General features: G+C 40.3%; 1 protein-coding gene and 1 non-coding gene across 3 annotated transcripts; both read left to right on the top strand.

The window, feature by feature from the left end:
• The first annotated feature begins 19,326 nt into the window (after positions 1 to 19,326).
• On the top strand, positions 19,327 to 19,433 carry LOC116856887. The gene has a single exon (XR_004380646.1). It is a non-coding gene; the product is annotated as a U6 spliceosomal RNA (small nuclear RNA).
• A 10,384-nt stretch (positions 19,434 to 29,817) lies between these two features.
• HABP4 (hyaluronan binding protein 4) lies at positions 29,818 to 71,741 on the top strand. 2 transcript variants are annotated; one of them, XM_032840443.1, is made up of 8 exons: positions 29,818 to 30,350; positions 35,029 to 35,191; positions 41,738 to 41,878; positions 42,101 to 42,169; positions 50,289 to 50,372; positions 65,916 to 66,087; positions 68,658 to 68,843; positions 70,343 to 71,741. In XM_032840443.1, exons 1-8 carry the CDS (start codon positions 29,960 to 29,962, stop codon positions 70,397 to 70,399), a joined length of 1,263 nt encoding a protein of 420 aa, XP_032696334.1. In that variant the 5' UTR covers positions 29,818 to 29,959; the 3' UTR covers positions 70,400 to 71,741. The 2 variants fall into 2 exon arrangements, with proteins under 2 accessions (XP_032696334.1, XP_032696335.1); XM_032840444.1 differs by having other exon boundaries at positions 29,819 to 30,314.
• Positions 71,742 to 72,089: the final 348 nt, after the last annotated feature.

Below are 72,089 nucleotides of genomic sequence, written 5' to 3'. Positions count from 1 at the left end.
ATGACATGAAATACAAATCTAGTTTATTTTTTAAACCCAAATGGACGGCTATGGCAGAAAACTCTAGATGCTCAGCAAACCATTTCTTCTTCTTCCTGGGTGTACATTAATCTATCTTTCTAAGCCTTTGCAGTTAAGTATGGCCATGTGACTAAGCTCAAGGGAACAAATGTGGCAGGGAGTATAGACCCTGTTTTGGCCTAGCCTATTAAAACTTCCCCCACTCATCCTTGACTTTCTTTCCCCTTGTGGCTGAGGCAGCCAAACATGCACCCTTGGAAACTATGTTTTGAAAGACAAAATATCCTAAGATGGGAAAAGTCTTGATCCCGGAATCACTGCTTGGAGGAAGGTCACTGCCAATCAGGAACACCCACTGTAGAAGTGACAGAGAAATAATCTTTTATGTTATTAAACCACTGAGGTTACAGCAGCAAATACTACCCTCACTAATCTTAGAGCCAATTTTTCCAGTATTATGTACTGGAAATTTTGTCCCTTCACTACTGAATTGAGATGTTTTTAGCTTTATTGTAGAATAGTATTGCAGTCAAGAGTACAGCCATGGCATCGTTTTGTGCACGTGGGCCTTTTAAATAATCTAAGTTTCCGTGTAGGTAAAATAGGGCCAATGAGAGTATGGTACATAGTGAGCTCTCAATAAATGTTAGCAGTTTTTGATGTTATAAGCTAACTCCCATTAAGCATGTGTCTACTCCATTCTATGATATATCTGTCTATGCTTTTTTTTTTTTTTTTTTTTTTTTGTGCCCTATGTCTTTCCTTGGGATTAAACTTTCACTTTGCTGGACTTGGTACTACCCCTAGACCTGGGCAACTGGCCTCTGCCATGGGCCCCAAGGCTTATAGAGCACCAAGCTCCTTGGCTGTTGAAGAGTGGGTGAAGTGTGTAAAGAGTCCATAAGGACTACCTAGACCTGTGTCCATACCAAGATCATGTTCTGAGTACATGGGATTTCAGAATGTGAAATATGGCCCCACTTCCAGGACTGGTACAGACCTCTTCCTTGATCTTACCTTCTGTGTGTAGATCACACTTCAAACTAGACCTGAGAGCTGGCAAGGGGGAGGCTGCTTAAGGCAGGGTAGGATGGAACTTGGACTTGCAGGTTAGGGTTCTGTATGCATGATGTGGTTTCCCCTGCAGAAAAAGACGGAGCTAGTGGTAGGAAGAAAGAGACGGAAACGTCACAATTTAGAAGTCCTCATCTGTACTTCTGCCTAAGTTCTGCAAAGGTTAAGGAAGCACTTGGCTGGATTATATCCTCTGGCATTTTTCTTTCAGTGAGCAACTGTGGGAAGAACATTTATGACTCCTTACATTAAACAAGGCTTATTTTTGGCATTCCATTGGACTGCTAATTTAGCTGGGACTAAATATTTGTCTATCTATACATATTTTTAAAAATCAACTTTGAGGGGTGCCTGGGTGGCTCAGTGGGTTAAAGCCTCTGCCTTGGCTCAGGTCATGATCCCAGAGTCCTGGGATCAAGCCCCGCATCGGGTTCTCTGCTCAGTGGGGAGCCTCCTTCCCTTCTTCGCTCTCTGCCTGTCTCTCTGACTACTTGTGATCTCTGTCTGTCAAATAAATAAATAAAATCTTTTAAAAAAATCAACTTTGAAAGTGTTGCTTTAGTATTTTTCAGTATTTAATCTTATTGATAAAAGGTACAATGCAAATTGATTCTTACCCCTCCCCACTTCCCAGAAGGTTTTTTGAATTTTCCCTTTACCCTTCATATTCTGAAAATTCACCATGATATATCCAGGTATGCATCTTTTTTTCATATACCTTGCTCTTTACTTGTGGACATTTTAAATCTGAAGACTCTTGTCTTTTTTGTGCCAGGAAATTTTAAATTTCTTCTGGAAAGTGTCATTCTCATTTTCATGAATGCCAGTGATAACACTTGGACCTCCTAGACTGATTCAATTTTTCTCTCCCCCTATTGTCAACGAGGGACATGAAGAACAAGTCATGCCCTTGGCTAATGTATACCACAAAGTCTTTGTACATCTTTGCAGTCAAATTGCTATGTGTACCAGTTAGCTATAGCTGCATAACAAATAAACAGAAAACTTCGGGGGCATTAAAAAAAACACAAAACAAAACATTCCTCATGCATCTGTAGGTTGATTGGGAGCTGGGCCCTTGGCTGGGGCAGTTCTGTCCTACAAGTTACTCATCCCCCTGGGACTAGATGACTAGCCCTAATATGTCTTCCTGGGGATGCTGGAAACACAAGAGTATGCAGGCCTAATGGTGTATTCATGGCAGGTTGCTTCATTTCCACTAACATCCCATTGGCCAAAGCGAGACACAAGGCAAGACACAGGGTGGGGAATTACATTCTGGTGCTGTGTGAGAGGGCACTGCAAAGTTACATAGCATAATGTATGGGTATAGGGATGGATAAAGAATAAGGTCATGAGCATCATTATAGTCTGAGTGCTTCTGAGTGCTTAAGTGCATTCTAGTATAGGTGGTCAGCTCCATTGCCCCATGTTGAAAAATATGGATGGAAATGTTTCCAGTGCACAGTTGCAACTTTGTACCTACACAGGCCCTGATGTGTCACTTAAACCCACAAAGGACCTTCTGTAACAAAAGGACTACAATATCATATAAACACAATGGTTTTGTAAATTTGGGACTCGTGTAAATGGCATAGAAAAGGTAGCCTTAACCTCATGGGAGCACAGTAAAATTCTTGGCTGACAATGTAATGTGAGTAACCAGATATAAATCATTGTTACTAGCTTAACAATACTGTGGATAACCTGATAAACGTCCCCAACTTTTCACTGCCATATTCATAGTAATATAGAAATGAGAGGGATACAGAATTCTCACATGAGATGGTTGAGGAGGGCAGTCCTGTTGGAAGGCAGTGCCAAGAGACTTGCCTTGATGCTATCTCTCATAGCAACCCTGATGTTTTTATGTAAAATAATGTATATTACATACCAGTAAAAAACAGCAAACACTTTTACAAAATTTGCGCAAGATTAAGGCAGTTTCAATTATTCATGCAAATGGGTTTCACTATTATTACTTGCATCTGGAAATGTTTTTGTTGACATAGGTGGTGATTTGGGGAAGCTATGTTTTGAAAAACTATGTTTTTCAAAGTCCTCCTAAGTCCTCCTCAAGACCCCCTCCCCACCATCAGCAAGCATAAAACACTGGGTCTGTGGGTCGCTAGCTTAAAGGACAGTTTTGTTCACTGGTCAGAGCCCAAGGTCTCCAGCACCCACATTGTGTGACTGAAGAAGAGGGGTGGGAGTAGAGGGGAATCAGCCTGTCTCAGTTGGCGGGAGGTAAAAAGGGTCAGTCGACTCTTAAAGCAGGAGGTGCTTTGAGGAGAAGATATATAGCTTTTAATGCAAAAGGAAGATCCAGAAAATTATAGTGAACCTATTAAGGGTTCAGTATTGAAAGTGACTGAGTTACTGTGAAGTACTCATATTGACTCTCTTATGTTCCACAAAAGACATAAATTTCATTATTTTAGACACACAAAGATTAATAATCAGCTTGATTTGGAACCAAGTTTAAAATGGAATATATAATAACATATATTATTATAAATAATATTATAATTTGGCAGGGAGCCTGGCTGGCTCAGTTCATAGAGTGCTGGACTCTTGATCTCAGGGTTATGAGTTTGAGCTCCACATTGGGATAGAGATTACATAGAAAAATAAAATCTTTAAAAAATTATATAATTTGTCTTTTAGAATAAAATCCAAAATAGACTAAAATGAAGCAATTTCATTAAATAACTGATTAATAATACCTTCAACAAGCACTTAAATCTTCTAAGAGGTCATTGAGCTGACTCTTGGGATGGCTTCCTTCTTTATTACACTTAAGATCTGTAGGTATGTTGGGGGCTTCTGCCAAAGGTAGTCAGGACATTTTGTATCTATGGAAACTTTCTGCTGTGGTGTTTCATCTTAATTATTGTCATTAAAGTAAGTAAGGACAAATACATCTTTAGTTTTAGGTGTATTCCTCCTTACTTCTGGTGTCAGATCAATTTTGGAGAATGGTGTCAGTACAATTTTGTTGATATTCTTTTTTGTGCTTTTTATTCAGAACTGATTTTGGATTTATAGGAAAGTTGCAAAAACAGCACAAAGAGTTTTCATATATCCTTCACTCCACTTCCTCTGATGTATAACCACAGGCAATGATCAAAACCAGAAAATTAACATTAGTACAATGTTAATTTAGTATAATGTTACTACAGCTGTAGTAAACTATAGTTCTGATTCAAATTTTACCATTTTGTGGTGTCTAGCTGGCTTGGTCAGTAGAGCATGTGGCTCTTAATCTCAGGGTCGTGAGCTTGAGCCCCACATTGGGGGTAGAGATTACTTATATAAATAAACTTGAAAATTTTTTTCACCAATTTTTTCAGTAATGCCTTTTCTTTTTCTTCCAAGATCCTACCTTGGATCCCACAGAACATTAAGTTATCATTCATCCTTACTTCCCTCCAGCCAATAATAGTTCCTTAGTATTCCTTTTTCTTTCATGTTCTTGACAGTTTGAAAAAAAAATTGATTAGTTATTTAGTTGGACACCCCTCAACTTGGATTTGTGACTGGCTTCTTTCACTTAGCACGTTTTAAATGTTTATCTGTGTTGCAGTGTAAATCAGTAGTTTGTTCCTTTTTATGGCTGAGTAATATTCTATTCCAAGGCTATATTGTGTGTGTATTTATATATACACATCATATTTTGTTTATCCATTCATCAGTTCAAAGACATTTGGGTTGTTTCCATTTTTTGACTATTATGAAGAGTGGCACTATGAACATTTATGTAAAAGTTTTTATGTGGATATATTTTTTATTTCTTTTGGATAATACCTAGAATTGGAATTGCTGGGTCATATGGCAACTATACGTTTTACTTTTTAAAGAACTACTAAATTGTTTTCTAAAGCTACCCCACCATTTTACATCCCCACCAGCAGTGTATGAAGATTCCATTTTTTTCAGCAACACTTGCTTTTATCTGTCTTTTTCATTATGAGCATCATGTCCCATAATTTTTTGAGAGTTCTATATATTTTAAAATATTATTCTCTTGTCTGTGGTATATTTTCTGAATATCTTCTCCCTGGTTGTCAATTGTCTTTGGACTCGATTCATGGAATTTTTGTTGAACAAATTTATTAGAAATTTCATTTTTACCTTAGTGATTTGAGACGTCACTTTTGTTACAAACTGTTTCCATATGTACTTGGGTCTAATTCTAAATTTCTGTTGTATTCCACTGATGCACTTGCACATTCATGCACCAGTACCACACTGTTTTGATTATAATGACTTTTATGTATTAATACCTAGTAAAGCTGGCCCCAAACAGCTTTTCTTTGTCAGTGTTTTCTTGGCTATTCCTTTGTTTTTGATTTTCTATATGAGCTTTAGTGTCAACTTGTCTGACTGTATAAAATGGTTTACTGATAGTTTTCTTGGAACTGCATTAACTATACAAATTAACTTAGGGAGAGCTTACATCTTTGAAATGTTCATTCTATCCAGGAACAGGGGATACCTTTCTATTTGTTCAAGCCTATTTTATTGTCTTTCAGTGGTGCTTTAAGATTTTTCTCGTATAGCTCTTACACATTTGTTGTTAAATTTAATTCTAAGTACTTAATCTTGTTTTTTGCTATAGTAAATAGTGTTGTCTCTAACATTGCCTTCTCTTTATTATATGTGTATCTAAAGGCTATTGATTTTTATATGCTAATGTTATATCCTACTACTTCACTGAATTCTTTTATTGTTTAACTTGAATTTATCATTGGTTTTTCTGGGGTTTCCAGGTATAGTATCAGATCATCTGCAAATATAAATAGTTTCACTTCTTCTTTACCCATTCTAATGCCTCTAGTTGATTTCTCATATCTAATTGTATTGGCTAATACCTTACTACAATGTTGGGCAGTAGTAGGTAGTGTGCATTCTTGTCTTGTTTCCACCCCTAAAAGCATTGCTGATAGCATTTGGCCACTAAGTAAGAAATCATCTTTAGAAGCAGGTGTTCATGTGTGTGTGTGTGTGTGTGTTAAGAAAGTATTCTTTAATGAAAATACTAATTCAAAAGGATACACGCAGGCAATGTTTTTTATAGAAGCATTATCTATAATAGCCAAATTATGGAAATAGTCCAGTGTCCATCAATTGATGAATAGATAAAGAAAATACGATATATAGAGTGCAGGCAAGATGGTGGAGGAGTAGGGGACTGAAATGTCATCAGGTCCCAGGAGTTCAGCTAGATAGTTATCAAACCATTCCAAACACCTACAAATAAACAGGAGATAGAAGAGAAGAAGAGCAGCAATTCTAGGAACAGAAAATCAACCACTTTCTGGGAGGTAAGACGTGAGGAGAAGTGAATCCGAAGAGACGGGAAGTTGGATTGCAGGGGGAGGGGCCAGCTGCCAGCAAGTGGAGGTGCAGCAGAGCACAAAATCTGAACATTTAGAAGTCTGCTCCACTGAGGGACATTGCTCCAGAGGCTAAGTGAGGGTGGAGCCTTCACAGGGACAGTGTGGTCTCAGGACCAATGGGGTCACAGGAAGATTGGGGGTGTCTGAGTGTGGGAGAGCTCCCCAGTATCAGAGCGGGGAAGCCAGCTGCAGAGACAGAGCCAAGGAGTGAGCTCTCAGCCTGAGGTTACCTTAAACCATGATCCAAGGCACAGTTAGGCCACTGCTCTTCCAGCAGGGAAATTACAAGTGGCAGATCCGGAGAAACCCTCCCATTCCTCCTCCGGGGGGAGCAGTGGGAGCACATGGCAGGAGTCTGCTGGGTTTGGAGACTCCAAACAGGGCTGTGTGCCAGAGATAGAAATGCTGGGTCACAGGTTGGGTGAGCTCAGAGTGCGGCCAGAGACCAGGCAGATGGGAGGGATTGACTGCTTTTCTCTGAGGGAGCACTAAGAAGTGGGTACCCGAACTCTGGGCTCCTATGGGCCAGAGATTGGGAGGCCACCATTTTCATTTCTGTTCTCCAGAGCTCTATGGCAATCTTTTAGGGAACAAAAGTTCCCAAACTGGAGCAGATTACTTAGACCAGCCCCTGGCAAGGGTGGTGCAATTCTGCATCGGGCAAAGACATTTGAGAATCACTACAACAGGCCCTTCCCCCAGAAGATCACCAAGAACGTCTAGCCAAGACCAAGTTTACAAGTCACTGAGAGCAGTGGAACTCCAGAGCTAGGGGAAAGCAATGCATAGAATTCATGGCTTTTCCCCCGGGATCCTTTAGTCTTGCAAAGTTAAATTTTCTTTTTTTTTTTTTTTAATCTTTCTTTCTTTCTTTTTTTTAAAGATTTTATTTATTTATTTGACAGACAGAGATCACAAGCAGGCAGAGAGGCAGGCAGAGAGAAGGGGGGAAGCAGGCTCCCCACTGAGCAGAGAGCCCGATGCGGAGCTCGATCCCAGGATTCTGGGATCATGACCTGAGCCAAAGGCAGAGGCTTTAACCCACTGAGCCACCCAGGCGCCCCTGAAGTTAAATTTTCTTAATTTTATTTTTTTCTTTTTCTATCTTTTTAAACTTTTCCTCTTTCTTCTTTTAATGTTTTTAAACTAGTTTATCTTAACAACACCTTTTAAAAAAATATCTTTTTAAACCTTCATTGTCATAGGCATATTTTATCCCCTTCATTGTATTTAACCTTATTTTTTGTATACATATAGGTTGCTTTTCTTTAAAATTTTGGGATACAATTTCTTCTAATAGATCAAAATATACCCTAAATCTAGCACATGGCTTTGTTCTGGTCTCCAGCCTAATCACATTCTCTCCACTTTTCTTTTCTTTTTCCAACCAACTTATCTTATCACTTCCTTTTTTAGAATTTTTTTGAATTTTCATCTTTACAATCATATTCTATCCCTTCACTGTGTTTACCCTTATTTTGTGTGTGTGTGTGTGTGTGTGTGTGTGTGTGTTTTGTGTATATATAAGTTTTCTTCCTTTAAAATTTTGGGAGGTAGTTTCTTCTAAGACACCAGAATACACCCAAAATCAACCAACTGGGTGGCTCTGTTCTACTCATTAGTCTGATATATATATATATATATATATATATATACGTATATATATATATATATATACGTATATATATATATATACACACACACACACACACATACACACACACCCTTATTTTTTTTTTTTTTTTTCCCCTTTCCCCCCCCCCCCCCCGGTTTTGGGTCTTTTCTGATTTGGCATACATTTTTCTGGGGTCTTTGCGACCCTTTTAGTTTTTATTCTCTCATTCATATATCCTTAACTGGATAAAATGACAAGGCAGAAAACCTCACTACAAAAAAAAAAGAACGAGAGGCACTACTGATGGCTAGGCTAATCAATATGGACATTGGTAATATGTCAGAACTAGAGTTCAGAATGACGATTATCATGGTGCTAGCTGGGCTCAAAAAATGTATGGAAGATATTAGAGAAACCTTTTCTGGAGAAATAAAAGAACTAAAATCTAACCAAGTTGAAATTTTAAAAGCTATTAATGAGGTGCAATAAAAAAAATGGAGGGTGTTACTGCTAGGATAAACGAGGCAGAAGAGAGAATTAGTGATACAGAAAACCAAATGACAGAGAATAAAGAAGCTGAGGAAAAGAGAGACAAACAATTACTGGACCACGAGGGGAGAATTCGAGAGATAAATGATACCATAAGACGAAACAATATTAGAATAATTGGGATCCCAGAAGAAGAGAGAGAGGGGAGAAGGTATATTGGAGTAGTAGAGAATTTCCCTAATATGGCAAAGGAAACAAGCATCAAAATTCAGGAGGCACAGAGAACCCCCCTCAAAATCAATAAGAATGGGTCCACACCCTGTCATCTAATAGTAAAACTTGCAAGTCTTAGTGACAAAGAGAAAATCCTGAAAGCAGTTCAGGACAAGAAGTCTGTAACATACAATGGTAGAAATTTTAGATTGACAGCAGACATATCCACAGAGACCTGGCAGGCCAGAAGGAACTGGCATGATATATTCAGAGCACTAAATGAAAAAAACCATGAAGCCAAGAATACTATACCCAGCTAGGCTGTCATTGAAAAGAGAGGGAGAGATAAAAAGCTTCCAGGACAAACAAACATTATAAGAATTGGCAAACACCAAACTAGCCTTATAGGAAATATTGAAAGGGGTCCTCTAAGCAAAGAGACAGCCTAAAAGTAGTAGACCAGAAAGGAACAGAGACAATATACAGTAACAGTCACCTTACAGGCAATACAATGGCACTAAATTCATATCTTTCAATAGTTACTCTGAATGTAAATGGGCTAAATGCCACAATCAAAGGCATAGGGTATCAGAATGGATTAAAAAAAAAAAAGACCCACCAATATGCTGTCTGCAAGAAACTCATTTTAGAAACAAAGACATCTCCAGATTTAAAGTGAGGGGGTGGAAAACAATTTACCATGCTAATGGACATCAAAAGAAAGTTGGGGTAGCAATCCTTATATCAGACAAATTAGGTTTTAATCCTTATATCAGACAAATTAGATTTTAACTATATAAGAGATGAGGAAGGACACTATATCATCCTAAAGGGTCTGTCCAACAAGATCTAACAATTTTTACTATCTATGCCCCTAAATTGGGAGCAGCCATCTGTATAAACCAATTAATAACAAAATCAAAGAAGCACTTCAGCAATAATACAATAATAGTAGGGGACTTTAACACCCTCCTCACTGAAATAGATCATCCAAGCAAAAGATCAACAAGGAAATAAAGGCCTTAAATGGCACCCTGGACAAGATGGACATCACAGATATATTCAGAACATTCCATCCCAAAGCAACAGAACAGACATTCTTCTCTAGTGCACATGGAACATTCTCCAGAATAGATCACATCCTGGGTCACAAATCAGGTCTCAACTGGTACCAAAAGATTGGAATCATTCCCTACATATTTTCAGATCACAACGTTCTGAATCTAGAACTCAACCACAAGAGGAAAATTGAAAAGAACTTGAGTTCTTTTCATTCAGGCTAAAGAGCATCCTACTAAAGAATGAATGGGTCAACCAGGAAATTATAGAAGAATTGAAAAAATTCATGGAAACAAATGAAAATGAAAACACATCTGTTCAAAATCTTTGGGACACAGCAAAGGCACTCCTGAGAGGAAAGTGTATTATGATAAAAGCTTTTCTCAAGAAACAAGAAAGGTCTCAAGTACACAACCTAACCCTACACCTAAAGGAGATGGAGAAAGAACAGCCAAGAAAGCCTAAACCCAGCAGGAGAAGAGAAATCATAAAGATCAGATCAATGAAATAGAAACCAAACCAAACCAAACCAAACAAAACCAAAAAAAACAGTAGAACAAATCAACGAAACCAGGAACTGGTTCCTTGAAAGAATTAATAAGATTGATAAACCCCTGGCCAGACTAATCAAAAAGAAAAGAGAAAGGACCCAAATTAATAAAGTCATGAATGAAAGAAATCACAACCAACACCAAAGAAATACAAATGATTATAAGAACATAATTATGAGCAACTGTACACCAGCAAATTTGACAATCTGGAAGAAATGGATGCATTCCTAAAGACATATAAACTACCAAAACTGAACCAGGAAGAAAAAGAAAACCTGAACAGACCCATAACCAGGAAGGAGATTGAAGCAGTCATCAAAAATCTCCCAACAAAGAAGAGCCCAGGGCCAGATGGCTTCCCAGGGGAATTCTACCAAACATTTAAAGAAGAAGTAATACCTATTCTCCTGAAACTGTTCCAAAAAATAGAAATGGAAGGAAAACTTCCAAACTCATTTTATGAGGCTAGCATTACCTTGATCCTAAAACCATACAAAGATCCCATCAAAAAGGAGAATTACAGACCAATAAATATCCTTGATGAACACGGATGCAAAAACTCTCACCAGAATACTAACCAATAGGATCCAACAGTACATTAAAAAGATGATTCACCATGACCAAGTGGGATTTATTCCAGGGCTGCAAGGTTGGTTCAACATCTGCAAATCAGTCAATGTGATACAATACATTAAAAAAAGAAAGAACAAGAACCATATGATATCTTAATAGATGCTGAAAAAGCATTTGGCAAAGTACAGCATTCTTTCCTGATCAAAACTCTTCAAAGCATAGGGATAGAGGGTACATACTTCAATATCATCAAAGCCATCTATGAAAAACTCACACCAAATATCATTCTCAATGGAGAAAAGCTGAGAGGGCAGGGACGTCCACAACCATCACTGCTATTCAACATAGTACTAGAAGTCCTAGCCTCAGCAATTAGACAACAAAAAGAAATAAAAAGCATCCACATTGACAATGAAGAAGTCAAACTCTCACTCTTTGCAGATGATATGATACTTTATGTGGAAAACCCAAAGACTCCACTCCAAAACTGCTAAAACTCATATAGGCTCTTATAGGAATTCAGTAAAGTGTCAGGATATAAAATCAATGTACAGAAATCAGTTGCATTTCTATATACCAACAATAAGACAGAAGAAAGAGAAATTAAGGAGTTAATCCCATTTACAATTGCACCCAAAACCATAAGATTCCTAGGAATAAACCTAATCAGTGAGGTTCAGAATCTGTACTCAGAAAACTATAAAGGATTCATGAAAAAAATTGAGGAAGACACAAAGAAATGGAAAAACGTTCCATGTTCATGGATTGGAAGAACAAATATTGTGAAAATGTCTATGCTACCTAAAGCAATCTACACCTTTAATGCAATCCCTATCAAAATACCATCCATTTTTTTCAAAGAAATGGAACAAATAATCCTAAATTTTATATGCAACCAGAAAAGACCTCGAATAGCCAGAGGAATGTTGAAAAAGAAAGCAAAAGTTGGTGGCATCACAATTCCAGACTTCAAGCTCTATTACAAAGCTGTAATCATCAAGACAGTATGGTACTGGCACAAAAACAGACCATAGATCAGTGGAACAGAATAGAGAGCCCAGAAATAGACCCTCAACTCTATGGTCAACTAAACTTCAACAAAGCAGGAAAGAATGTCCAATGGAAAAAAGACAGTCTCTTCAACAAATGGTGTTGGGAAAATTGGACAGCCACATGCAGAAGAATGAAACTGGACCACTTCCTTATACCACACACAAAAATAGACTCAAAGTGGTTGAAAGACCTCAATGCGAGACAGGAATCCATCAAAATCCTTGAGGAGAACACAGGCAGCATCATCTTCTACCTCAGCCACAGCAACTTCTTTCCAAAAACATCACCAAAGGCAAGGGAAGCAAGGGCAAAAATGAACTATTGGGACTTCATCAAGATCAAAACTTTTGCACAGCAAAGGAAACAGTCAACAAAACCAAAAGACAACTAACAGAATGGGAGAAGATATTCGCAAATGACTATCAGATAAAGGGCTACTAACCAAAATCTATAAAGAACTTATCAAACTCAACACCCAAAGAACAAATAATCCAATCAAGAAATGGGAAGAGGACATGAACAGACATTTCTGTAAAGAAGACATCCAGATGGCCAACAGACACATGAAAGAGTGCTAAACATCACTCAGCATCAGGTAAATACAAATCAAAACCACAATGAGACACCATCTCACACCAGTCAGTATGGCTAAAATTAACAAGTCAGGAAACTACAGATGTTGGCAAGGATGCAGAGAAAGGGGAACCCTCCTACACTATTGGTGGGAATGCAAGCTGGTGCAGCCACTCTGGAAAACAGCATGGAGGTTCCTCAAAAAGTTGAAAATAGATCTACCCTATAATCACACTACTGGGTATTTACCCTAAAGATATGAATGTAGTGATCCGAAGGGACATTGCACCCCAACGTTTATAGCAGCAATGTCCATCATAGCCAAACTATGGAAAGAACCTAGATGTCCATCAACAGATAAATGGATAAAGAAGATGTTGTATATATACAATAGAATACTATGCAGCCATCAAAAGAAATGAAATCTTGCCATTTGCAATGATGTGGGTGGAACTAGAGGGTATTATGCTGAGCAAAATAAGTTAAGCAGAGAAAGACAATTATCATATGATCTCTCTGATATGAGGAATTTGAGAGGCAGGGTGGGGGATTTGGGGAGTAGGGAAGGAAAAAATGAAACACGATGAGATCTGGAGGGAGACAAACCTTAATCTCACAAAACAAATTGAGGGTTGCTGGGGGGAGGCGGGGTAGGGAGAGAGTTGTTGGGTTGTGGACATTGGGGAGCATATGTGATATGGTGAGTGCTATGAAATATGTAACCCTGACGATTCACAGACCTGTTCCCCTGGGGCAAATAATACAGTATATGTCAATAAACAAAATGATATATATTAAAATGGAATATTATTGAGCCATCAAAAAGAATGAAATCTTACCATTGCAATGACATGGATGGAGCTAGAGAGTATTGTGCTAAAAGAAATAAATCAGTCAGAGAATGACAAATACCATATGATTTCATTCAGCTATGGAATTTAAGACACAAATCAAAATGAGCAAAGGGAAGAAAGAGAGAGAGAGGCATACCAAGAGACAAACTCTTAAGTTTAGAGAACAAACTGATGGTTACCAGAAGGGAGATGGGTGAGAGGATGGGTTAAATGGGTGATGGGAATTAAGGAGGGCCCTTGTGGTGAGCACTGGGAAGTGTTGAATCACTATTTTGTACACCTGAAACTAATATTTCCTTGTATGTTAACTAATGGGAATTTAAATAGAAATTTTTTAAAAATATATTTTATTCCTATATTCCTATATCCCTATATTCCCATATAAGTGTTTTTATGATGAATAGGTATTGATTTATTAAAGGCCTTCTCAACTTCTATAGAGATATTAAACCAGATTTGTATTTCCGGAATAAATCCCACTTGGTCCCGGTGTTTTATTTTCTTAATGTGGCATAGAACTTTTTTTGCTAAATATTTTAATTAAAATTTTTGTATCAATATTCATTAATTATATTGGTCAATAGTTTTCTTTCTCTGTACTGTATCTAGTTTGGATATCAGTATTAGGTTTGTTTCATAAAAGAAATTAGAATGTTTTCCTTCCTTTTTAATGTCCTATATTAAAGGTTTGGTAGAATTTTCTGGTGAAATCATCTGGGTCTGGCACTTTTTCTTAGAGGTGGTTACTTAATAATTTTTTTGCCTTTTCTTTGGAAATTGGTCTTTTTAAATTTCCTAATTCTAATGTGTTCATTTTTGCCAATCTGAATTTCTCTAGGAAATTACCAATGTTTTAACCATTTGTATAGAAATCTTGTATGATTTTGTCTTTTTCTTGTCTCAATGGTTATTTTCCCCTTATTGATATTCATTTAAAGTGTTTTATTTTATTATTATTAGTTGTTTATTTGTCAGAGAGAGAGCACAAATAGGCAGAGAGTCAGGCAGAGAGAGAGGGAGAAGCATGCTCCCCACTTAAGCAGGAAGCATGATGTGGGACTTGATCCCAGGATTCTGGGATCACGACCTGAGCTGAGGGCAGACACTCAACTGACTGAGCCATCCAGGAATCCCTAAAGTGTGTTTTAAAAGAAACCCAATATGGAGCACTTGTGTGGCTCAGTAAGCTAAGGGTCATGGGATCAAGCCAGCATTGGGTTCTGTGCTCAGCACAGAGTGTGCTTGAGATTCTCTCCCTCTGCCACTCCTCCTACTCAAGCTCCATCCCCTCAAATAAACAAACAAACAATTAATTAATTAATTAAAATATTTTTAAAAACTAACTAAATAAATAGGTAAATAAACACAATATGATGGGTGAAGGAATGAAAGGATACTTTTTTCTTCTTGGAGCATTTCTATATTGCATTTCTTCTCCAGTGGAAATATTCATGCACTACTTATATAATTTTTAAAAAGATTTTATTTATTTATTTCAGAGAGAGAGCATGACCAGGAGGAAGGGCTGAGAAAGTGGGAAAGAGAGAGAATCCACAAGCAAACACCCCACTGAGTATGGACCCAGATGAGCCACTGAGCCACCCAGGCACCTCTATTACTTACATAATTTAAAAAAAAATCAATATGAACAGAAGAATAAAGCTCAAAAGAACACACACACACACACACACACACACACACACACACACACACACACAGGGTTGACCTCAAACTGATAAGGGGCTTACGGCTCAATTAGCCACCCTTGATATAAATTAACATGTCAAGATACAATGTGAATCAGCAAAGATTTTAAAGGTTACATTTGTATCTGAGACATATTTTGGAGATGAATGCATTATTAGTCAGATGAGCAAATTTTCAAGGTGCATGCTATCACCCATCCCTCTAACTAAACGGAAAGCCTGTGAGCTTAGATATAGACTTCTCCTGCAGCTCTAGCACAGTCCCCCAGTTACACTAGGTGCTTTTATTAAAAGTTGATGACTGAGGAGTGCTTGGGGGGCTCAGTCAGTTAAGTATCTGACTCTTGATTCCAGCTCAGGTCTTCATCCCCTGGTCGTGAGTTCAAGCTCTGTATCAGACTTTACACTGGCCATGAAGCCTACTTTTATTTATTTATTTATTTATTTATTTATTTATAAAGATTTTATTTATTTATTTGACACACACAGATCACAAGTAGGCAGAGAGGCAGGCAGAGAGAGAGAGAGGAGGAAGCAGGCTCCCTGCTGAGCAGAGAGCCCGATGTGGGGCTCGATGTGGGGCTCGATTCCAGGACCCAGGGATCATGACCTGAGCTGAAGGCAAAGGCTTTAACCCACTGAGCCACCCAGGCACCCCATGGAGCCTACTTAAAAAAAAAAAAAGTTGATGATGGTTATTACTTTGGCATAGTTATAACACCTTATGTTTTCATGATGCTTTTCAGGTGTTCAAAGCACTTCTACATATTTTCTTATTTGCCCCTCACGATAAGTTAGGTAGACTTGGCAGGGTACCTGCATTTCACAGGTGAAGAAAAGAGTCTCAAAGAGGTTAAGTGGCTTTACTGAGGCCATCTGGCTGACATTGGTTGGGTTGGAACTGGCACAAAGTCCCCTCCACTTCCCTTTTACCCTATGGTGCTTACTGCAGCCTGGTTTCTCCTAGGACACGTTTTACTGGTATGTCCCATCACAATGTTTGCTAAATGATAATGTTAATAGCAGAGGTCATATAGGCAAGACAGTTTAGAGACTGCACTTTTAAATGCTCACTCAGCCTTAAGAGGGTAATTACATAATGATTTAGGAAACCCAGCCACTTAAAAAAAACTTACTATAATGGTGAAATTATCTGTGATGCGAAGCCAAAGAATCGAATACACTGCATTGCTTAGCAGTTCTATTTAGCTACAAGCAGAGTTTTTAGACATTCTACACCCATTCATTCAACAAATATTTATTGAGTGCCAAGTACATGCCAATCACTTTTTTCAGCACTGAGGATACGGCAGTGAACAAAACAAAATCTGTGTTCTCAGAGCTCACACTCTAGTGGAGGGAGACATACAACAAACAAATCAATATACACTATGGACAATGCTATGGAGGAAGAAATGGAGCTTACATGGGCTGGCCGGCGAAGGTCTTTCTGATAAGGAGACATCTGAGCAGGACACAAAAGAATTTAGGAAGTGAGCCATATTCCCTCCAAGCAGAGGTCCTGGGGCAGGAGAGAAAATTCTCTCTGTCATTCTTAAAAGTACAGAAGAGGAACTACTTCATGCCCAAATGATCCATAGAGAGCCACCAAAGCTACACTTTCCCCCAAGACTGATGACTGTTGTCTTGGATTTATGTGGTTGCTTTTATTTAAAATAACATTTCTAATAAATAGTAAAACCTACTTTGTCTCTGTTGCCTTAGTAATATCAAATATATATTTTTAATTTTTTAATTAACATATAATGTATTATTTGTTTTGGGAGTACAGTTCTGTGATTCATCAGTCTTACACAATACACAGAACTCACCATAGCATATACCCTGTCCATCACCCAGCCACCCATCTTTCCCACCCCTCTCCACTCCAGCAACCTTCAGTTTCCTGAGATTAAGAGCCTCTTATGGTTTGTCTTCCTCTCTGGTTTCATCCTGTTTCACTTTTCCTCTCTTCCCCCATGATCCTATGCTTTGTTTTCAAATTCTATATATCAGTGAGATCATGTGATAATTGTCTTTCTCTGATTGACTTATTTAACTTAGCAAATGGCAAAATTTCATTTTTTGATGGCTGCATAATATTCTTCTGTGTGTGTGTGTGTGTGTGTGTGTGTGTGTATACACCACATCTTCTTTTTCCATTCATCTGCAGATGGACATCTAGACTCTTTCCATAGTTTGGCTATTGTGGACATTGCTGCTATAAACATTAGGGTGCATGTGTTTATTTTTATTTTTCTTTATTTTATTTTTTGTTTTTTTAGAGAGAGAGTAAAGCTGGCAAGGGGCATAGAGAGAGGATGAGAGGGAATCCCAAGCAGCCTCATGCCCAGTGAGGAGCTCACAGTGGGGCTCAATCCCACAACTCTGAGATCATGACCTGAACCGAAATCAAGAGTCAGATGCCTAACTGACTGAGCCATCCAGGCGCCCCATTATCAAACTTTTTTTTTTTTTTAAAGAAAATACTGAGTGGCACTTGGGTGGCTCGGTAAGTCAAGTGTCTGCCTTTTACTCAGGTCATGATCTCAGGGTCCTGCTCAGTAGAGTCTGCTTCACCCTCACCCTTTGCCCATCCCCCCTGCTTGTGTTTCTCTCTCTCTCTTGCTCACTCTCTCAAATAAATGAATAAAATCTAAAAAAAAATACTGAATATTTTATTTCTTCATTTAGTTTTACCTTCCTAGCTTCACCACGTAGACACTGTCTTTTGTCTTCTTTTTTTTTTTAATAATTTGAATTTTTATCTAAAGGACTAAAGCTACTTATAGCATGGGGCTCTTGAAAAATTTAGTTGGCCAGGGGAAACAGTCAGAAGAGATGCACTTTTCACTGGGCATTTGATAAGCTGAATTGTCCTTCGTGTTACAGAAACCACACTTCCTACTCAGAATGTCTGTTTGCCTTCCTCATATATTTTTTCTTTATGCTATGGAAATATCCAGGATATTTAATGCTTTGTGTTCTAGACCTCACAGTCTAATCACCTTCAAACCCAAACCTCAGTGACTTCAAACAACAGCCATATTATTTAACCTTATGATTCTGTGGGTTAACCTAACTCAACTGGGCAATTCTGCTGGTCCTTTTGGTGTTTCTTGGTTATAGTCATCTGGAAGCTTGCCAGTGATGCAGAGATAGCTGAGTCTTTCTCCTTCCCACAAATAGTGTTGGGCTTCTCCTCTCTATTTGGGCTTTCCACATGGCTGCTTGGGCTTCCTCACAACATGGCAGGTAGGTTCCAGAAGGCAATGGAAGCTGCCGTTCCTTCTGAAGGCTGGGCCCAGAACTGACCCAGCATGATCTCCACTGCATTCTATTAGTCAGCAGAGTCACAGCCAGTCCAGATTTAATGAAGGCGAGGATTGCACAAGTACACAAGTAGCATGGAAGGGTAGTGCATTGAGGTCCATCTTTAGGGACCAATTATAGCACCTTCCCACCCTGCATCATTGTTAGGTGTGCTTACTTTGGTTACATAACCAAACAGAAAGTCTCTAACACATGGTGGTAAAAAGTATTATACAAACACAGAAAAAGCAATGACCAATACTTTCTGGCAGGGAAAAGAATGACTTTGATGGAAAGGCGTTTCAAGCTAAATCTTCAATGCTGAACGGCTTCCGTGGGACTCTCAGGGAAGGCAGGTTAGGCAGAGGAAGTAGTGTGAGTGAGCTTGCTGAGGCATGAAGGAGCCCGTGGTATTTGGGGAACACAAGACCTTAGGACCATGGGAAAAGGTGGAGGAGATGGTGGAAAAAACTGAAGAGGAAATGTGGGGTTTGATCAAGACAGGATATTCCAGGGGCCTAAAGAGAACTTCCACTAGCTGAAAGAAAAACCAGACCCTCCTTTGGGTAAAGTTAATTCTTCAGTATGCACCACCTACCTGTATTTCAGAATACATGTTGAGACGATAAGCTTAATTTGTCTGGGTTGGCCTGCCCCGTGTGGTTTCCATGATGCTAATTTATAAATAGCCTCATTCTCCTCTCCCAAATACATGGGACCGTGCTTCCTTAACCCCTTCGAAGATAGGTATGGCCTGATGACTTGTCTTAGTTGAAGAAATGTAAGTAGAAGTGAGGAGCAAGCAGAAGCTTTAGAAGTCAGTAAGAGATTGTGCTCGCCTCAGCAGCACATATACTAAAATTAAAACAATACAGAGAAAATTAGCATGGTTCCTGCACAAGGATGACACACAAATTTGTGAATCATTCCATATTTTTAAAGAATTTATAAAACTCAACACCCAAAAACCAAATAATCCAATTTAAAAATGGGCAGAGGACATGAACAGACATTTCTCCAAAAAAGACATCCAGATGACCAGTAAACAAGAAAAGATATTCAACATCACTTAACATAGGGGAAATGCAGATCAAAACTACAGTGAGGGGCGCCTGGGTGGCTCAGTGGGTTAAAGCCTCTGCCTTTGGCTCAGGTCATGATCCCAGGGTCCTGGGATAGAGCCCCACATCAGGCTCTCCGCTCAGCAGGGAGCCTGTTTCCACCTCTCTCTCTCTGCCTGCCTCTCTGCCTACTTGTGATCTGTCTGTCAAATAAATAAATAAAAATCTTGAAAAAAAAAAAAACTACAGTGAGATACCACCTCACACCTGTCAGAATGGCCATAATCAACAACACAAGAAACAACAGGTGTTGGTGAGGCTGTGGAGAAAAAGGAACCCTTGTGAATTGTGGGTGGGAATGCAAACTGGTTCAGGCACTGGGGAAAACAGTATGGACCTTCCTCAAAGCTACAAATAGAGCTACCTTACAATTGTTACTGTGTATTTACCCAAAAATTACAAGAACACAAATTTGGAGAGATACATGCACACCTATGTTTATAGCAGCATTATTTACAATAGCCAAGGAATGGAAGCAGCCCAAGTGTCCCTCAACTGATGAATAGATAAGATGTGATGTGTGTGCGTGTGTGTGTGTGTGTGTGCACTTACGCACTCTCTCTCTCTCTATATATATATATATATAAATGGAATATGATTCAGCTGTAAAGAAGAATAAAATCTTGTCATTTGCAATGACACGGATGGAACTAGTAAGTATAATGTTAAGCAAAATAAGCCAGGCAGAGAAAGACAAATACCAAATGATTTCACTCATATGTGGAGTTTAAAAAACAAAACAAACAAGCAAAGGGAAAAAAATGAGAGAGTGAGTGAAATCAAGAAACAGACTCTTAATAGTATGGAACAATCTGGTGGATAACAGAGGCGAAGGGGGGAGATGTGTTAAATAGGTGAATGGGATTTAGTACACCTGTCATGATAAGCTCTAGGCGGTTGTTGAATTGCTACATTGTACTCCTGAAGCTAATATAACACTGTATGTTAACTGGAATTAAAATAAAAAATTAAAAAAGGAAGTCAATGAAAGATTCATCACATATACTTTCCCCACCTCAGGCTCCACAGAAACACAAGCTGAGATGGAGATTCCATGAGTCTGGGCCCTGAGTAACCACGAAGAACAAGTGTTCTGCCCTGGCCCTTATTGGGCTTTCAGTGTGAGTGAGAAATAAACCTTTGTTGTATTAAACAGCCGAGATTTAGGAATTACTGGTTACCACATATATCTTAGTCTATCTTGGCATTATACTATAGTTGACCTTGAGCAAGTTATTTGGCTTACCTGTGCCTTAGTAGTTTCTTTACGCGTGGAAAGGAAATAATAGTACCTCCCTCTTTGATTTTATTTATTTATTAGAGAGAGAGAGAGAATGAGGGGGAGGGGCAAAGGCAGAGGGAGAAGCAGGCTGCCTGCTGAGCAGGGAGGCCGATGCAGGGCTTGATTCCATGACCCTGGGATCATGGCCTGAGGCAAAGGCAGATGCTTAACCGACTGAACGGCCCCGGCCCTGGCACCCCCTAAAGTACCCTTTTTAGAATCCTTTCCTTTCTTCTTTTTTTAATTGAAGTACAGCTGAAAATATTACATTAATTTCTGGTGTATAACATAGTGACTCAACAAGTCTATACATTACGCAAGGCTCACCACAAACACAGCTCCCATCTGTCACCATACACTATTACAGTAGCATTGACTATATTCCTATGCTCTACCTTTTATCCCTGCGACTTATTCATTCCATAACAGGAAGGCTGTACCTTCCACTCCCCTTCACCCATGTTCCCCCTCCTCTCTTCCTCCCCTCTCACAACCATTGATTTTTTTCCCTCTGTATTATAGGTCTGTCCCTGCTTTTTGTCTGTTTATTCATTTTTTTTTAAAGTCCACATATAAGTCAAATCATATGGTATTTGTCTTTCTCTGACTTACTTCATTTAGTGTGATGCCCTAGGTCCATCCATGTTTTTGCAAATGGCAAGATCTCATTCTTTTGTTTTTCGCTCTTTATAAAGTTTCTCTCCCATCACAGCTTAATTCTTTATATTTAGTCTCCTATTTAAATGACTGTGTGTTCCTGTTTTTTGATTGGACTCAGACTGATATATAAAACATCAGAACACAATAGAATATATTGTGGCCATTAAAATGATATAGATGTATTAACTGTGTCTATTACATCACTGAGTGAAAAAATAAAATTATATGTGTATACATGCATGAAGAAGACTGGAAGGGTGTCAGAAACTGTCAGTGGTTATTTCCAGGTAATGAGATTTTAGGAGTTTTACTGTTCTTAATTTTATTTATTTTTATTTTTTTAAAAGATTTTATTTATTTATTTGACAAAAAGAGAGATAGCAAGAGCAGGAACACATGAGGGGAAGTGGGAGAGGGAAATCAGTCTTCCTGCTGAGCAGGGAGTCCAATATGGGGCTCTGGGGCTCTATCCCATGACCCTGGGATCATGACCTGAGGCGAAGGCAGACGCTTAACGACTGAGCCACCCAGGCATCCCCTGTTCTTAGTTTTACCTTCTTCCCAGGAGTATGTATAATTTCCCCCAAAGCAATGCAGGTTAACTACTTCCAACCCTCAAAAAACCCCAGGTGATATGCCCTGGGTCTTTTCGTTCTGGCATCAATTCCATTATGTGTGTTGTGGGGAGGGGAAATCCTACGCAGCACCTAGTCATTCTTCAGACACCAACAGAGTAAGAATTCAACTCAGATCTGACACTATCTACCCAGAGATAGATTACACAGGTTACACAGGTTAAGGGTTTGGTCCTCGAAGACTGCTTTCTGCTCTAGATGCCAGTCACAAGTTCTGGCTGTCACCTATGCTTCTGACTGACTGACTAGAAATCAGAGTTGTCCTACGATCCCCCTTGTCAGGTTCAATTGATTTGCTAGAACAGCTCATAGAAATGTGTTACTAGATTTTTTGGTTTATTACAAAAGGATATAATTCAGGATCAGGCAGGTATTAGAGATGTATAGGGCAAGGCATGGGCAAAGGACACAGAGCTTCCATGCCCTCTTTATGCACACCAGTCTCCCCAAATCTCCATTGTTCCTCAACTTGGAGGCTCTCTGAATTCCATCCTTTCGAGTTTTTATGGAGGCTCCATGACATAGGCATGATTGATTAAATCATGGCCATTGGTAGGGGCACCTGGGTGGCTCAGTGGGTTAAAGCCTCTGCCTTCGGACCTGATCTCAGGTCCCAGGATCAAGCCCCACATCCGGCTCTCTGCTCAGCAGGGAGCCTGCTTCTCCCTCTCTCTGCCTGCCTCTCTGCCTACTTGTGATCTCTGTCAAATAAATAAATAAATAAATAAATAAAATCTTTAAAAAAAAAATCATGGCCATTGGTGATTGATTCAACTTCCAGCTACCCTGGTCTCCCAGACGTCAGGGGGTGGGGACTGCAACTTCCAACCCTCTAAACACCTCGTTGCCTCCATTGGCAACCAATCTTGCTACCGAATTCTGAGGGTTTGGGATCCATGAACCAGGAATTGTGAACAAAGACCCAATATATATGAGAAATGTGTTTGGTCATCTGAATGACCAAATAGGTATTTCTTACAAATCTCAATATTGCACAGTGACACCCTTGGTTTTAAAAGGTAAAGGCCAGGGTGCCTGGTCACTTGGTTAAGCAACTGCCTTTGGCTCAGGTCATGATCCTGGAATCCCAGGATCAGAGTCCCGCATTGGGTTCTCAGCTCCACAGGGAGTCTGCTTCTCCTTCTGACCTTCTCCCCTCTCATGCTCTCTCTCACTCTCTCTCAAATAAATAAATAAAATCTTTTAAAAAAAATAAAAGGTAAAGTCCAAACTCCTTACCACAGTTTATGAAGTAATTTACGACCTAGCCCCTCCCTATTTGCATAGCCCCATATTCTGTCATTCTACACAGAAATTCTAATTAATCTGAAGGTCAATCATTCATCAAACCCGGTCTAAAATTCTTTCCTTTTTGGAACCTTTCCCAATTCATTCCCCTTAACTTTGTGTTACGGTGTTAAATTCATTGAAGGTTATATGGCCAGGGACTTTTCATTGGAGGAGATGGTCTGAGCCCGTGCTGGTGCAGCATTTCTGTCCTTCCTTGGGGGGTAGGCTCTTCTTCATTGTAAGCTGCTTTACCAGGCTGAGCACCTCAAACATACCAGCGTCTAGATAAGGCTAAACTATGTCAGCAGCAAAGGACAACCAGGTTCCCATGAGATGATCCTGATGGATCCAGCTGCTGGTTTTGTATTTTTGCTTTAGCTGGGTGCTTCTCAAATTTTACTGTGCATAGACATCTTTTAGCGTTGTTGTAAAGTGCAGATTCTGATTCAGTAGCTCTGAGGTAGGCTTGAGATTGTGCGTTTCTAACAAGTTCCTGAGTTTCTAACAAGATGTGCTGATGCAGGTCCATAGACCATCCTTAGAGAGGGAAGCCTTAGCTTATTTTTAAATACATTTTTGAAATACAATCTAAGCAGAAAACCAGCCCTTTTTCAACATCTTAGTCAACTCCACCTTAGCATGGACACAATACAGCTTTCACCCCACAAATGATAGTGGGGGTGTTCCCTAAGTAAACCATTTCTCCCACTAGAGCCTCTCCGGATACTCCGCCACATAATTTCTATTGGTGATATAATTACGGACCTCCGCTCAGCTCCTCTTTAGGGATTATGGGCACATAATGTCTGCCCTCTGCTCATATAGCTTCTTAAGAAGAGAAACGATATTCTGCTCATACCTCAGCATTTAGCTCACTACTTAGTGGGAAAGCATAATGATTAGAAGTGCCAGACAGCCTGCATTCATATCCCAAATCATGTCCCACTTACTGCGGCACTTTTCTTACTATAACATGGGGGCAGTAGAAGCATCTACCTCTTCAGGTTGTTGTAAGGGTTAAACAACAGAACTAGAATGAAGGCTAGCACCTAGCAAGCATTATATAAAATTCTGCTATGATTATTAGTGAATGTGTAGAATAACGAATCTTTCAGAAACAGTATCACATCCATTTGATCATGTAGCATGTGTTAATTCATTTTCACACATTAATTTGTTTCATTTTTATTTTAAACACGTGCAAAATTATTTGGCAGGAGTATGGGCATACAAACCAGAAACTCATTCATTCACACGACAAATATTTCCTGAATGAAGGGCACCTCTCCAGGCACTGAAGATGAGGCCAGAAAGAAGGGATATGGAAATGAGATAGAAATTGTTTCTGGCCTTATGGAGGAGAAATAAGAAGAATTATAATGCAGGGCATAGGAGTCCAATGCTACAAGAGGCAAGGCAATAACATGCTCATGCCAGTCATCACTGGTGGGGGATTCTGTGTATTTCCTGCCAGCATCTATTCTCATATGCAAATATTAAAAACCATATTTTACTTGGGAACCACCCCCATTCACTCTGTCCCAGCATTTGGGGACTGACTACAATCAGACTTCAGCGTGGCCTGGTGACCCAAGCCTGGCTGATCAGAGAATTCAATACCCTTTACTATAACCACTGGCTCAAAGGTGTTACACATGACCAAAGACAGGCCAGATTTTCAATTCTGGAATTCCTGAATAAATGTGGGACTAAAAAGGCCTGAATTCCATATTATTTTATTTAGGTTTGATTAAAGTTTCAACCAAGATCAAGATTTTAATAGTAGGAACATAGAATTAAATTCTGTTCTATTAGCACAGTGGTCTGAGGATACAAACAACTGTGCTAGCCAGTAACATCTCGCCATAAGAAAAAAAGCGGGGGAGAATCTCAATGATACCAAAACTACAAATATTAGTAGGTTGGGTACAGCTCCTTTTTGGATTTAAATATTCTGTATCTGGTCACCAAGAATGGACTTTGACTTGCAAAACATTCTCTTGCCACATCCTGATTTTGATTGGTTTATGGTTCTACAACCCCTAACTTCAAGACTACCTACTTGCTTTATTCATTTCCTGTGGGAAACCGAATTTAAATTCACTTACCAATCTTGTAACAATTAGATCAGGAACTATAACTTTATTGATCTTATCGCAATGGACTCAACTGACACGAGAAATGTGAGATCCTCTTAGAGCTAAGAAAAACATTTTTGTTGTTCCATATATTATATAAGCAAGTAGAAACAATTGTAAAATAATATAATTTTTTTTACCTTTTCAAATTTACTTCTTTGGTTTTATTTCCCATCAACCATATGAGGAACATAGGACTGATTATAATCATCCTAATTTTATAAAGGAAAAAAGGTAGAAAAAGGGGTATCAATAATCCACTGGCAAAACAGTATATAGAATGCAACTCATCGGTGATTCACAAAATTCAAGCCCCTTAGAGCTTGACTGGATCCTGTGCCTTGGTCCTCATCTAAACATTTCTCCCTGCATATAACTAACAGTAATATGTTTTAAAACAATAATATGTTTTTAAACTCTGGCCTTTCTGTGAAATTCAACTCAATCTGGAATTGTAGTGTATTTTATTTTACTATTCCTAATGGAATTTGTATGTTACGTAACCCAAGGTAATTAACGTTTTGTAATTAGTTAAAATTCACTGCATTTCCACTGATGCTGACAAATCACTGCTAAGGAAAGAGTGGTGGGATTAATCAGCATCCACTCCCCACTGCTTTTTTGGTATGCTTTATTTTCTAGTATATGTGCTGCCAAAGCGAGCACGGTATGCTTTATTTTCTAAGTTATGGGTGTGTGGGGTATCTTGTGTTTTCTGTTTGGTAGTTTAATTACTAAAGATGGTTTTTATATCTTGGATTATTAAAAACATCAGTCTATTAAACTGACCACATTAAACACAACGTTAAAATAACTCATGCTAATGTAGTAGGGTTGTATTTCAGGAATGCATTTAAGGACACGATCTCCCAGCAGAACAATAGTCGGGGAAAAAATGTGATGTTGCCCAATCCATTACCCTCAGTAAATTCTATGGTCATCAAGAGCCCCAAAGGAAACGCATGGCCAGCTAAGACTAGCTAGAGGCTACTCATCTCTATATCAGGGGTTCTAAATATGTTCTTAAACCTGAAGCACCCGGGATTGGTTGACTTAAAACTGTTCTGGGCAGTCTATGATTTGGAAATGAGGATGCAGTGCTCACAGGGGCATGCCTTAAAACTTGCTGTGGTTGGCTATGTTGGAAAGGAAATGGGGCAGTGGGCTCTCTCCAGATGTCCAGTGGGAAGATGCCAGGCCCCCTCTCAAGTGGTAATGGTTTTTTGGTGTTGTTGCTTGGTGCTAGGCAGCTTAAAGATGCCAGGCACAACTCCGGCTTGAAGCAGTGCTTCTCAAAGTATGGTCTCTGGCACGTGTGGTGATGTTGCATGAAGAATCCTTGGAAATTTCATCCACGTCATAATAATGAGGTCTTATTATGACTCTACCTAGTCTTAAGTCTGATTTGAAATGGTGGTGATGATACTAACAATGTTGATAATGACTTCTATTAAGGATTGACTTTGCACCTCGCATGGTGCTGAATACCTCGTAGGCATTATCGGTCCCAGTTTTCACAATAATCCCCTGAAGTAGGCATCATTATTTTTGCCATTTTACAGATGAGAAAACTGAGGCACAGAAATAAGGAACATTTCCAAGGTCACAAATGAATTAGTGCTAGAGCCAGGATTCAAATTATGGTCTAACAAAATATATGCTTTAAAAATTATGGCAAGATACATATAAAATTTACTACTGTGGTCTTTTTTTTTTTTTTGCACATTGCAGTTACATTTATTCATGCCACAAAGGAAACAAATGTCTATAAGCATACAACAATGCTCCATGTTCCCATTTAATAGAGCATGCTGAAATTTACAGTTAAACTGGCATTCCATCTGATGTGTATTCTCAAGCAAAACTGGTTTATGATGACCATGAGCGGGTGCAGGACTTGAAGCTTTCAAAGCTTTACTTATCAGCACTCCTAATTTCATATACGATGAAACCAATCAACCCCATTCCTACCCAAATCTCCTGGTAAACATGGGTATAGTAGGGCTTCATGGGGACCCAAACATCTTTAACAAGGTTTTGAAGCACCTTGGCACAGGATCCCTGGCTCAGGCCGCCCGAACCCAAGGGCCAATGACTCCAAAAGTTTACCCAGTACACTACAGTGCATTTGGGTTGTCCCCACCTTTTGGCTATTGTGAGTAGTACTGCTATAAACAATCACATACAAGTTTTTGTTTGAACACCTGCTCTCAATTCTTTTGGGTAAAAAGAATAAGCTTTTGATCATAAACCTCTGCTGACTCCAAAAAGATGACCAAATACCTTAAAATCTTCAGTCATTCAACACTTACTGAGGACCTACCGTACAACTACCTAGAATGCTAAGCACTGGGAATATAAATTGCAATGACTAAGAATGCAGTGAATGACAGGCATCATCCCTGTCCTCCTTGGGAATGACAAAAAATTGAATTGAGTAAAATACAATCCTCACAGCAGTCAGGGTTAAAAGTTCCTTTTCCACTTGCTATTAAAGGAAAACAAAAGCTGGTGATTACACACTTGAGCAAAATGCTTTGACTCAACTGACATAGAAAATATGAGATGCTTTTAAATCAACAGACAAATACAACCACAAGTAGATTAAACAATAATGTTGTTTATCATCTTACATAAAAAGTCTGAGGTAGGGAGTTTCCCAGTTATTCTAGTGGGATAACCAAGGAATTAGGTTTTCTCCATCCTTCTGCTCTGCCATTCTCAATGTCACAACAAGGGACAGGAACTCTAGGTGTTATGTGCTCTTCACATAACAAGGAGCAAAGGACAGAGGTGGGAAATGGCAGATCCCTTCTCAATCCGTTTTTAGATATAAGAAAAATGTTCCCAGGAATCCTCCAGAATACTTCCCCTCAGAGAAGATTTGCACCAAGAGCCTTTTCCCATACTAATCACTGGCAGGAGACTGGAATTACAGTGCATGATTTAAGATTAATCAAGTTGGAGGCTGGAAGGGCACCCAGCTTCCCCTGGGCCACACGGCCAGCCGATGCACTAACAAAATACAGGTTCTGGGAAAATATAGGAAAAGGAAGGGCTGAGGGATAGGCAGCCAGGTGCCAGGAAGAACTTCCTGGAGGACTGTCCAGTTCAGAGTCCTCTCTCAGAGTTTCAAAACAAAACAAACAAATGAAACAATACCTCAACATGTCCAAAATCGAATTCATGACTCTCACCAAAATGGTCTCTTCCTGTGCTCTATTTGTTTGGAATGCACCACCATTCCAACTGTAGAAGGGAGAAATATAGGAGTCATCCTACCCTCTTCTTTTTCCTCAACACCCGTATCTAAAATAGCTCTTGAATCTACTGGTCTCTCCACCTCCACTGCCACCATTCTAATTCAAGTCGCTTGCATCAACTCTTCCCTGGAGTTCTGCAACAATCTTTTGCTTGGTCTCAGTTGCATCCATTCTGACCTGCTTCCAGCCTAGTCCTTCACGTTGCACCTGGGGGGCCTTTCGCCTTTTAGAATACATGTTTACGCTTAAAATTTGCTTCACACTGCTCCCAGAATAAAGACCAAAGTAAGGGTCTCCCCCCTTCTTTGCAATTTGATTACGATGGTTTCCTTTGAGTCTCAACGGGTTGTGCTCCATCCCACCTCATTACATCCGTACTCGCGGTTGCTCCTGCCCCTCTTATCCTTCATCCTTCGTATCGCCGTTAAACCTTCACTTCCGAGGAAAAGTCTTTCCAGGACTCCTAATTAGGTCAGGTCCCTTTGCCTCGGGCGCGTCGAAGTCTGTGCCTTTCGTTTAGGGCACTTTTCTGTCTACAGACAAAGATCCACGAAAACACGGAGCTAATATCTCTTACGACATAGTGTCTGGCACATAAGTATTCCATACATGGCTAGATGAATATATAAACTTCAAAGAAGAGTGGCCCATAATGAATACAGACCCACTCCCAGAAAGAATACAAATAATGGCCGTGACCCACCCGCCCAACCAAGCTGCGGTGACTACGAGCCTCTATGCTCCTCCCAGTAGCTCCGCCCCTGGGGCCCCGCCCCTCTCTGCTGAGTCGGGGGGAGGGGCATAGAGGTCGCGTGACGTGACAGCAGCCCGCCGTTGATTGGCCTTCCAGGGAAGCCGGCTAGGAAAGGGGGCGTGTCTGCGTGCGCTGATTGGCTGTCAGGTGGCGCCTGGGCGGGCAGCGGCGGCGGCGGCGGCCGGGGGCGGGCGCCGGGAGGGACGAGACCGGGCAGGGCAGGGAGGGCGGCAGCGGCGGGCAGGATGGGTCCTCGCCGCCGGCTTTGCTGAGACTCGCTCGCGTGGGCTGCCAGCGGCGGGCCCGCAGTGGCCGCGGGGCATGAAGGGCGCTCTGGGGAGTCCCGTGGCCGCGGCCGCCGCAAGCGCCGCGATGCAGGAGACTTTCGGCTGCGTCGTGGCCAACCGCTTCCACCAGCTGCTGGACGACGAGTCGGACCCGTTCGACATCCTGCGCGAGGCCGAGCACCGGCGCCAGCAGCAGCTGCAGCGCAAGAGGCGCGATGAGGCGGCGGCGGCCGGGGCCGGCAACCGCGGCGGCAGGAGTCCGGCCGGGGCCTCGGGCCACAGACCTGGCGCGGGCGGCGGCCGAAGGGAGTCCCAGAAGGAGCGCAAGAGCCTCCCAGCCCCCGGCGCGCAGCAGCCGGACAGCCCCGGGAGCGGCCCGCTGCCACCCGGTACGCGCGCCCCGCCCGGCACCTGGGCACCCCCGGGTAGGCGAGGTGGGCAGGAGGGGAAGGAGAATGGGGTCACGGAGGTCACCCCTCCTCGGCCACCTCTCGACCCCCCACTGCGAGACTGGGGTCAGGGGGTCCTGATCCAGAAACGGAAGGGGCCTCTGGGAAGACTTGGGTTAAGTTGAGGGTCCTTGTGGCAGGGGAAGGTAGGAAAAGAGGACGGGAGGGGGGTGTCACGTCCCTTTTGGCCTTTCCCGGCCCCTTGTGGGGTTGGGGGGGAAGTGCGGTCGTGGAGTAAGGGTCTCAGAATCCTGGAACTGAGCCTTTACAAGTTGGGCAAAGTTGAGGGATCCTGCCGGGCTGGTGTGTGTGGCGTGGATAACTGGGGTCGCTACCCCGCGGAGCTCAAATCTAGAGCTAGCAGGCACCGGCTCCATCCTCCAGCAAGATTCGGGTCCGGAGGAAAAAAGAGAAGCGCGCTGGGGAGAAGGAAAAAGAACCCCTCTTAAAGAGGGTGAGGAAGGAGGGCGAGCCCGGCCGCTGGGGGTGGTGGCTAGAGCCCAGGGTGTGTGAAGAATCGCGGGGGCTCGGGGCTCGGGCTTCTGTGATGGAGCGAAGGCCTGCCTGGGTGACCGCGGGGGCGGGCTGTGACGTCAGGGCCGCGAGCAGAATGCGGCGGGGGCGGACGCGGGGTCCCTGGCTCTTTGCAGGCTCCGTACCTTCACCCCATCACCGTACACCCCATCCCCTTACGGTGGCTTCCTGCAGCCAGCCCGCATCATTTCTCAATACAGCATGTAGTGTCGCTGGGATGTGTAACTTGTCATTAACTCGGACTGCTTTAAGAAAAGCGTTTTTAACCTTCAACCTTTTCAACAAGAATATTCAAAGTTCCCCACACCCTGTTTAGCCAGATACCACTGTCATCATCTAGTCAGGGAGGAACTTAAGAGTCTCTTATCACCTGAACTGCATCAGTTCATAGTCTGCAGGACTCCATCTGTGTTTTCGGTTTTCCTAAAATAAGGCCATGTTCCTAAGGTTTGCTTAAAAGGAGTGTTAGAAGATTAAGATGTGTCGTTCCATCACTCCAGACAGTGTTTGGCAATGTATTCAACTGGGCTTTACTGGCCTGTTCTTGCTTGGTTACAACTGTACTTCCCATCCCTGAGATTACAACTCCTGGCTTAAGTGTTGGGTCTTTGACTCCTGCAGCTAGGTAATGTTTGTTTACCTTTAGCTGTGAAAACTTCAGTCTGACATATCACTGGAGATTGAGAAAAGTCACTATAATAAAGATGTTGAAAATTATTTTAAATGCTACTGGATTTCTGAAAACCCCATGCTGGTAGGCCAGTAAGTTTACGAGCCTGTTTAAATGGTGAATGAGATGAGATATATTGTACATTTTGTGTTATGTTTTCCTTTTTCTCATAAATCTATTTAGATAAATGTAGTAATGAAAGAACTGAGGAAGGCTAAGCTTTTCTTCTCCCTTTACTTTTTAACAAATGAAAATAATGTATTTTATCCTTTGGTATGAAACTGCATTCAGTGCTGTTACTGTATTGCTTTTTAACCTTTTTAATATTAAAAATCATGACTTTTTAGTATAAGAATATTGGACAATTCTGAAATGTATGAAGTAAAAATCTCCTATGTTTCTTACTTGTTAACACCTTGTATTTATACAGAGCTATTTCTTTCCCCCCCCCTAAATTTAAATGACATATAAACTGAGTTGTGACCTGCTTTCACTTTGCATTGTGATCTAATGGGTTTATAACTTTTTTCTGTCAATAGTTCATGATCCAGATGATCTGGTCTTTGAGATCTATATTAAAGATCTTTATTTAATTTTGTAGTTAGAATGGAAATTTTGTCATTTGTCAGTTCTTTCTCAGACATGTTATTTCAGGAGTAAACAGCTCATTAATTTCCATTCATGTAGTTACTATACTGAATTTACGCAGGGCTACTCTCAAGATTTTGTAGTCCTCATTTCTAACATTCAAAATTTTTAATTTAGTTAGAATATTATAAGTGAATGCTCATTGTGGACAGGAATCAAAGTCAAAACATGTTTGACATATATTGGAAACATTTTTGGATGTGGATATGGAAACTGTAAGATTTTCCCATAGAAACAGGTTTTTAATGCCCTTCACTATCTAATAACATATATTGGCCCTTGGGTGAGCCTTGTTTGATAAATTCATTCTTGAAATCCAGAGAGTCTATATCAGCTTTGCTTTTCCTAACCTTTTAGAACTATTGTCTTTGAGTCGAAGCTCAACTTTATTTTGTAAGAAATCTTTGTATGGGCTTGGGTTTAGATCAGTGATCAGACAGCATGTGCCAGCCTTTTATCGGAAAGGGCTAGAGAAATTCAGTGTTTGCATTATCTGCTCGGAGCTGCTGACCCAGCACAGACACAGACTAGGTTCAGTTGCTGTCTTGATCTCTTAGCACTAAATTGTGGGGAAAAAACTGGACCCCTTTTATCTTTGTTTGGGTTTTGGAGAGGGAATGAAGTGTTTGCAGGTATTTATAATTATTCTAATAATTATACAGTTATATTTAATGGTTTTTAATTTGTACACCAAAACTTTGGAGGAAGTTTTAATACAAAGGATGAAGTAAATGTCATTTTACATTTTGAATGGTGAATTCCAAATTTAATTGATACAATTTTAAATAACCTCGAGGAAGCAAAAAGGTGGTATAAGCTCCTAAATAATTATGTAGTTGAGTAGAAATACTAAGATTTTTAAAAATAGGTTATAAATAGGAAATTTGAAGCTGCATTAAAATAACTTTTTACATTGAGGGAAAAGTATTGAAAAGTATTGTTGCTGTTGACATATTAGCTGATTGCTGTTATGTTAGAATCTATTGTAGTTTTCAACTTGCTAGATAATTAACTTTCATAATAACATTTTCTATCTAACGTTTCAAATTTGATCTCTATTAGTAATATGCATGCCCTCAGATTTGGCATTGCAAACTCCTGGGACAAGTATCAGTCTCTGTTTTGTTTCTGCAGGAGAAGCATAACGATCTATTTATGACAACATCTTTCCCATATCCCAAACATGTCATAAGCTCAGATTGTGACTGATGTCACAATTACAGGATGCAAATCGGATTTAAGCATCTCTAGTTATGGGACATTAACTTAAGATTGAACTTAGATTTGTTATGTAACTTTTCACATTTGAAAAAAATAGTTTAGGCTAACTAACAAGTAATAAATCGCACAATTTTATGCTAGTGGTTTCACAGACTTGATTTTTGCTTTAAAATGTGATCACTAAGGTATTGGAACTATGTTAACATTTGCATGTGCCCAATTAAAAGTTCAGATAGGAAATATTCAGTAGGAAAACAATATGTATAATTGTATATTCCTTAACAGTCATGTGTTATCTAAGTAAGAGGAATCTAGGAATTTAAAAAATACCCATTAACTCCAATACATTTAATATTTTTATAGCTATACAACCAATGTGAAGGGCAAGTTATACCAAGGAAAATCGAAGCTACTATAATAAAAATAGTACATCTTGTTTGAGATGAAGACCTCTTAAATGTATATAAAAAAAATAAATACATTTTTTGGGAGATGGATTAAGAAGTGACAAAGTTCTTCACAGTGTATTTACCAAGTATTAGCTGCCTTCAGACATAGAATCTAAGAATTTTTAAAGCAACAAAACTAGAAAGAAGTAAAGTGAGAGAGAGAGAGGAAGAATCTGAAGCCTTTCGTGGCCCTGGCTAAGTGCGGCTTCTCTGCAGATGTTGCAGAGAATGTCCCTTTGAGTGCCAACTGGTCCTTGTCTGAGTTGGCAAATAGCAGTTTGGCCTTATATTGACAAGTATGATCATAAATGTATAAAACCCAACAAAAAGCAGGAGAGCAGGAAAATCTGTTTTCAGACGAAGATAATAGCAGTACGACTATTTGAAAATGAAAACCTTAGTAGTCAATGATAAACCACAGTTTAACTAAAGTACAATCTGAAATACAGTGTTTATCCTAGGGAGCCTTCTCTATGGAGCTTACCTACCATGTTTTAATAAAGGTGCTTTTGTGAAAAGTAGTTAATTTGGCAAACGTGTATATCTAGAGCTGTCACACTTTGTCAGATAATTATAGGTTAGTTGGTATAGTTTATATTTCCTAGGACAGAAGAGGAGGAGAACATAAGTGTCTTAAAAGTTTTATTCACAAGTACAGTTGACCCTTGAGCAATGCGGTGGGGACTAGGAGCACCAACCAGCTGTTCAGTTGAAAATCCACATAAAATTTTTGACTTTCCAAAACCTTAACTGCTAATAGCCTACTGTTGACTGGAAGGCTTACCAGTAATAGTCAATTAGTGTGTATTTTGTGTATGTGTTACATATTGTATTCTTACAGCAAATAAGCTAAAGAAGACAATACATTGACACTACTGTACTGTATTTAAAAAAAAAAAAAAATCCATGCATGTGTGGGCCCACGTACTTCAAATCTGGGTTGCTCAAGGGTCAGCCGTAGTTGACTCTGGGCCATGACAGTATCTACAACTTTTTTCTTCTCCGAGTGTTTCTGAACTTCCCAGATTTTCCTATGACTTTGACTTCCAGAAAAGTGGAATTTAAAACTCCCTGTAAATGTGCTGTTGTGGACCTGGTGTCCCAGCTCTCCCTTCTGATTTGTCCCTGGCAGGCCAGAAGCGAGCTCCCAGAAGAGGGGAGCAACAGGGATGGAATGACAGCCGGGGGACAGAGGTGACACTTGACCGAGCAGAGCGAAGATCCTACAGGGAGTATCGACCCTATGAGACCGAGAGACAGGCAGACTTTACACCTGAGAAGTTCACAGATGAAAAGTACGTATGGCAGACCTCGGCCAGGAGGATGGGGGGAGCCAGAGGGTTTTAGGAGAACTGCTGGCCTTTGCCGCCTTTTCATGGTGCCAGTCCTGGGAGTATTTTGCCAACAGAAGTTGGCAGTTAGTTTAGGTGATGCATGAGGGAAATGATTGTATGGTGAAAAATGAATTATTTATTAGTAACTACATAAAGCACTCCTGTAAAAAACTACACAGGAGTCTGTTAAACTGGTTGAATTTTCTTTTGCAGTTTAGGCTAGGGATATAATTATGGTTTTGATTTAACATTACTAATTTAGACTACTAACAAGTTTAAACGAGTTCCTGGCCCCATGGTTAGGTCAATTGGTTATCAGGATGACGTTTTAAGGAAAACTGATGCAGTGTGTAACACCAGTTTCTGGCTCCCGTACCTTCCTCTAGAAAGTGCTCTGAACCTGAAGGTGGTCTCAGGCTGGTGCGGCTGGACACCACTTCTGAGTGATGGGGCAGCTTTGCACCTGTGCCTGCGTGTACACAGAGAGCCATTCTCAGTGTCTTCTGCTTGGTACTGCTTGCTGCCTAAACTTGTTTAATAATTCACCCAACACTGTGTTTAGATTAAACAAACAACTTGTGAATCAAAATTAAAGGAAAATAGGTAAAAAAGGCTAAGGGAGACCAGAACAGTGTACGTTGACACTATTAGCTGTCAATAGTTTAATGTCAAGGGAGCCATTATTCCCAAAGTCTTTCAACTTCTTGACTACTAATTCCATGTAGGATCCTGGCTACAAGTTTTAACCAAAGACATGGCTTTGTAAAACCATGTTCATTAACCGCCACCCCCACCCCCTGCCCCATTGCAAAAGTCCAACAGAGTAGCTCAGTCTGGGAGGGCTGAAGCAGGTGGTGACTTCCAAACATCTGTTCCCTAGAAGTTACATATTCAGAACATCAAGATGGTGTATCTGCCACCATGTTGGAGGGTGAGGGAAGAGAAAGGCTTAATTGCTATTTTTGGTGATTACTTCAATTTTGCTGTGTAATGGCCATAGTCTGCTTGCCTACAAAAAGCCTTCTGGATCAGAACTACTTATTTGGGGAAGCATATGTGTATTTTTTTTTCCCCTCACTTAAGGGATTTATTCCGTGGAAATAAGGAAATTATAGCTCAGAAGCACAAACTCATGTTTCTAGCTTTTTTAAGTAGCAAAACTATGAGTCTTTAAAAAGGATGAGTATAAGTTAACACAAAACGGTGCCTATTAAGTGAAATCATACATGTATGTAAGGGTAGGGGTAGGGTGGGATATGGGATCATGGAGGGATTTTTCTTTTTTCTTTAAAAATAATTTCAGATTGGGGCACCTGGGTGGCTCAGTGTAAGGTTAAAGTCTCTGCCTTCAGCTCAGGTCATGATCTCAGGGTCCTGGGATCGAGCCCCACATTGGGCTCTCTGCTCAGCGGGGAGCCTGCATCTCTCTACCCCGCCCCCGCCTGCCTCTCTGCCTACTTGTGATCTCTGTCTGTCAAATAAATAAATAAAATCTTAAAAAAAAATAATTTCAGATTTACAGAAAGTTGCAAGACTTAAAGGATTTCTATATACCCCCACCCAGATTCCCCAAATGTTAACATTTGCTTTATCATAACCCCCCTCCTTCCCTTCCTTTACAGACACACACACACACACACACACACACACACACACACACACCCTTTGTTCTTTGACAGTTAAGAGTGAGGTACAAAATTATCTTTTTATGCCTAAACACTTTAAATGTATTTCCTAAAAACATGGTGCAGTTATCAAACTCATTAACATCTACAATTCTGTTATCTAATCCTCTAAATCATGTAATCTACAGAGTACTCACATTTCACCAGTTGTCCTAATAATGCCCTTTCAGCAAAAGAGAAAAAAGGCCTGGTTCAGGATGCAGTCCCAGAATGTGCGTTGCCCTTAGTCGTCTTGAATGTAGAATGGCTCCTTAGTCTTCCTTTATCTTTTATGACTTTGACATTTTGGAAGAGTATGGGTCAGTTACTTTGTAGGACTGCCCAGAATTTGAATTGGTCTGGTGTTTCTCTATGAAATGATATTATGTACTTCGGCAGGAATACCACAGAAGTGATGTCTCCTGTCCTCAGTGTATTACGTTAGGTATATGTAGGTAATTTTTACCTTCAAGGAAATTTGAAATTATTTCTGATAAGTTATGTACTATTAGAAAAGATATTTTCCTTAATTTCTTAAAAACTATTCTCCTATTAATAAAGATCCATAAGCAAATTTGACAATTTAGAAAATGCATGCAATTATAAAGAAATTAAAACTACTTATCTTACCATCTAAGATGATTACTCTTAACACTGGCCTAAATTTTTCCTTTTTTTCTTATACATGGGTATACTTAAATATTAAGATGATAATACATATGTACTGAGTCCTTTATATTCTTTCAGTTCCACTTGACATGGCAGAAGTGTTTTCCATGTCCCTAACAATGTTTGGTAAACATTTTCATGGTTCTATTATGATGTGTTGTTTGGATGTGGTACAATGTAATCATTCCCTTAGGATTGGTCCTTTCCTAGATGGGAGTTCTAGAAGTGGGAACCATAAAGCAGTGGTCCTCAACTGGGTGTCGTGTATCCTAGAACCCTGTTTGTGCTTTAGTGCAAGTTTGGATGGGTACATGTAGTGTGAAAACAAATTGGGGTAAAGGGGGGGATCTTTTGATGCATAGTGACCAATCCCCATCCTGGTAACCTGTCCATTTACTCTATCACTAACAATCTATAAGAGCATTTCTCATAGCTCTTTCTCCAGGTTTGAATATAATAAATTGAACTTTCATCTTTGCTTATTTGATAGTGAAAAATCCTATCACCTTACATTTTCTATGATACCTATACATGGTTATTGGGCAGAATTATAGAATCCTGAAAAAAATTTTTTTTTTTCTAAGAGAGCATGCATGCACAGAGGATAGGGGCAGAGGGAGAAGGAGAAAGAGGATCTTAAGCAGACTCTACACCACTGTAGAGCCAGACGCAGGGCTCGATCTCACAACCCTGAGATCATTACTTGAGCTGAAATCAAGAAGCTTAATCGACTGAGCTACCCAGGCACCCCTAGAATCTTGATAATCTTAACAGACTTTATCTAATTCCCATCTCTCCATGTTTACGAATGAGGAAACAAAGACCCTGAGTTGCAGTGATGGGTACTCTGGTCCTAGCTGGCTCAAGTGGATCTTTGTTCCTCTGAGCAGAGCACACATTTTCATAGAGAAGCAGTGTCCTAAGTGGTGCTGACAGTAGCTGTCCCTGTGGCTCAGGTGCAGAGATCAGCCAGGTCACTTGCATATGGTCTGGGAGGGCCACTACTGTTTTTAATGCAGTAGAAATTTTTCTTTAGGTTCCAAATAATGAACTTAAGTGAACTCCTTGAACACAGGCTATTAAGAAATTAGTCTACCTCTGTCTGGATACATTTTGACTATTTATTTGGCTCTTCCTGAAGTTTACTGCAGGTCATTCGAAGTCCGGGTTTTGAAAGAGATCACTTACTCAGATGTTTGTTTGTTTGTTTGTTTGTTTCTCCTCATAAAGAAGCGTTTTAAAGAATTGGGGTAAAATATACATAGCATAAAATCTACCATTTTAACCACTTATAAATGTATGACCATGCAGTGGCATTAAGTACATTCACACTGTTGTGCAACTGTCACCACTGTCCTCCAGAACAATTTTATCTTCCCAGAATGACACTCTGTTCCCAGTAAACACTAACTGCCCTCACTTTCCCCTCCATGAACTTCAATCCCTTTACCTGTAAAACAGGTACTCATGTCTTATAAAGGCTGTTGTTGAGAATGGATGACAGGGATGTAAGGCTGGGTCCTTGGCTGAAATGTTATTTTCCTTACTTTGGCTTGTGAATACATCACAAGTAAGGCTTCCTAACTAATGTACAGGATTTCTCAATGCTCACTAGCCTGTTTTAAAAAAAAAAAAAAGGATATGTTTTATTGTTCCAACTTTTAGTATATGTGCTGCCAACACGAGCACAAAGAGGATATATTTTATAATCAAGGGATCATAAAGAAGCAATTGAGAATATACTTAATTGGGGGTGGAGGTGTGGGTAATCTGTGGAGTAAGAAAAAAATGGTTCAAGGGATTAAAATAAACCAGAACACACAGTGCTATTTTAGGGTCAGTTTCAATCACTATTATATTTTAAATGACTTTGTATTTTGTTGGTTTCTGATCTAGATTTCATGTAAATTTAGACCTGATTTTGACTGTTGGCATTATTTTCCATGTATGTTTTGGTGTTTCGTTTCTTCTCAGTATTTAAGTAGAATTTTTTTTCTTTTATGGTCCTGTCCAACTCCCTTATTATCATTATTATTATTATTATTGGTACTTTGGTTTTGTCATTGTCTTAGAACTCTGCTCCACATATTTATCATAACATGTTATTGATTTTAGGATAGTCTCTATTTCAAAATTTTGTTTTGGGGCGCCTGGGTGGCTCAGTTGGTTAAGCAGCTGACTCGATTTCGGCTCGGGTTGTGATCTCAGGGTGGTGGGATCAAGCTCTGCGTGGGTTCCACATTCAGTGAGGAGTCTGCATGAGAGTCTCTCCCTCTCCCCTTCCATGCATCTTCTTCTTCTCTCTAAAATATATAAATCTTAAAAAAAAAAAAGGAATAAAATTTTTGTTTTGTCAGGTGTGGGGGAGGTGGGAGGCAGAAAAGCTAACCTGGGGAATTTATTTAGGATGATGTGTCTTGCAAGAGACTTGCATAAACTCTGCTCAGCAGGGAGCCTGCTTCCTCCTCTCTCTGCCTGCCTCTCTGCCTGCTTGTGATCTCTCTGTCAAATAAATAAATAAAATCTTTAAAAAAAAAAAAAAAGAGAGACTTGCATAAAGTTAATGATTAGTGATTCTGCATTTTTTAATCCTTTTGTATCTTTTTGCCCACTATCAGATAGTAGCTTTTTAATGTAACATTTCAGCCACAGCAGTAGACTGGAATATACCTCTGGTTTCAGTGCTTGAGTCACTGATGCCATTAGAGTTCAGTAAGTAATTGGTCATTTTAAATGTTTTTTAAGGCCTCTACAAATTAAAAAATATATAATTTATCTTATTCAAGTAAGGTTGTAATGATGAAAATGATATGGTCCTTCCTGCTGTAGCTTTGGTCCTCATAAACAATGACAGTGACTAGAGACATGGCCGAGAATGGGTGTTAGGAGCAGTGGGTGGGCGGTCAGGCCTTGGCGCCAGCAGAAGTGGCAGGGGAAGAAGGGGAGAGTGTAGAAGACAGCTGGTTCTTGGCTTTGGTATTTTTGTGCTGTGAGTTAGGGACCACAGGAGGAGCAAGGGGTCAGTGTGTGTCCCATATCTGCAGGGCCAGGGCATGGACAGAGGGTATGTCCAGGAAGTAACTGGCTTTGTGGCCTGGAATCAGAGACTTCAGTGAGAGACTCAGGGTCACATGTGTGAATGTCACATAGCAATAGCATGGAGATGAGGAAAATGTGTGCCGGAAATAGAAAGTCAGGAATGCAGGTACATGTAAGGACAATCAGGTATCCAGAAGAACGAGGCAGGCAGCTGCGTGTGGGGCACCAAGCCTAGTGAAATGAAAGGGGCGAGGTAATAGAACTGGTCCCTTTATGTGACTCTGGATGTTCCTGCCTGTAAGAAGTGGGATTGGGTAGCTGAGGAGCAAGGGGAATAGCTTGTGAATTTTGTACCCTCTTTCGGTATGACCTATTACAAAAATAATTTTTTAAGGACAAGCAGGGAAAGAGAAGCTAGCGAGGTCAGAGGAAAATTAACAGTCAGCGGTGTCAAATGATGAATAGGGGTCAGATGACATAAAGCCAAAAGTTGCTGTTCGCTTTAACAACAAAGAACTTCAGCTGTCCTTGGAAGTTTGTGTAGGGCGGTGGGGGTAGAACCGAGGTTGTTGCAGGTTAATGTTTTTGTCCCCAAAGGTCATTTACTCACTGGTTTTGTTTGGGAGATGGAGATTTGGGAGGGGGGTGTAATTTGAAGTTAAATTATTTCTGTTACACAGAACATTCCAAATTTAACACAAGTATTGATTATTAGAGGTGGAATGAATCTTAGAGTTTATCCTCATTTTATAAATGAGGAAACCAGATCCAGAGAAAGGGATGGCCTTCCACAATGAGACCTGCCCAGGACCGGCTTCTCTCCTCTGGCTTCCTCACCTAGCTGCTGTATGGGGCAAGTTAACTACCTCCTTTATGCCTCTTGTTTCCTTATCTGTGGACAATAGTTGTCTGCTGTAGTTCTGTTTTAGAGAATTAATGACTGTACGTGAAGGGCTCAGAACAGTGCTTCAGGTAGTAGTGTTCAGTACAAGTTAACTATTGCTTTATTATTCAAGCCACCATTCTTTCCAGTACGTTACAGCCATCATGTCCTTCTAGAATTATTTTTCTGAAAAGAGTCTTCTTAGCCCTTTCATCCAATTCATCACTTTTGATTCTACCTGTCTCTTTCTAGACCCCTTGACAGATTTGATCGAGACAGACCACCGAGAGGCCGGGGAGGCCCAAGAGGGGCCATGCGAAGCCGAGGCAGAGGTGGCCCCGGGAATAGAGCTTTCGACGGTTTTGACCAGAGAGGGAAACGAGATTTTGAGAGGTATGCAGGGAATGAGAAAACATCACTTCTCTGTAACTGCTGTTTTCGCTTCATGTTCTTGGTAATACATGACATGAATCTGTTTGTTTTGTGTTAATATTTAGTTGATTTTCTATAGTGTGCTCTTATTCCTGAGGGAGCTGATCCTGGGACAGCTTTTCTGATTTGGAGATTGACTGGAGACCACCTTCTAGTTTAAAGGAATATTCTTTCTTTCTCTAGAACAATCAGAACTGAAGACAACATGGGTGGATGTGGAGTTCGAACCTGGGGATCAGGTAAAGATACCAGGTACGGTGCAAATGTGTACCTTCTGTGAACCTACAATTAGGTGGAAATCTCTGGATCTTTATTTTCCTCATGAAAAGTAATCTCTGTTGTGCTTTCAGTGTCTTTGTACTTGTGTGCTATTAGGTAAGCATTTTAGGCTTTTATTTAGTGAGATGACTTTTTAAATCATGTTTGCTTTGTTGCAGTTAGATTTGAAAACTTCTTTTAAAGTTCTTTTACCATATTTTAGCCAGACAAGTTTGTACTTGCTGATACCCCAACACATGGCACTGTACATTTGCATAGACCTAGAAATGCTTTTTGAATTCCTGGATATTCTATACTTTATTTTTCTGTGACCTCTTCCAAGTTCTCGTATGCACTGCATCTTGATTTCATGAAATCATTTGCAGTTTGAAGCTCAGTAACAAGTTTCACCAAAGGTTCAAATCTCACATTTTTCTGAGGCTTCAGAGTGTCTCAGATCTGTGCTAGTTTTGCTGCTTAGAAGAGATTCTTGGTTCTGCTGTTCCTGTCATGTCATGGCTGCAGGGACAATGCCTTCCTGTGTCTGCAAAGCCTAAGCAGCAAGAGCTGCTAGGCAGTGCAAGATAAGGAAGGGGTCCCCCAGCGCATGTTGCGGGGCAGGCTTTCCACACGTTTGAAGGCTTGAGAGAATCCAGACTTCCACTTTTCTTCTTCTGAAGAATATAAGCTTTTTTCATAGATAGATTTTTCTGAAACTGTTGTCCTTAAAGACAAATGTACAAAACTATACTAAATGTAATATTACATGTGTTGCTGTTGCATATCTCTGTTGTCCTTGAGAGGAAAAAGATACTTGTTGAATGTTTCTCTCAGTATAGGGTTTCATAGGATCTTGATTATGAATCTTTTAATTTTGTTTATTTTACTTTGATAATATCTATTTTAAAAAGTAATACCTCTGCAGGGTGCTTACATGGCTAAGTTGGTTAAGCGGCTGCCTTTGGCTCAGGTCATGATCCAAGGGTCCTGGGATTGAGCCCTGCATTGGGCTCCCTGCTCAGCAGAGAGCCTGCTTCTCCCTCTCCCTCTGCCTGCTGCTCTGCCTACTTGTGCTCTCTCTCAGTCTCTCTAATATAAATAAATAAAAAAAAGTAATACCTCTGAGTCATCTGCTTTACCACCTTAGTTAATAACCATCACTCCAGGGGCACCTGGGTTGCTCAGTTGGTTAAGCATCTGGCTCTTGGTTTCAGCTCAGGTCACGATCTTAGAGTCCTGGGATCAAGTCCTGTGTCGGGCTCCCCCTCAGCAGAGGGTCTGCTTGTGGCTTCTATCCTTCTCCCTCTGTTCCTCCCCCATTCATACTCTCAGTCAGTCAGATTCTCTTCCCCTCTCGATAAATAAATCAATACTACCATTCTGTTTCCATGCAAACACTGGAACTTAAAATAATTTTGGCTTCAGGTGATCATGTTCTGGAGGCAGTCAGCACTGGTCTTATAACACAAGATGTAGTCAGGTGCCATGTGTGCTGCTGGTGGGCTGGCAGGTCCCGGTGCCAAAAGGACACACATCACAGGGCATTTTGGATTGGTTTGTGAGTTATTCAGCCAAAGCTCTGAGGTGGCAATAACTTGTCATTTAAAGATTTTTAGAGAATAGACTTGAATTTCTCATTTAATAAATGGAGAGATTGATTTTGATCATGAAAACAGTGTGGTACAGTGGAGTTATATGCTACTTGTGATTAATGAGAAAGGAGAAGAGGAGAGCCAAGCATAGTAAGGTTGTTCATGCTGGCAAAGCCGAACACTGCGGTGCATTGGAAGTTTAAGGGTTTGGGGGCACTTGGGTGTCTCAGTCGGTTGAGTGTCTGACTTGTGATTTTGGCTCAGGTCATGATCTCAAGTTTGAGATCAAGTCCTGAGTCGGGTCCTGTGCTCATTGGGCAGTCTGCTTGAGGTTCTCCCCCTCCGATTCTCTTCTGCCTCTCAAAAATGAATAAATAAATCTTAAAAAATTAAAAAAGTTGCTGTAGTTAGTATTCCTCCTTGAAGGCATTGGCAGTGCTAACTTAATTTATGGATAAGATGTTTTCAGAATGGTACAATGAGCCATTTCCAGTGTTACTGGTTTTCTTCAACAGTGTGACAGTGGGTGCCTGTGCTGAAAGTAGAATTTTCTCCATTTGTGGTAATTTTTAAAAAATCACATCAGATACCAGATATTTTCTTGTTACCAATTGAAACACACCCACAAAAGCGGTTTTCTGTAATGGTGCCTTCCAACTTTTATTTCAAAGAGCAAGATGGTCTTATGTAATAATCAACATTTGATTAAAATCTGTTCACTGTCATAGATTTGGGTAAGTGTGAAGTCTTAATTTGCACTAGATAACAAAGCCTTGAGGTGTTTAACTAATCGCTTTGTGGAATGTACTTGTGCATACAGGCATTTTCTGCGTTCATATAACTGAAGTCAAAATATACACATGGACCCCGGAGGGCCCTGTAAATCCAACATTGATTATCTACTTTCAACAAAATAACAGAATCCACCAACATAAATTGTTGTTAATTTTGAAACCCCATGGTTCTGCGGTTTTGGTCATATGGTTCTCTAAGAGGTGTAAGCACATTAGTTTTTTGTTTATTTAAATAATTTAGGTCAACACAGGAGGAAGATCTGTGATTTCTCTCCTTTTTTAAGATCAGCTGCTCAAGTTTAGGAAATGCTGGTATGTACATAGCCCTTTTATGAGTTTTAATTGTTGAAAGCTATGAGTTACCAATAAACCTATGGTTTTATCCCCTTGGTTTATTATGTTGTCAAGGGCATAAAGAGAAAGTTGGAGTAATTTGTGCTGCTACTGCTAGACTTTGGGGCTCTGGGTGCCAGAAGCTCCTATGACCCTGCCCAGGTCCAACTGATGTGCGGAGGCAGCCTCTGTGAAGGAGCCTCCATCAGGTAGAGCAGGAACCACGTCCTTCCAAACTCAGAGTGCATTTGATTTATGACCTTTTTTAAAAGTAAAAGTTAATTATTTGGAGTGCCTGCCTAGCTCAGTCAGAAGAACATGCAATTCCTGATCCCGGGGTCGTGAGTTTGAGCCCCGTGCTGGGTGTGGAGATTACTAAAAAAATAAAAATAAAAATGAAGAAACTTCAAAAAAATTAAGTATTCAATTCAGTATCTAAAAATTCATTTTTTTAAGTTTAGTACAATAGCTTTGGATGATGAATAAAAAAAGTTAAATGTAAAAAGTCAGTTTTGTTATTACAGTTCAATTTGTCTTTGCTTTTTATTTTTTTTAATTTTTTTTAAAAGACTTTATTTATTTATTTGACAGAGATCACAAGTAGGCAGAGGATGAGGCAGAGAGAGAGAGAGGGAGGAGGAAGCAGGCTCCCCGCTGAGCTGAGAGCCTGATGCAGGCCTTGATCCCAGGACCCTGAGATCTTGACCTGAGCTGAAGGCAGAGGCTTTAACCCACTGAGCCACCCAGGCACCCTGTCTTTGCTTCTTAAAAAATAGCTTATGTTGTGTTACTTTTTCCTTAATGGGAGATGAAAAAGTACTGGCATCTGTAGAGTATGAAATATTCCTTTCTTTCTTTTTTTTTTTTTTAGTATGAAATATTTCTAATGGATATACTTATATTGACTATTTTTAGCATTTCCCTGAACATGAAATTTCTTTTGCTGGGACTATTTTTTTTTTAAGTAATAATCATATAGGATTAATGTTAACATAAAAAGGAAAAATTAAGATCATGTGTATTAGAATTCAAGTTGTATCTCATTGTGCTATACTTTCTAATCTGTAGATTGTATTTCAATGTGATGATATATAAATTGATGTTTCAGAGCCTTATTTTTTTGGCACAGTTACTACCAGCCTGTTTGTATTCTGCACACTCATTATTGTGGAATGTTTCCATCATTTTCTAAGTTTGATACAGTATATTCTTGTGTATTGTGAGTCATTTGACACTTGTAGGTTGAGAATTTTTTAAAAATTTTTTATTGAATTATAGTTGACATACAGTATTCTATTAGTTTGAGGTGCATAACATAGGGATTATGTTATGATGAAGACATTATGATGAAATGCTTACCATATTAAGTGTAGTTACCATCTGTCACCACCATAAAAAATATTACAATATTATTTTCTATATTCTCTATGCCGTACTTTTCATATCCATGACTTAATTATATTATAGCTGGAGTTTATGCCTTTTAATCCCCTTCACATATTTCACCCATCCTTCTTCACCCCATGCCCCTACTGCAACAGCCCATTTGTTCTCTGTATTTATGAGTCTCTTTTTCTTCATTTGTTTTGTTTTTTAGATTACACATGAGTGAAATCATATGGAATTTGTCTTTCTCTGTCTCACTTACTTCACTTAGCATAATACCTTCAGGTCCATCCATCTTGTCATGAATGACAAGATTTTATTCTTTTTTATGACTAAGTCATATCCCACTGTACATATATAGGACATCTTCTTTATCCATTCATCTATCAGTGGGCACTTAGATTTCTTCCATGTCTTGACTATTGTAAATAATGTGGCAGTAAACATAAGGGTGCATGTCTCTTTTAAAATGTATCTTTTGGGGCACCTGAGTGGCTCATCCGGTTAAGCATCTGCCTTTGCTTGAGGTCATGATCCCAGAGTCCCGGATCAAGCCCTGCTTTGTGGGCAGTCTGCTTCTCCCTTTGCCCCTCACCCTGCTGTGATCTTGCTCTCTCTCTCAAATAAATAAATAAAATTAAGAAAAAAATTTAAAAATAAATAAATTCATCTTTTGGGGCACCTGAGTGGCTCAGTTGGTTAAGCGTCCGACTCGTGATTTTTGACTCAGGTTGTGGGATTGAGCCCTGCATCAGGCTGCACACTTGGTGGGGAGTCTGCTTGGGATTCTTTCTCTCCCTCTCTCTGCCTCCCTGCTTGCATGCACACTCACTCTCTCAAATAAATGATCTTAATAAATAAATAAAGAAAATAAATAAAATTTATCTTTTCTTTGTGGAGAGCCCAAAGTGGCATTGCTGGATCATATGGTAATTCTATTTTAATTGTTTGAATAACCTCCATACTCCATACACTATGTGTTTGCCATAGTGGCTGCACCAATTCACATTCCCGCCAGCAATGCACAAGGATTCCCTTTTCTCCACACCCTCAGCAACACTTGTCATTTCTTGTCTTTTTAATACTAGCTGTTCTGACTGGTGTGAGATAATATCTCATTGTGGCTTTGATTTTTGCATTTCCCTGATGATGAGTGATGTTGAGCATCTTTTCCTGTGTCTGTGGCTGTCTGTATGTCTTTGGAGAAATGTCTAGTCAACTCCTCTGCCTGTTTTTAAATTGTACTGTTAGTTTTTTTTGGTGTTGAGTTGTGTGAGTTCTTTGTATATTTTGGATATTGACCCCCTTTCAAAGATCTTCTCTCATTCAGTTGGTTGCCTTTTCATTTTCTTGATGGTTTCTTTCATTGTGCTAAGATTTTTATTAAGTTTTAAGTAGTCCCAATAGTCTATTCTTGCTTTTGTTTCCCTTGGCTGGGGAGACAGATACAGAAAAATATTGCTGAACAGATGTCCAGGAGTGTACTGCCTATGGTTGGTTTCTTTCTTTATTTCAGAATTTTATGGTTTCAGTTTCTACATTTAGGTCTTTAATCCATTTTGATTTTATTTTTGTGTCTGATGTAAGGAAATGGCCCACTCTCAGCCTTTTGCATGTAGCTGTCCAGTTTCCCAACACCACTTGTTGAAGAGGCTGTCTTTTCCCCATTTATGTTCTTGCCTCCTTTGTCGTAGACTGGTTGACCATGTAAGCATAGGTTTAGTTCTGGGCTCCCTTCTTTTGCATTGATCTATATCTTTATTATTGTGTCAGTACTGTACTGTTTTGTTATTACAGTTTTGTAGCATAGTTTGGAATGTGGGATTGTGGTATCTTCAGATTTGTTCTTCTCTCAGGAGTACATTGGCTATCTGGGGTCTTTTGTGGTTCTATACACGTTTAGGATTATTTGTTTTAGTTCTGTGAAAAATACCATTGGCATTTTGATAGGGATTGCATTGAATCTGTAGATTGCTTTGAGTAGTGTGGACATTTTATTTTTTTTAAAGATTTTATTTATTTATTTGACAGACAGAGATCACAAATAGGGAGAGAGGAGGAAGCAGGCTCCCCGCCGAGCAGAGAGCCCGATGTGGGGCTCGATCCCAGGACCCCGAGATCATGACCCGAGCCGAAGGCAGAGGCTTTAACCCATTGAGCCACCCATGTGCCCCAGTGTGGACATTTAAACAATTTTAATTCTTTCAATCCATGAACAAGAGTATCTTTTCATTTATTTGTATTGTCTTCAATTACTTTTATCAGTATCTTGTAGTTTTCACAGTACAGGTCTTTCATCTCCTTGATTCAGTTTATTCATAGGCATTTTATTCTTTTTAATGCAGTTGTAAATGGGATTATTTTTGTAATGTCTGTGCTGATTCATTCTTACTATATAGGAATGCAACAGATTCCTGTAACTTTACTGAAATCATTTATTAGTTCTAATGGTTTTTGGTGAGTAATTTAGGGTTTTCTATATAATCATGTCACCTACAAATAGTGTCAGTTTTATGTCTTACTTATCTCTATGCCTTTTATTTTTTTCTTGTCTGATTGTTGTGGCTAGGATTTTAAGAACTATGTTGAATAAAAGTGGTAGGAGTGGACATCCTTGTTTTGTTTCTGATCTTAGAGGAAATATTTCCAGTTTTTCACCATTGAGTATGATATTAGATGTGAGTTTTTCATATATGGCCTTTATTATGTTGAGGTATTTCTGGTTTTATATTGTTGTGACCAGAAAAAGATGCTTGATATGATTTCAGTCTTTTAAATTCATTGATACCTATTTTGTGGTCTAACGTGTGATTTATCCTGGAGAATGTTTCATATGCACTTGAAAAGAATGTATATTCTGTTACTTGGGGATGGTTTGTTCTGTATCTGTTAAGTCCATCTGACCTAATGTGTCTTTCAAAGCCACTGATTGATTTTCTGTCTGGATGATCTATCCATCAATGTAAGTGGGGTGTTAAAGTCTTATACTATTACTGTATCACTATCAGTTTCTCCCTTTATGTCTGTTAACATTTACTTTGTGTGTTTAGGTGCTCCTGTGTTGGGCGCATAGACATTCATAGTAGTTACACTGTCTTCTTGGATTGATCTCTTTGTAATGATTGATCTCTATGTAATACTCTTCTTTGTCTCTTGTTAGAGTTTTGTTTTAAAGTCAATTTTGTCTGATATAAATATTGATACCTCAGCTTTTTTTTCTTCTTCTTCTTCTATTTGCATGGTAAATATTTTTTCCATCTCTTCATTTTCAGCCTATGTTTGTCTTTAGGTCTGAGTGAGTCTCTTATAGGCAGAATATAGATGGGTCTTGCTTTTTCATCCATTCAGTCACCACCTTATGTCTTTCACTGGAGCATTTAGTCCATTTACATTTAAAGTAATTATTGATAGATATGCATTACTGCCATTTTGTTAATCATTTCCTGCTTGTTTTTTAAATTTCTTCTCTTTTCCTTTCTTTGTTACTTTCTTCCCTTGTGATTTGATGACTTTCTTAATATTTTGTTTGGATTCTTTTCTCTTTATTTTTTGTGTATCTATTACAGGTTTTTGGTTTGTGATTACCATGAGGTTCATATATAACATCCTATGTATTTGGCAGACTGTATTGTGGATGGTCGCTTAAATTTGAACACATTCTGAAAGCACAGGTTGAGAAATTTTATGGCCTCTGCTAATACTTGGAATTTCCTAGGACGTTAGGGGTTTTTAAATAATTGTTGTGGTCATTTATAATCTGTATTTAATTTTAGGCCATTCATAGAAACTTCTATTTCTAAAAGTACTTTCCACACTTTTCAAGTAATTTCAGTGGATTAGCAATTTTCTCTTGATTTTGATGTGGATTACCTATGTGTGTATATAATTCCTTGAATGGTATTTACTTAAGAAAAAGGGATATTGAAATGTATTTTTTCTGTCTTGAATATATAAGAGCACTGATGTAAGCATATTTGTGTGACCAGAACAATTCTCACTGCTTTTCAGTGACGCGGAGCCGACTGCACCAATGGAAGAGACCACAGCAGCGGAAGAGTCCCCGGGCCCCCTGGAGGAGGAGTCTCCAGCCAAGTAGGTATTTTGTTTATTTTCCCCATGGGTGGTTGTTGGTCTTTTTCTTAACGATTTCGATTTCTAAGAGTCCTTCACAGAGCAGGAAGCTCACCTTTTATTATATCACAGAAAGTTGATCTTGATGTATTAATGAATAATGGAACTCATTAATAATTCAAATAATCTAATGGCTGATTATTAATGATAACTAATGAGTTAAATTTAGGTATTCCAGTCAGTGCCCACAACCACTTTTTCATCAGCAGCTTGTACTGTAATTAGTCTTCCTCTTATCAGGACCCTCATCTTTTGTCCCTTTATTCTCTGAGTCCATCCTCCCTCTTGTCTTCATGGAGCTTGGGTCCTTGAAACACCTCTAGCATCCTTGCCCAGTCCTTAAACCCTCTTGGCCTTGGATCTTTCGTTATGCCTTGCTAGCAAAACCTGCCTCCTGGGTAACCGCTAGCTGTCTGCCTTCTCTCTCCGTGAACACTCAGGCTGAGCGCTGCAGCTTACAGAGCAGAGCCAGCAGGAACCCCTGTAAATTCTCAATCCCCTACATTCTGAAATGAGCCCTCAACACTGCCCAGCAGTCCTCTCTCCTTGGGCTCACTCTTTCTCCCACCATCTCCAATGATCAGTTCCATCCTTCGTGTCTCCTCGAAACCTTGACATTGCCCCTATTTCCCCCTCCCCTCTCCTTCCCTTACCCACACCTCCTCTTTCATTTTCTGGATACAACTTTGCCTCCTGTGTCACACAGAAATTGGGAGCCATCAGATGGGAACTTCATCATCCTTCCATTCTGAAAGGTACAAACTGGCCTGCCCCGGCATGCCTCCGAGCCTCCTTCCCTCACGGTAAGATAAAGGCACCATTTCTCCTGCCACTTGGTCAGGCTCAGAATCCTGTTTCTGTGGAGAAACCTCACCCTATCAGCAACCTCCTCCCACTTTGGTCTTCATCAACAGTTTAAACGTGCTCAGCATCTCCTATTTTACATTTCTACTCTTGCCCCACATTCTCATTCAGCTACCTTTCTCAGGGTTGTATGTACTCTTTCTTCATTTCCTCTCTTCTCACTTAAGCCTCATTTCACTCCAGGTCTGGCTCTGTGCCCATTGCCCTTTGGAAACTGTCACCACATGTCTCCCCACCTAACAGATATTTCCATTGGTGTCTTTCTTGACCTGTCAGAGCATTTGGCTTCATTGATTTCTTCTTAAGCTTGCGTTCCCTAGTTTCTGTGATCGCTGTACTCTTCTGGTTTTCCTTCTGTCTCTTAGCTCCTCCTTTACAGACTCATCCTTGTCTTTCTGTCTTTTAAAATGCCGAGTTCTTCAGGGCTCTGCCACAGGCCCTCTCTTTAGTGTCCTTTATAGAATCCCACGTACCCCTGCAGCTTCAGTCATCATTTATGTGCGGACTCCAGACTCTGTCTCTGGCTCCCACCTTCGGCATGGGCTCCTGGTGTGTGTGTCTAGCTGCCTACTCTGGACACCTCACCTCCCTGTGACTATTGCAGATGCTCCTCCTGTTCCACGTGTCCAAGAGAGTTCCAGAAACCTCTGTTCTCATTAGGTGTTTCCATCTTGGGGAACAGCCTGTCGCCATCCATCCAGTTGCACAAATCAGAAACCTGGGAGTCATCCTTGAGACTTCTTTCTTCTTGACCCCCTTTCTTCCCCTGAATGCAGTCTGTCACCCTGCCCTGGTGATAGGTACCTTCTCATCTCCTCTCATCTCCACTCCTCACCATCCTGTCATCCGATCTGTCACCACAGCTCCTGATGGGGTTTCCTTCTTTCTCACCTTCGACTAGCCGTTTCACACTAGCATTCTGGTTGTCATGTCCTCACCCCTGGGGCAAGACCCCAGTGGCTCACTGTTCCTTTCCTGCCCCTTGATATGTATGACCTTTACAGTCCTCCATGGAGGGAGGACTGTCCCCCTCAGAGTCCTCAAGTGCAGCTGCTCATGCGCCTTCTGTGGGTTCAGCACATGGCCCCATGTGGTGTCCTCAAGCACCTTTCTTCTGCCGCTGCCCCTGCCCCACACAGGCCAGAGTGCTTCTGCAAGTGCTGTGGTCCGTTTTTTTTCCCGTCTCACCTCCAGACCCCCTTCACACTTCACCGATTTAACTCTTGTTCTTCAGCTGCCTAGAGGCAAGGTGTCCAGTGGTTAAGAGCACAGACCCCCGGCCAGTGTGTGGGTTCACATCCCAGCTCTGCCACTTACTAGTTTGGGCAAGTTATATATTCTCTCTGTGCCAGTAATCTTCATGTGTAAAATGGGAGTAATAACACTACCTACATCTTAGCTTTGTTACAACGACTGGTTGGGTGTGTGTTTGTGTCACGGGGGCCCTGGCATGTAGTTAATGCTGTACAAATATCTGCTGTTATTATTCTCCTTATTGCAAGAGAAAAGTGCCACAATGATGATCATGAAAGCTGTTAACTTACTATTTGGAACAACTAAGAAGTGTATTGAATTAAAGAAATAAATTAGCAATACAAATATTTAGTCAGCTAACTAAGGAAGTAGATTAACAGTTAATCTCCTGTTAACTGGGGAACAAGTGAGCTAACTAGACACTTTCAGGAAAAATAGATCTTTTTTTGAGCCAAAAAACCACTTATACAAATTCGGGCTATGTAAGGCAGAATGATAGTCAATGATAGCATAACTCTAATCTATGGAATTGGTTGAGGTACTCTAGCTTTCATAATATTAGACAAAATAACTCAGTTGGTTACTCTGAAAGACAAAATACTACTTAGTGATCTGGGGGCAGTCTCACTGTCTGCAGGATCCTAGCAGAGCTAGCTGCCACACCCCCCTCTCCCTCTCTCCTCTGCTGACTGCAGCAGACAGACAGTGTCTATTTCGAACTGCAGGGGCTGGGCTGTGGCTAAGCCACGTGGCCGTATGCTGGCCCACTGTGCTGTCAAGTTCTTGTTTCTGCACTGCCCAGTCAAACTTTAAAATTATCACTACGTTTCCTAATAATAACAGTTTTTTGATAACTTTCAAAATCAGGTTTGTATTTGAGAAGTACATCCGATAGCAATGATGCTGTCTGATCGCTGCTGTATCTGAAAGCTGAGCTCACACTTGGGCTGTCAGCACTCAGCCAAAACGAATATTCAGCACACTTGTCAGTTTAGAATTTCCTGATAGATTAAAGTACCCTCACTTATGCTCAAACATACACCCCAAAGAACATATATTTTCCTCAGATTGGACACATTTTGTTGACAGATGTGCTGTGCCCGTCCTTTTCTTCCTTCCCTCCTTCCTCCTTTCGTCACGGAAGTATTACGTGTCCATTATCACATGGTGTTCTGTCTGAGGATGTTTGTGACGACGTCTTGGGAGTATTTTGCTACAAGACTATAAGAATAAATCTAACATTTATAGAGCATTTGCTGTGTGCCAGGAGCTGCTCTAAATGCTTCCATGTCTGAACTCCTTAACCCTTTGCTGCCCCTCAGTGAAGGAGAAGACACTGTTGCTGACGTCATGGAGAGACATAGAGGTGAAAGGACCTGCTAAGCATCGTAGAGCTAGCATTCAAATCAGATGTTGTCGGACATCCATGCTCTTACCTGTAGGGGTGGTAGGAATGGTTGAAAAGTGCTGTGTACACCAGTTTGCTCTGAAGAACTGAAAAAGGGGAAGATGTTGGTTCTGTGAACAGAGGAAGGGCTGGCTAGGGTGGCTGAGGACTTCCCTCTTCAGTAATATGGAACAGTGCTCCCTTCCTTAAAAGTGAAAAAGCCCTTATGAAAACAGAATGTTGAGGAAGCATCATTACAAAATACCTGCAATGGAATATTTTTCATTGTAGTTTGTTTCCAAGTATTTTGTGCTTAGACAGTGAAGAGTGTTATGTGTTGAATTTTCTTAAAGCCAGAAAACAGCTCTTTGAAATGTTTATGGCAAATTTCTGAGGCGCTCACAAGTTAGCATCAAATTCACTTCCCTTTCAGAACTAGCTTGGAAGGAAGGAAGAGGTACTGCTTGTATGTTAGGTTAAATCCACTTGTCCTGGTTAAGTACTCAGTTAATCAAGTTTTATTTCCAGAACCCACTTTTTTTCTGTTCCCTGCACTCTTTCATATATTGAGGTGAAAAGGTATTGCCTGAATGGCTATTTGGATGTTTGTTGTTATGTATGTTTTCTCTGCCCTCTTATTCCCTAAAGAGCACTGAGTCTGAGTCTGGGCTTAGGAGACAGAATGAGGGATATGAAACTCTGTGACCTCTGCCTCAGTTTTCTTACCTGTAAAATGGAGTTATTAATTGGATCTAACTCATGGGATTAATTATCATGACCAAATTAATGTAAAGCACATTGAATAGCATCTGGCACCTAGTAAGCACACAGTAAATGTTAGCTCTATTCTATAATTTCACCCATATAGCAACAAATGTTTATCAAATTTTCATGTAGCATTATTCACCATATAAATTGCAGGTTAGACCACCTTATATCTGTAAGCAGCTTTGATGGAAAATCATCTCCCAAAATTTTTGATAATGTACCAAGAACTGTGAAGGTCTTTGAATTCATCAAAAGGTGGCGGGGAGGGAGGGGTGTTAAATTTAGAGTGATAGCAATTACAATGCTTTTATAACTATTAGAAATATAGCCACTTTCGTCCCTCCTGGAACCAAGGGATTAATTATACATTTCTTCCTGTTGAAAATCCAGTCTGCTAAAACTGCCAGTAAAAACTGCATTTGGTGCCAATCCAGAGAGCAAATGGGATCTGCCTCACAGAACTTTCATATAATGGGTTTTTTGTAATAATTTGTAGTCAATAGAGAATAAGGTTAAGGAGCCTGTCCTTGGTGATTTTCTACATCTCCCAACATGGCTTGTTGCAGTGACAGATGGTAAAGGAGGACGCTTTGGGAACATCTGTACATACACATGAATGGTGTGCAGGGTGATCGCTTTCAAGGAGGGGAGCACTTGCTGCAAATGCTCTCTTCTGAGCTCCACTGTTTGCTCCACTTTGGGTGTCTGTGTATCATTTAAAGATTGCATTTCTCATATGCCTTACCCTTTTTTGTTGTAGCCCTTCATGCTTAGATATGATGTTCTTTAAGACAAACAGAAAAAGTATTCCTTTTGTGGTCTTAACACAAGGTCTGTTCTTACTGAACTTTTTGGAATTTATAAATTTGTATTAGGGCATCTGAGTTGTGATAGAATCCTCAGATTCATTGTGTCAGTTTTAGAAATCAGAACTAGATTATAGTCTATAATCAGAATAGCATTATAGAAATGCATTTTATTGGGGTGCCTGCCTGGGTGGCTCAGTGGGTTAAGCCTCTGCTTTTGGCTCAGGTCATGATCCCAGGGTCCTGAGATCGAGCCCCACATCAGTCTCTCTGCTCAGCGGGGAGCCTGCTTCCCCCTCTCTCTCTGCCTGCCTTTTTGCCTACTTGTGATCTGTCAAATAAATAAATTTTTAAAAGTGAGTTTTATTGATTTCCTAATTCTGTCACAAGTAGCCTAAAGGATCTTTATGAATCCTTAACATTTTTTTATTTTTAGATCCGTATTAGAGATTATGTTATAGAAAGATGTGTATAAAAAATTGTACAATGAGCTTCCAACTAAGTTATTTGTCTTAGACTTTATCAAATCATGGTCATTCTTGTTTCATATATATCTCTATCCATTTCCTCTTCCCCCCAGGATATCATATATCATTCTTAGATGCTTCAGAGTGTTATATCTAAAAGTCTACTCTTTTTTTGTTGTTTTGTTTAAGATTTATTTATCTGAGAGAGAATGATTATGGGGGAATGGGCAGGGGGAGAGGGAGAGAGTCTTAAGCAGACTCCCTACTGAGCACAGAGCCCGACAACATGGGGCTAAGTCTCACAACCCTGAGCCAAAACCAAGAGTCAGACACTTAACCAACTGTGCCACCCCAGTGCCCCTAAAAGTCTACTCTTTTTAACTGGAATAGTGTTACATCCTATCTAAAGTTTTTAACCATTCCTTAAATATCTGGGCAGGGGGCACCTGGGTGGCTCAGTGGGTTAAGCCTCTGCCTTCGGCTCAGGTCATGATCCTGGGGTCCTGGGATCAAGCCCCGCATCGGGCTCTCTGCTCAGCAGGGAGCCTGCTTCCCTTCCTCTCTCTCTCTGCCTGCCTCTCTGCCTACTTGTGATCTCTCTCTGTCAAATAAATAAATAAAAATCTTAAAAAAAAAAAAAAATAAATATCTGGGCAGTTTGTCAGTTTCTCTGATTGTCTCAAAACCTCTTTTTAAAACAATTTGTTTGAATTAATACTGAAATATACATCTCAGTGGGTTTATTTCTTACCTCTTTTTAAAACTGTACTATTGGGCACCTGGGTGGCTCAGTTGGTTAGGCGACTGCCTTCGGCTCAGGTCATGATCCTGGAGTCCCGGGATCGAGTCCCACATTGGGCTCCCAGCTCCATGGGGAGTCTGCTTCTCCCTCTGACCTTCTCCTCATTCATGCTCTCTCTCACTGTCTCTCTCTCAAAATAAATAAATAAAATGTCTAAAACCATACTATTGAGAGACGGTTCACACCCAGTGAGTGACCTATGTTTAGTATGTGTACAGTCTCACGAGCCTTGACATCCATCTGTACTTGTAAAACCATCACCATAACCAAAATGATGAACATGTTCATTAACCCAAAAAGGTTCCTTTTATCCTTTGTCATCCCTCCCTCCTGCCCCTTTTCCCCAGGCGGCCAGTGATCTCCTTTTTGTCACTGAAGATTAGTTTGCAGTCGCTACAGTTTTCTGGAAATGGCATCATCCACCATGTATTCTTTTTTGCCTGTGTCCTTACACTGAGCACACTTACGCGATACATCCGTGTTGCTGCAGGTACAGTGTCCAGCAGTATACCCTGTACAAGCAGACTGTGGTTTCTTTACCTGTCTACCTGCTGGTCATTTGGGTTGTTTCCAGTTCTCACTCCTACAAGTGAAGCTGCTGTGAACGAACAATTTGTGTATAAGTCTTTCTGGGATATACATTTTCATTTCTCCTTTGTAAACGCTGAGGAGTGGAATGGTTGGACTACATGGCCAGGTGATTATATATAACTTTTTGAGAAACTGACAAACTCTTTTCTAAGGTGGTTGTTCCAGTTTTTATGATTTTTAGCCATTATAATAGGTTTATATCTCATTGGGGTTTTAGTTTGTTTTTCCCTATTGACTAATGATGTTAAAGTAACTTTTTACGGGTTACTTGCTATCTGTATATCTTCTTTAATAAAGAGTGTTGAAATTGCCCATTTTATAACTGTTTTCTTATTACTGTGTTTTGAGAATTCTTCATATATTCTGGATTTAGGTACTCTATCAGATAAATGATTTGCAAATATTTTCTCCCAGTCTGTGGCCTGTCTTTTCATTCTCTCGACAGTTTCTTTTGAAGAGCAGCAGTTTTTAATTTTGATGAAGTGTACTTTTTATCATCTTTATCTTTTGTTGATCTGCTTTTGGTCTCAAATCTAAGAAGTCTTTGCCCAATTTAATATCACAAAGGTTTTCTCCTGTAAGTTTAATAATTTGGGTTTTTTATATTTAGGTCTGTGATCCATTTTGGGTTGATTTTTTTTTTTTAAGATTTTATTTATTTATTTATTTGGCAGACAGAGATCACAAGTAGGCAGAGAGGCAGGCAGAGAGAGAGGAAGGGAAGCAGGCTCCCTCCTGAGTAGAGAGCCCGATGCGGGGCTCGATCCCAGGACCCTGAGATCATGACCTGAGCTGAAGGCAGAGGCTTAACCCACTGAGCCACCCAGGTGCCCTTGAGTTGATTTTTGTATACAGTGTGAGGTAGAGATCAAAGTTCCTTTTTTTTTCTTTTTTTTAAAGCATATGTATATCTAGTTATTATAGAACATGAAGCACCATTTTTAAAGAAATCAGTTGCCCATGGGACGCCTGGGCGTTCTGATCTCATCATCTATACTTCCTACCCAATACAAAATAGCTCACACAAGAGTCATTTTTCCAAAGAGATCCATTTCCCCTTAATAGAATATGGGAGTTGGAGAACACAGTCTGAGCACTAGGGGTGCTCCGCTACTAGGTTCTTGATTGTTTCTAGGACATTTAAGTATATAGAGCTAAGAAATACACACACACACACTTTTTAGATAAAATATGAGTTTATTCATTATTTCCATTTGAAATCTAAGACTACAAGTTTTTAGTGAAGTTTTCTTACATTTGTTTCTTTTTTACTTCCATGCTGAAAATCCCAGTTGTCAGTAACATCACTCACTTGCTACTCACATAAGTAACAAACAACATTACCAATGTTGTGTCCAATAATATGATTACTAAAAAGTTATATAGAGGGAAATGAGTAATCAAAGTAACCAAAGGGAAATGAGTAATCACTTTAGTTTCTCTGGATGGTTATATCACCAACTTGATAAACATTAGGCTACCTTGATTAATTTTGTTTTCAAATTTTAGAGATTGAATTTTAACTTAAATCTAATTTTATAATTATATAAAACGTTGGTGTTTCCAAAGTTCAGTCTGATAAAACACTACACTTTCCAGCTAGCTTCTATCTGTGTTCTTTCTCTGGCCTATATTATAATTTTTAAAAATAAAACCTATGTGTATACAGGTTTCCCCTGCTATCTGAAAGTAGGGCATTCCTTTGAAACATTTTGTAGGCCAAAATGGCATAAAACAAATAAGTGAGTACCATTAATTTATATTAAAAGTTTTCTGAGCATTCCTAGGCTCCAAAATTAACTGCTTGGGCTTTTCTAATACTTTAAGACACATCTTGCTAACAGATGCACAGTAGAAATTGAGATAAAGCACGATGCTCCCAGACACAGTTTAAAGCTGTCCACTTGATGCTGAGATAGACTGAGTGGAGTTCCCGGGCAATGAGTTTGCTGAGGCTCCTCTCGCTGCTCAGGATACACTCTGCCTAACCGCACAATAAAAGCTGAATACTATTTTTCACTTTTTTGCCTTTTCTCATAAAAGCAAAAGTCCTCTTTGGATTTTTTTCGGTTTGCAGAGACTGGTGTTGAGGTGGGCTTTTGTAAAAGCTTAATGTGAACTTCTAGAAAGTGGGGGATACTTGATACATTTGTACGTCTCACTATTTCTTAGGTGAATGGTAAGGTACGTTCCACTTTGCTATTTCATGAACATACCCAGGAGATGCTCTCCAGCAATATATAGAGATAGAGAGTCTTCATGTTTACTATCCATAATTTTTCTACCAAATTTCTCTCTAGATGAGTTTGGGTTGTTTCCACTGTTTTGCTATTATAGATTCTTATGCATGCATATATATATATATATATATATATATACATATGTATATATATATATATATATAGTGTGTGTGTGTTTGTGTGTGTGTGTGTGCGCATTCATCATTTTAACAAATGCATATACTTGTGGAACCCAAACTCGTCCATCAAGATACAGAATATTACCACCGTGCCAGAAAGTTCCCTCATGCTCCTTCAGAGGCAACCACTGCTTTGATATCTTTTCTACCATTTGCTTGATATTTTAAAGTTACTTTATAAATATGCCTGTTTTGGATGCTCTATGATTAGGTTTCTCTCTTGATTTCTCTAATAGTTTTCATGTCATATGAAAACTATAACCTAGGTCCTATAACCTAGGACTGTAAGTTACATTAGCCCTTCTGTGAAGGTATTATATATAGATTTGATTGCCTTCCCACTCATCACCTAATTTTTTTTTTCTTTTAAAGTTTATTGAGATATGATATCCATACTATAAAATTCAACCATTTAAACTGTACAAGTCAATGGTTTGGGGTATATTATGTTATTAATTTTTTTAAATGGTGGTAAAACATATATAACATAAAAAACCACCATTTTAACCATTTGTAAGTGTACAGTTTAATGGCATTAATTCCATTCACACTGTATGCAACTTTTACCACCATCCATCTCCAGAACACTTTCATCCTCACAAATATAAACATTGTATCCATGAAATAATAAATCCCCATTCCTCCCTCCCCTTAACCCCTGGTAACCTCTATTCTTCTATATCTCTATGAATTTGCCTATTCTAGGCACCTCATATAAGTGGCATATTGTATTTGTCCTTTTGGGTCTGACTTATTTCACTTAGCCTTATGTTCTCAGGTTCATCAATGCCATAGGATGTATCAAGGCTTCATTTCTTTCTTTTTCATGTTTTCTTTTTGGTGCTAAATGCATGTAACATAAAGTTTTCAATTTTAATCATTTTAAAGTGTATAACTAAGTGATATTTACTGCATTCACAGTGTTATGCAGCCATTACCATTATCTATTTCCAGAACATTTTCATCACCCTGTACCCATTAAGCAGTCCTTCCTTGGCCTCCCTGCCTCCAGTCCCTGGGGGCTACTAATCTGCTTTTTGTCTCTATGAATTTGCCTTTTCTGGATATCCCATATAAATGGAATTGTACATAAACTTCCTGTGCCTGGTTTATTTAGCATGAGGTCTTCAAGGTTTATTTGTGTTGTAACATGTATCAATGCTTCATTTCTTCTTATAGCCAAATAATTTTCCATAGTATTAGATATACCACATTTTGTCTATTAATCAGTTGATGGTCATCCAAGCTGTTTCCACTTTGGTGATTGTGAATAAAGCTGCTGTAAACAGCATTATTGAATTGCCGTATGTGGCACCATTTGTATTTTCACATGGGCATATGTTGTCATTTCTCTTGGGTATACATCTAGCAGTGACATTACTAGGTCAAATGGTAACTCTAGATTACATTATTAAGGATTTGCCAGACTGTTTCCTTCCTTCCTTCCTTCTTTCCTTCCTTAAGATTTTATTTATTTATTTGACAGAGAGAGACACAGTGAGAGAGGGAACACAAGCAAGGGGAGTGGGAGAGGGAGGAGCAAGCTCCCCGTTGAGCAGAGAGTGCGATGTGGGGCTTGATCCCAGGACCCTGAGATCATGACCTGAGTTGAAGGCAGACTCTTAAAAGACTGAGCCATCCAGGTGCCCCTGCCAGACTGTTTCCCAAAGTGGCCACACCATTTCATATTCCCAAGTTCCAAGATTCCAAGTTCTCCACATCTTCACCAGCACTTGTTAAATGTCTTTTTTTATCCTGATGATCCTACTGAGTGTGGAGTTGGGTATAAGTCATTGTGGTTTTGATTTACATTTCCCTGATGGCTAATGATATTGAGCATCTTATTGGCTATTTTTAAATATTCTTTGGAAAAATGTCTATTCAGAGCCTTGCCTATTTTTCAGTTGGGTTATTTCTCTTCATTGAGTTGTAAGAGTCCTTTTTGTATTCCAGACATAAGTCCGTTATCAGATATATAATTCGCAAATATTTTCTACTGTTCCATGGGTTTTTTTTCACTTTCTTAATGGTGTCCTTTGCAGCACAAAAGTTTTCAGAAGTTTTGGTGATGTCCAGTTAATCCACTTTCTCTTTTGTTGCATATACTTCTGGTGTCACCACTGCCTAATCTAACTAAGGCCATGGATATTTATGCCCATGTTATCTTCTAAGGGGTTTGTATGTCTAACTCTTATATTTATGTAAATGTGTGAGGTAGGGGTCCGACTTCCTTCTTTTGCGTGTGGATATCCTGTTTTCTCAGCATCATTTGTTGAAAAGACTAGTGTTTCTCCTTTGAATTATCTTTGGCACCTGCTTGAAAAAAATCAGTTTATCGTAAATGTGAGGATTTACTTCTGGGCTCTGAATTCTAGTCCATCAATCTATCAGTCTGTCTTCTGTTTTCTTTGAAAATTTCATTAATTTGAAGAGGGTGTTTACAAAACTATGTATTTGTAACCCACTGTTTCAAAACTCTTTTCTTGGTTGCCTGTATTTGTTTTAACATAACAACTCCTCCCTTTTCTTTTGCAGTTACCTCATTTTGTGTATAATGCCATCTGGGAAGGGACTGCAGGGAGGTGAAGTATAATGTTAATGGGACGGTGATGTTCCCATTTTTCAAAGACAGTTTTGAAACAGACAGGAAGTGGGGTGCCTGGCTGGCAAAGTTGGTGGGACATGTGGCTCTGGATCTCAGATGTGTGAGTGGGAGCCCCACATTGGGCATAGAGATTATTAAGAAAGAAAGAAAACAAGAATTACCTTCAGTTGGCAGTGATAGCATAAAATGATTAAAATAAGGAAGCTTTATGGTTCAGAGATTGTCTTACCTTATGTAAATTTAAGATGCGGGATCATGAAGGTATGCTAAACTAATAGTAACAACTTTGCTTTGAGAAAAGACGTTTTATTTTTTTAATTTATTTTTTATAAACATATAATATATTTTTATCCCCAGGAGTACAGGTCTGTGAATCGCCAGGTTTACACACTTCACAGCACTCACCCCAGCACATACCCTTCCCAATGTCCATACCCCCCCAACCCCCCTTCCCCCAGCAACCCTCAGTTTGTTTTGTGAGACTATGAGTCACTTATGGTTTGTCTCCCTCCCAGTCCCATCTCGTTTCATTTATTCTTCTCCTACCCCCTTAACCCCCCATGTTGCATCTCCACTTCCTCATATCAGGGAGATCATATGATAGTTGTCTTTCTCCAATTGACTTACTTTGCTAAGCATGATACCCTCTAGTTCCATCCACGTCGTCGCAAATGGCAAGATTTCATTTCTTTTGATGGCTGCATAGTATTCCATTGTGTATATATACCACATCTTCTTTATCCATTCATCTGTTGATGGACATCTAGGTTCTTTCCATAGTTTGGCTATTGTAGACATTGCTGCTATAAACATTCGGGTGCACGTGCCCCTTCGGATCACTACGTTTGTATCTTTAGGGTAAATACCCAGTAGTGCAATTGCTGGGTCATAGGGTAGTTCTATTTTCAACATTTTGAGGAACCTCCATGCTGTTTTCCAGAGTGGTTGCACCAGCTTGCATTCCCACCAACAGTGTAGGAGGGTTCCCCTTTCTCCACTTCCTCGCCAGCATCTGTCATTTCCTGACTTGTTCATTTTAGCCATTCTGACTGGTGTGAGGTGATATCTCATTGTGGTTTTGATTTGTATTTCCCTGATGCCGAGTGATGTGGAGCACTTTTTCATGTGTCTGTTGGCCATCTGGATGTCTTCTTTGCAGAAATGTCTGTTCATGTCCTCTGCCCATTTCTTGATTGGATTATTTGTTCTTTGGGTGTTGAGTTTGCTAAGTTCTTTATAGATTTTGGACACTAGCCCTTTATCTGATATGTCGTTTGCAAATATCTTCTCCCATTCTGTCAGTTGTCTTTTGGTTTTGTTAACTGTTTCCTTTGCTGTGCAAAAGCTTTTGATCTTGATGTAATCCCAATAGTTCATTTTTGCCCTTGCTTCCCTTGCCTTTGGTGATGTTCCTAGGAAGATGTTGCTGCAGCTGAGGTCAAAGAGGTTGCTGCCTGTGTTCTCCTCAAGGATTTTGATGGATTCCTTTCTCACATTGAGGTCCTTCATCCATTTTGAGTCTATTTTCTTGTGTGGTGTAAGGAAATGGTCCAATTTCATTTTTCTACATGTGGCTGTCCCAATTTTCCCAACACCATTTGTTGAAGAGACTGTCTTTTTTCCATTGGACATTCTTTCCTGCTTTGTCGAAGATTAGTTCACCATAGAGTTGAGGGTCTATTTCTGGGCTTTCTATTCTGTTCCATTGATCTATTGGTCTGTTTTTGTGCCAGTACCATGCTGTCTTGATGATGACAGCTTTGTAATAGAGCTTGAAGTCCGGAATTGTGATGCCACCAACTTTGGCTTGCTTTTTCAATATTCCTTTGGCTATTCGATGTCTTTTCTGGTTGCATATAAATTTTAGGATTATTTGTTCCATTTCTTTGAAAAAAATGGATGGTACTTTGATAGGAATTGCATAAATGTGTAGATTGCTTTAGGTAGCATAGACATTTTCACAATATTTGTTCTTCCAATCCAGGAGCATGGAACATTTTTCCATTTCTTTGTGTCTTCCTCAATTTCTTTCATGAGTACTTTATAGTTTTCTGTGTATAGATTCTTAGTCTCTTTGGTTAGGTTTATTCCTAGGTATCTTATAGTTTTGGGTGCAATTGTAAATGGGATTGACTCCTTAATTTCTCTTTCTTCTGTCTTGCTGTTGGTGTAGAGAAATGCGACTGATTTCTGTGCATTGATTTTATATCCTGACACTTTACTGAATTCCTGTACAAGTTCTAGCAGTTTTGGAGTGGTCTTTTGGGTTTTCCACATATAGTATCATATCATCTGCAAAGAGTGATAGTTTGACTTCTTTGCCGATTTGGATGCCTTTAATTTCCTTTTTTTGTCTGATTGCTGAGGCTAGGACTTCTAGTACTATGTTGAATAGCAGTGGTGATAATGGACATCCCTGCTGTGTTCCTGACCTTAGCAGAAAAGCTTTCAGTTTTTCTCCATTGAGAATGATATTTGCGCTGGGTTTTTCATAGATGGCTTTGATGATAATGAGGTATGTGCCCTCTATCCCTGCACTTTGAAGAGTTTTGATCAGGAAGGGATGCTGTACTTTGTCAAATGCTTTTTCAGCATCTATGGAGAGTATCATATGGTTCTTGTTCTTTCTTTTATTAATGTGTTGTATCTCATTGATTGATTTGCGGATGTTGAACCAACCTTGCAGCCCTGGAATAAATCCCACTTGGTCGTGGTGAATAATCCTTTTAATGTACTGTTGAATCCTATTGGCTAGTATTTTGGTGAGAATTTTTGCATCTGTGTTCATCAAGGATATTGGTCTGTAGTTCTCTTTTTTGATGGGATCCTTATCTTGTTTTGGGATCAAGGTGATGCTGGCCTCATAAAATGAGTTTGGAAGTTTTCCTTCCATTTCTATTTTTTGGACTCAGTTTCAGGAGAATAGGAATTAGTTCTTCTTTAAATGTTTGGTAGAATTCCCCTGGGAAGCCATCTAGCCCTGGGCTTCTGTTTGGAGATTTTTTAATGACTGTTTCAATCTCCTTACTGGTTATGGGTCTGTTCAGGTTTTCTATTTCTTCCTGGTTCAGTTGTGGTAGTTTATATGTCTCTAGGAATGCATCCATTTCTTCCAGATTGTTAAATTTGTTGGCGTAAAGTTGCTCATAGTATGTTCTTATAATTGTCTGTATTTCTTTGGTGTTAGTTGTGATCTCTCCTCTCTCATTCATGATTTTATTTATTTGGGTCCTTTCTCTTTTCTTTTTGATAAGTCTGGCCAGGGGTTTATCAATCTTATTCTTTCAAAGAACCAGCTCCTAGTTTCGTTGATTTGTTCTATTGTTTTTTTTTTTTTTGGTTTCTACTTCATTGATTTCTGCTCTGATCTTTATGATTTCTCTTCTCCTGCTGGGTTTAGGGTTTCTTTCTTGTTCTTTCTCCAGCTCCTTTAGGTGTAGCGTTAGGTTGTATACTTGAGACCTTTCTTGTTTCTTGAGAAAGGCTTGTACCACTGAGAAAAGATGTTTTAGACCCATCAAAAACTTCTGCTTCTTCATAGAGTTCCTGAATTGGAGTTAGAAGAGGAAACTCAAGTTCAAGAGATGACCCTTGATGAGTGGAAAAACCTTCAAGAACAGACAAGACCAAAGCCTGAGTTTAACATCCGGAAACCTGAGTCTACTGTCCCTTCCAAAGCGGTGGTGATACACAAGTCCAAGTATAGAGATGATGTAAGCATGACATTTTCTCCTCTAGAGGTAATCTCCTAGATTACCTTACTAGAAACCAAATGACCCTTTACACTTCTAGGTTGAAAATGGGACATTAGTATTTGGCATTTTTTTTTTTTAAGATTTTATTTATTTATTTGTCAGAGAGTGAGCGAGAGAGAGAGAGCGCGTGCACGCACAAGCAGGCAGAGTGGCAGGCAGAGAGAGAAGCAGGCTCCCCGCTGAGCAAGGAGCCCCATGCGGGACTCTATACCAGGGCCCTAGGATCACAACCTGAGCCAAAGGCAGCGGCCCAACCCACTGAGCCACTCAGGTGTCCCAGCAGTTGGCATTTTAATTTCTACCTAGGAGTAATCAGATACAATGTGTGCCTAATTTTATCTGTATCTCTTATCTGTATTGTTCATAAAAAGAGTTGAAACCTGACCTATTGACACTTCATACAAAGCAGTTGCCGTGACAGTGCATTTTCTGCTCAACCCAGAGCTGTGCTTTGACTGTGCAAATACTGTGTGTTAATGGCATTTCATTTTTGTCTCAAAAGAGAGGTACGGTGTTTCATGAACAATGCCATTTCAAGGGATAACTCCTCTGTATTTCATGATAGTTTCAGCTCAAACTCTGCATAAGAGCATTTAATTGGGAGTGATTAGTCCTCCGAAACCCACTACAGTTCTGTGCTCTGTGCATTGCAGCAGCTCCGCCCCATGGGCCTGACTGCTGAGACTCCGGGGAGGAGCCCCCGAGACCAGGTGGCGTGGTCAGGATCGCTCATGGCTCACGGCGGTCTTCCCTCTTGTGAGGGCCTCATTTCTCAGTTTGTGTTCAGCCCTTTTTTGGAGCCTAAGCTTTGGAAAGATCTTCTGCATAGATTGTTTGGATGGTCAGCGTGTCATTTAGTCACATTCCATTTATGTTCCTGAACGTAAGGGTCCCCTGAAGCATTCATTGCTACAAGTCCATCAGCTAGCTGGGTTGGCTCTTTTCCAATTCACTTTTGTTCTTTTTTGTTCTGTGGCATCGTAAATAAAGCTTTGCCTCAAACAAATGTGCTGTCAGGATGTGAAATGGGTAGTTGACAGGTCAGGCGAAAACAGAAGCTGTTTGTCCTGCATCCACACCAGATATACCCTCTCTGCCTCCAGAGAGAGGTCTGGAGCATCTGAAGCTCCTGGGTTAGCTGACTCACGCAGCCTGGCCTCAGGTAAGCACATGTCTTTGGTCCTTAGTGATCTTAGGGCACTGAGCCAGGAAGGGTTCTGAAAGTGACAAAAGCCCAGTCGTGGGGTCACACATTTACTTTGTGCTGGGGACCCTAAGAAATGGAGCACTGCAGTGGTCTCTCCCGTTTGTCACGTCCAGACCGCGGCAGCCTGTGAACGGAGCGGGGCCTTTGCTCAGCACCCCGACGAGGTACCACTGCCTCTCCCGGAGCCTGCAGTTTTCTACAGCACGTGCTGGGCGGTTCATTTGCCTCTTGCTGTTTTTTTGTGTTTGCCTTTTTTACCAGAGTGCCAGTGCTCCTGAATTGTTCTTTCTTTCACCGTTTTAGCTTCAACAGTCCATTTACCTAAGGTGCAGCTTTGAAGGCAATCTGAGTGTCAAACATGAAATCTGTAATGAACATGGGGCCAGAAGGCCTTGATAAGTTCAGGGAAGCTTGATTCCATTTCCTGGACGAGTTGTAGGCATGTTTAACATTATAGCACTTGGGAGGTTTCTCACCTAAGACTATCGGCATATTTCCTGTAGATTTATATTTTACTCAAAAGGGAGAGGTTTGTTTTATCTCTTACTAGGAATCGAAGCCAAATCAAATTTGGAACAAGATACATTTAATGGAGTTTTCTTTTAACAAGACACAGAATTTATTTGACCTCTTAAAATGTCATTTCTCAAAGTATTTTGACTGATACCATTCTTAAAAAGCAGCTTGAGTTCCTTCAGCCGCATCAGTGGCGATCCTCCGCTAACCGTACTCTGTTGTTTTACTAGTTCCCTCTATTTTGAGTCAGAACTGTTTATTGTAAATCATGCAGTTCTTAACATATGGTATTTGTACAGTCAGCACCCACATTGAAAGGAGTTTTTCCATCGAGTTCTATTCTAGGAAGGTGATATTTCCTTATTTATCAAAGTAGCATTTGTGAACAAATAAAACAGAAATTAAGACTTTTAAAATCTTAGCCGAAATACATTTAGGTACAGACCACTCATATCGATTGCTGTTAGGCACGTCAGATCTTACATCTTAACCTGCCAAACTGATAGAAACTTGGTCCCACTTGAATTAATAGTGACTTCAAAGATGTTTGGATGAAGACTGTGCATATGAGAACACGTGGCTGGGGAATGGGCAGATCCCCCCCTTGCTGGAACTAGAGCACCAGAGTCCCTACCTCTGCCTTGCCCTGGAGTCCAGTGCTGACGACACATGGTGGGGGCAGCAGGCACTGTCCCACCGTGATGCCATTTCGGCTCCCTGGAAGCATGGCTCTGGGACACTAAGCTGAGAGAGTGTCCATGGAGACGTGTGTGCATGTGATGCTGAGATGCTGTGACTGTTTCAGATGGTAAAGGATGACTATGAAGATGATGCCCACGTTTTCCGGAAAGCAGCCAATGACATCACATCCCAGCTGGAGATTAATTTCGGTAACCTCCCTCGTCCTGGGCGTGGAGCCAGAGGTGGCACACGGGGAGGCCGGGGAAGAATCAGAAGGGCAGAGAACTATGGACCCAGAGCAGAGGTGGTGGTGAGTGTTTGTGTTCTAGGTCCTGAATGGTTTTCTACAGGCAGTGAGAGGATGAGGATGCCCTGGGCTGTGCAGCTGGGAGGGCCATCAGGGTCTGCTGTCCATCCCTTTGTCTGGTGTGGGTCTGACATCGAGGCATTTGGAACAATGATGATAACAGTATGGACATTGTTGGTACAGAGCATTCAGTAGCCCCAGCCTCCACGGTCACCAGGGAGAACCACTGCCATGAACAGAGAAAAATGCACTTATCTGCATCAGACAAAGGCTTGGGAACCAGTCAGATCACCTGATGGTTACTTACTATGATCTGATTGTATGCCCTGTGCCCTTATGATGCTTTCAGGGCAGACAGGACCTTCTGTAAGGCTTCAGGGCCTCCTTGTGACCTCCCGAGGCTCGTCTTCTCACCTCAAACCATTCTTCCCTGCTTCTCAGCCAACACCTCTACCTCTAGTTCTTCAGACAAGCATGTTCCTGACCCCACAGGGCCTTTGCACCTGATAGTCCTCCTCTTATCCCTTTGCTTGCTCACCTAGAGTCATAGACCCTCTGACCTTGCCCCCTCACAGGAGTCTTCTCTGTGCTTCCAGACCAGGTCAGAGTCCTTGAGCAAACAGTTTTATTTTTCTTTGAAGCATTATCTTCATTTTTAACTCTATCCTCACGGGTGTGATTATTGATCAGTGTCTGCTGTCTCTACAGTGGATGACAGAAACCATGTGTGCTTTTGCTCACTGTTGGTTTCCCCTGTGCCTCGCACACTGTGAGTGTGTATTAGGCACTTCATAAACATTTCTGAACAAATCTGTGCATCCTATGCTCTTCCAGCTCAGACCTGCCCCCAGACCCCTGCCCTTTCACTGTCAAGGTGCTCTGTTTGGAGATCTGTATTCTCTTTGCTCCTTCACTGAGGCTTACCTCTGGAAGAACCTTCTCTTCTAGAAGCCCCTACCTGACCATGGTGTGCACTCTGCCACCAGACTGCAGTGGGAGCCCCTCCTGGGGGCTGTTCACTGGCCACTTGTTGGCTGAAGTTACCACACTGTGACTTCCTCAGGGCTTCTCCCCTGACCTCAGGGGGACCCAGGGCAGCCAGGAACTGTCTCTAATCAACCTTGTATCTCCATGTAGTAAATATTCTATATCATGTTTATTAGATGAAGGAAGTGCCTGATACTCAGGGTCACTGAGTATCACTGAGTATGATACTCAGGGTCACTGAGTAAGGGTTTGTGGGAGAAAGGGAGGGAGGCGGGCACTGCTGGCCTTCTTGTAGCGGGGAGAGGAGTGAGTCTGAGAAGGGAGAGGCACCCTTCTGTGTCCCCCACTCTGTGTCTCCTCTTTGTACTGGGGGCCTGCCTCTCCCCAGTGTTTGGGCCATACCCCCCATTAGCGCCTTCCTTGGGTGAGAGTGGGCCTGTATTTCTAGAGGGCTGTGCCCAAGTGGGAATGGGTAAAATGACTGTTGGTTTCAAAACTTTTCTTTTTTTCTTTAGACACAAGATGTTGCTCCCAACCCAGATGACCCTGAGGACTTTCCTGCTCTGGCTTGAGAGAGCCCTATTTCCCTAGCAACCTAAAACAGCGTTGGCGTACCTATGAGAGACTTTTCTTGCTGTGGGGAAGAGAGTCAGACTCTAAGAACAATAGATGTTGCTTTTTCCCATGTAGTGTGAATTTGTTGCGCTTTTTTGGCCTGGGGGCTGTGGGATAGGGATTTCTCCAGACACAGAGCAGCAGTTCCAGTCGGGGGGTTAGTCGGGCACTTTCCCAAGAAGGTGGAGAATGGCGATTATTTTTTTATTTAAGGAATTCCAAATGAAGTTCAGAAACAATGTTTAAAATGTATATATAGAGATTGTATTGAATCCTCCACAAAAACAGGGAGAGTAAAGATGTAAAATAGAGTCTACTGAGACTACTTCGTAAATTGTACAGAATTGGAAGGCTGTGTTCTTTAGTATTAGAGGAAATACGCCTAACTTGGACCATTAACTTAAAGCAGTCACAGCCTACTTTTCAGAGATGGAGGAATTAAAATACAGCTGTATTTACTGTTTACTTGTAAATGTTACACTCTCCTGGTATTTTTTGAGTTCTGGTTTTCATTCAATAATATTAAGCAGCTAGTGTATATATAGCCACTGGCCACCGCTCTATGACAGAGAATTAGGAAAAGTATTGTTTTTATTTAATGGTGATTTAACTACCTCGTGGTTTCCGTGTGTATGTACACACACATACACACATGCTTAGTATAAATGTGCATATTTAGGGTTCGGGTGGTTTTTAGGATGAGTATTAAGCATATGATTCTTAAAATCATGTTATTTAACCCATCAATCAAGTGAAAGGGGTCCAGACAAAAGAGTATTGCAACTTAACACCATACCCTTTTCTCCCTCAAAACTAGTATCTGAATTCAGTGCCCATGTACAGATGCCCTCCGTCCTTGTCCCAGCAAGACTTGTAAATAACTAGTGTTTATTGAACACCATGTGCGGTTTTTCTCACTCAGCCCTTACACCAGTTTGAGTTCCTATTTCTTGCCTGTGGTGAATGTTTGGGGTTAGGGGCCACCTCTGAGGTTCAGCCACTCCCCGAGTCCTGCCCTGCCCAGCAGAGCAAGCCCTGCAGGAGGCACACTTGGCCGTGCGCCTGGGGCGGGAACTGGGGCTGAGGCAGCTCTAACAGCTGTGGGCAGCTGGGGTGATGCTCTCCCCCTTGTACCGCAGACACTCAAGGTAACATTTGCCTGTTGTCACCCGTTAACATGCTTGTGTTGGAATCTGAACCTGGTCCCAGGATCTGTGCTTTCCCCTCGCTTTGCTATGCTGTTTAACATGGCTCTGAACTTGAACCCAAGTGTAAATAAAGGTTGGTATTCCCTCCTAACTGTGTATAGAAAGCTGAATCCTTTTGGTCACTCCCAGGTCAAGAAAAAAGAATGTGGAAAAAGACCCAGGAGAAGCAATCAGCTGAACCCCCCTCCCAACCACGTGATGACTGGTTAAGGACCTTTGCTGTGGGTGAATGACTACTCTTGGTTTCATTATTAAATTAATATCTGAGTACTAAGATCTTTTAACTGTTTTATTCCCTTGCCCTGGGAAGGACACAAGTGGGACTGCCCTAATCTAAGTCAAGTCTCAGGAGAGCGAATGTCAGGTTTAGCTACAATGATCAGCTGGGACAGCATGAGGCTGTATCATTCCTTGGCAGGCTTAATGCCGTCACATGAAG

Source organism: Lontra canadensis, unplaced genomic scaffold (assembly GCF_010015895.1).
Source record: "Lontra canadensis isolate GAN:19392208 unplaced genomic scaffold, GSC_riverotter_1.0 scaffold113, whole genome shotgun sequence".
NCBI lineage: Eukaryota > Metazoa > Chordata > Mammalia > Carnivora > Mustelidae > Lontra > Lontra canadensis.
Note: the sequence above shows the minus strand (reverse complement) of the source record. Positions and strands in the feature narration are given on the sequence as shown.

Bases quoted from the DNA above. Each gene is read 5' to 3' on its own strand.
- HABP4 (XM_032840443.1), top strand. From the start codon at position 29,960: ATGAAGGGCGCTCTGGGGAGTCCCGTGGCCGCGGCCGCCGCAAGCGCC. The intron at 41,879-42,100 runs GTATGCAGGGAA...TTCTTTCTCTAG, and splicing joins GGGAAACGAGATTTTGAGAG to AACAATCAGAACTGAAGACA. The intron at 66,088-68,657 runs GTAAGCATGACA...TGACTGTTTCAG, and splicing joins AGTCCAAGTATAGAGATGAT to ATGGTAAAGGATGACTATGA.